The sequence below is a fragment of the Homalodisca vitripennis genome, chromosome 3 (genome assembly GCF_021130785.1).
Source record: "Homalodisca vitripennis isolate AUS2020 chromosome 3, UT_GWSS_2.1, whole genome shotgun sequence".
Classification (NCBI taxonomy): Eukaryota; Metazoa; Arthropoda; class Insecta; order Hemiptera; family Cicadellidae; genus Homalodisca; species Homalodisca vitripennis.
The window spans coordinates 99461530-99517285 of record NC_060209.1 but is presented as its reverse complement, the minus strand read 5'-3'; the positions used below and the strand labels follow the sequence as shown (position 1 = coordinate 99517285).

General features: G+C 32.2%; 1 protein-coding gene across 1 annotated transcript; it reads right to left on the bottom strand.

Moving 5' to 3' along the window:
- Positions 1 to 17920: 17920 nt before the first annotated feature.
- LOC124358301 (luciferin sulfotransferase-like) lies at positions 17921 to 33998 on the bottom strand. The gene is made up of 6 exons (XM_046810598.1): positions 33786 to 33998; positions 33496 to 33595; positions 31730 to 31874; positions 24784 to 24904; positions 23859 to 23953; positions 17921 to 18814 (listed from the first exon to the last, which is right to left on the bottom strand). The coding sequence occupies exons 1-6, from the start codon at positions 33994 to 33996 to the stop codon at positions 18533 to 18535; spliced, it is 954 nt and encodes a 317-aa protein (XP_046666554.1). The 5' UTR covers positions 33997 to 33998; the 3' UTR covers positions 17921 to 18532.
- Between the last annotated feature and the right edge of the window lie 21758 nt (positions 33999 to 55756).

Here is a 55756-nt window from a genome sequence, read left to right as displayed (position 1 = left end):
CATTTTGGTTTTTAAGAAAATTTCATTAAAAAAGAATTTTTTTTTAAAAAATACATGTTTTTTTGAAAAAATTTTGTTATTTATTTTTTTGCGTAATTATTAAAGATTTTTTTACAATGTTACGCGCTTAAAATGTGTATATTGGGTGGCATGTACAAGTGTGTTTTTTTTTCATAATGATCCATCTAATACTTCCTGAGATAAAGGTACATAAGTAAGAAAAAAATTAAATTGCGGGAAATCAACGTTAAAGTTAAAATATACATTTGGTCTTACTTGGTAATATGTAACTGAAGTTTAATGGCAATCCTGCTCCATAACTGGGATCATCAGGATCCTCCAAATCTTCCCATTCATCTTCCAACTTCCTTTTAGCACTTTCACGGGATTGTCTGCTTCTTTTTGCAACTTCCGAGATCATGCGCTGAGCCTTTTTTAGCCGGGATATATCTTTATTTTTCATAGCATCACAAAAATTCTGCCCAACAATCAATCCCAGTTTCTTAAATACCATACACCTTGCTATGTTTCCTTTATTAAAAGTATTGATGGCATCATATACACCTAAGTGAAGTGTGTGGAATGCTTACAAACACGGTTTTCGGTAGGCGAGTCCAAATTATTTGGTTCACAGACTCATTGGGATTCTGTGATTTACCATGTAAGCACTTTTTTTAGAAGGTCAGGAGCACTAAGATCTTTGAAAATAGGTTTTAGCCTCTCCATTATGGCAAGTGGTAGGTTGAAAATGTTTTTCATGATCATATTTTTCATTTTGGACCAGATGATTTTTGATATTTACACCAACTATCACTTCCTTTCGGGCAAAGTCCATGTTGAGGATTAGAGTTACTTGATAGTAAATGGTAGTATTCTGCCCATATAGCTTGCTTCATGTCATTCAAATTTACCTATATTTCTGCGTATGGCTAATCCGTAGTATTTCTGAATTGATAATATAGCAGCATTTGTTAGTCGGTTGCGACCCGCCTAAGGTTTTTCCATCAATTTGTTTTGCCTTACCTTCTTTTAGTTTTAATGTCCTTAGGCGTGTGCCCATACGCTTTTGGACATGTCCAATGCACTCTAATTTTGTAACTGGACAGTCATTACCATAAGGCATGCTTCCTAATACACTAGCAAACCCTTTAGAGTCGCCGTCTCCAAGATATTCAATATAGCGAACATCATAAGTTGGAACGGACCGTTGAAATATTTTACAGGCTCCTACCACTTCCATACCCCCACTTACTCCTTGGTAATTAGCACTGCAATTATCATTATGATGGCCAGTAAACTTGCCTCTACAACGACAGTACTTAGACAGTATGACGGCATCTACAACTTTACCAGTATCAACACTTGTAGCAGTTACAACGCCATTTTGAGATGTATGTCCACGCTTTTGCCAAGTGCCGTCGATGGCAACACACAAATCCCTATTTCCATCATTTATTTTCACTGCTTCTTTCTACAGCCTCTTTCATAAATGAAAAACATATATCCTCAGCTGTAGACCCTAGAACTCTAATGTATTCACTAAACTTTGTAGGAGGTTTAGGCAAGTTTAGCACGCCGCAAAGAGTTTCACAAGAGACCTGGCCCCTTCCAATAGTACGCATACCGTACACTAACCTAACATTTAGGTCATACATTTTATTGTGTGATGGGTTATCAGGTAAAGTACAGCAATTTTCATATGAAGCTAATGTCTTTGTTCTACAACCTGAACATGTAAAATCACCTGAAAAGAAAAGTCCAACACGCCTACCGACTTTGATAATGAATTTCTTCAAAGAAATTATTTTCAACAAACTATTCAAATCAACTATTTCATAGGCTAGACTAGGCTCACCATCAACAATAGATTGGTAGTTATTGGAAATATTTCCTAGTTTTGCTTTTTGAAGCACTAACTGGTTCATCTAGACTAGTCATATCTTCCAAAACATCAGCATTAGGACTATGCCTAATTTCAGTTTCTACTGTCTTCTTACAAAATACTCGTTTCCTTTTCTTGAAAACACTAGTACTCCTAGGCATTTTGAATAATATAATTCTTCTAAAACACTAGACACAACACTTTAGAAAAATAATTATAATGTGTATTTACTTTTGAGTTTTCACAATAAAGAATAAACTCATGAATGTAAACAAACAATGTTTTCTTACTTCTCTTGTCTGCTGTTTATTGGCACAATACTTCAGGTTAGCCAACCATTGAAAGAAAAACAACTGTTTTCTGGATGCTAGTTTATTATAACAAATAAATAATAGTATTGTCGTTACCATAGATACAATTCTGGTAAAAATTGCAGCTGTGCAGACAATATGTTGTATTTTTTTTTTTAATACTTCCCATTGTCAGAATTAAATAATTTTTTATGTCAAAATGTTCAGAAAACAACACAGAAAAATAAATTGAAATAAAAAAAAAAAAATGTATAATTTTTTTAATTTTTAACCTACCGAACCCCCTTAACTTTTATGCAGGAAATCGTCAGAAACTTTCACTATCAGAATAGGAAGAGAATATTAATCATAGGTTACAGATTTAAATCACAGGTTATACGAGTACAGTGTATCAGGAATATTTATCATTCTTCACTCAAAAGAACCATTAAGCTCACCACTTCAAAATTTATACATCTGCAAAGAGCTCCTCTTTTGATTTATATACTTACGTGACATATGTTGTTTTAATTTAGTTCCAATCCAGCTTTAGACTCCTACATTCATGTACACATCGTATCCGATGGGCATCACAGGCCATCGGTAAAGTTCTAGAGTATTACTATGCCTGGATCTAGCCTGGATAATTCGGTTCGTGCCAGAGGATGTACCTGTAAGGTTTTCCACACTACCTAGGACCATGGACTGCCCGTCCTCTTTCTGGTTCCACCACACCAACTTTGATCTTGACAGGCTACAAAGCTTATGTAAGTAATCGTCCAGGTCTATAGAGCAGTGTCTTATACTGAGTTCGTCAAGGCGCGAGTCAAGACAGAGATGGTGGAAAACAGTTATTTACAAAGCACCACGGGATTTCTGATTTGTTTTACAGTTCTTTATAGGTATTATATTTATTTCGTTCACATGAGATTCAGGTGCTTCTCGAGGATTTTGTTTCCCACGATATGAGGAAGGCTACATTTGGATATTCAGTATTGGTGTGTCATGGAATCCCATATAAGCTGTAAAAGGCACGTTTGGCGTCATAAGCCCTCATGAGGTTGGTGGTTTGTTTTTGTTAACTGGTTTGTGCATTCTGCGAAGTATCGAGATAACCGGCATTAAGGGTGTAGAAACACAATATTAAAGCCTTTACCATCGTCTTTTCATGCAACATCGAGTCACGGGGATCTTGTCATCTTAGTGTGATTAGTTGTAATGTGTTAAAATAATGTTGTCCTTTTCTTAATTTAATATCCAAATAAAACATATTTATATGGATTTCACAGTGCTTAAACATCTCAATAACTAAATTGTTAGCAATTACCACCAATTAACAAATAAACTATTTTCTAACATCTACTTTGTTGCATGCGGCTCTTGAAAATGTTTAGTTTGTGTATTCGTTTTAGTGAGTTCGAGACTGACCGGTTTTCTACGTTTGAAACAGTGTCATACTTCAGAAGTGTTTGGATTTTGTCAATCCATTGCGATTGACAGATTGTACGGTGGCGTCAGACAGTCCACAGTACGGCAGCATCAGACAGTCCACAGTGAGGCGGCATTAGACAGTCCACAGTACGGCGGTATCAGACAGTCCACAGTACGGCAGCGTCAGACAGTCCACAGTGAGGCAGTATCAGATACTTCACAGTACGGCGGCGTCAGACAGTCCACAGTACGGCGGCATCAGACAGTCCACAGTACGGCGGTATCAGACAGTCCACAGTACGGCAGCGTCAGACAGTCCACAGTGAGGCAGTATCAGATAGTTCACAGTACGGCGGCGTCAGACAGTCCACAGTGAGGCGTCATTAGACAGTCCACAGTACGATGGCATCAGACAGTCCACAGTACGATGGCATCAGACAGTCCACAGTACGGCGGCGTCAGACAGTCCACAGAACGGCGGCATCAGACAGTCCAGAATGTGGTGGCATCAGTCAGTCCCCGACGCTTGTACTGTTTACTTGTGACAGTTCTTTATTGCACTGCTGTTCAACAACATATTGTATATATATAAAAATGAATGTTTGTATGTTTGTCCTTTATGGAATCGTGAACTATTGGACCGATCATGATGAAAATTTGTACGTATATGTATTTTTCCACGGAGAAGGTTTATAAGCTATGCCCATCCCTTTCCCGATTCAGGATTCCGCCCCACTGGTTACAGAAATACCCATAAGAAATGCATTGCAGCAAACATATGTTAACGTCTTTTCAAATTTTTAATCAGCTGTTCTTTGTAAACATATATTACACTTATAGTTTTAAAGCATAGAGTAAGCTTAAGAGAAACGACAAATTTTGTTTAAACTGTTTTTGCAATCACTGTTAAACATAGACTTTACTATCCAGATAATACAATTCAAATTTGACGTAAAAATTCACCTTTAACTGCAATATTTATTTAATATAAACCATGCTCATGCTTGATCAGAAGAGTAATGCAGATATCATAATTACTATCTTACGTTGGCTACAAATATAAAGAATGTTATAAAATCAACCTTAGTTGTTTTATTTGACAGAAGTATGGTTCTCAAAAACTCCGTGTGTACATATTCTCTCGATCGAGACAACAAAGCAAGCTCAATCGTGGCATCGGAGATATAACTAATTTAATCTAAAATTTATTATAGTAAAAAAAAAATTTACTAAGTAATATAAGGACTTCGGTTCTTAAGATTTGCGTGCGAAGCCGTGGGTAACAGCTAGATAGAGGCAGGAATATGGTAAATACCTTCATAATACGCCCAAGAGGCTCACGATGGAACGACTATCAATTATCTCAGCAATGTTTAGAATGTGATAGAAAAAGAATAAGTGAATATAGTGTACTGTTTTTCAACGGGAAATTGCGTGCGAAGCCGCGGGCAACTTTTGCAAAAAATTATTGAAATGCGCAGCAAAGCGCGCCGGGCCCGCTAGTTGTATATATTTATACATTTCATACATACATTTTAACTAAAAAAACAGGAAACTACAATAATTTATTCACATTTATTTGAAGTTCTCAATCAATAAAAATACATGACAAACCAACGTTAAGCAATAATAATGTAACAGAACCTCTGAACTTATTCTGTCAAATATGTAAAGTATTACTGTGAAAAAAAGGCGTAGCTGAAACCATTAAAACACATTCTAGCGGAAATTTCAAGAATACAACGGTTATTGCTAAACTGAGAACAAAGGACACAGCGTAAGTGCCTTTCAGCCTTCGGGCTGCTGCGCGGTTGGACACACATGTCATTCCTTTCGGCTATAATGAGTTAAGTAAATTTACTACTTTATAATACAAAAAAAGGTTTCTAAATTTTTTTAAATAAACACATGCATACAAAACGAAGTGATTCGTAAAATGATCACGGATCAAGAACTTTTGCTGTTTGTTTCCTAAATTTCCCGAGTGCAATAAAAATGGAGAAGTCAATTTATGACCAATATTTATGGAAAAATATTTTTATGAATCGTACCTGGGAAAGAGTTTCGGTCGCCAAACAATCGTTAAACTCGAATATTTTACATTAGCCTGGGATAACACTGTAATTATTATAATATTTTAATCCATAGTACTTTTCATAACTTTGTAGAGGCTTAAACTAGTTTACAGCTTTGTCTAAAGGCGAGGCTGTATATAAATATACAATATTCTTGTCATGAACCTAAGCAAAACAAAATCTACTAACGTATTAATAGACATTAGAAACGTTTTCTAATTTATACACATTGGTAAAAGAGAGATAGGCATGTTTCAAAAACATAACATTGATTTTTTCAAACATAGCCTATTAATTATGTTACAATAAAATTAGCTATTCTTACCAAGTAAGATATGAAACCCAGAGTTTTATTTATTTTATTACTTAAATAACGAACTGTTTTGGTATAAGAGGCTATATTTATATGTATTAAAGAAAGAGGGTTTTATGTAAAAAAAATATTTTATATTTATCAAATAAAAGTCTCTGATTATAATACCCTTCTTAAATATAAGTCACATTTAATTTTTACTAACGACACTTTTACATTTTTTCAAACACTTAAAATCATTCACATTCAATGCTACTAGTTTTCGAATTACTTTCTGCATAATTCAGGCGTGTAGAGTTTATCGACAAGGAAAGGTTTTAGATTACAAAATGTATTGTTTATTATCTTATGTATAACATTTTTAAGAATAAAACCCTAACTAAAACTTTCAGCGCACCTGTTTATATCCTTGTACAATTTGCATGTTTTAGTGTTCTCACATTCAAAAATTATTTTTGTAAAGGTAGCTTTTAATATAAAGTTACGGGAATAACATTGTCATTTTGCACCAACTATTAGTATCCTCTCCTCCTTATTTCCTTTGAGCCATACCTCCCTCCAATATAGCACATCATTTATAATCAGCTGTTATAATATTAGTAACTTGATTTATTACAAAAGGGTACAGCTTGAAATTTTTATATCTGTTTAAGATGGGCGAAAGTAATTAGCATCAAAGAAACCATTTAAATTACATGCTATACTTGGAATAAAATATGTTTTAATGTGTGTTCGTACTGAACCGTTATCTCTTTAGCTGAACGACCTACAAGGATATATGAGCTTTTTATTGGCTGAGATTCATGATTATTGAATTTTATTTAGATTTTAAAGTTAAATTTTTTTAATTATTAGTAGCAAAAGTAGCCTAACTTCAACGGAAGGTTTATCTGGTAATCGTACTTATAAATTTTCAAAGGGTTTACATTTTAAAATTATATTGTCGCAGAGTATTATGTTTGCTTTATCCCACTTAATGTGATAATCTTTAGGCCAGCAATGATAAACTTTTTTCCACTAGACCTTTTTCGTAGTATTCATGTTCTTTAAACCTCATATTTATCGTTCTATTTTGTCTCGCTTATGTATTCTCCATTACAATAACACTTTATGTTGTAAACACAATGGTTTTGTTTTAAAATCGTTGTCAGTATTGTATTTTATGCCTACTCTTCTACTTGTTGACGAATTATTTCAGCACAGAAGATTGACATGTACGTATATATTCCTTTTTATCTATTTCGGACTCAGGGTGCTTCCTACTATTATTTTGCACTTATTTTAGACAGAATTATACTTGGACTAATAAATGTGTAGGTGATTTCGGCCATCTATGCAATAGGTCAGATTTCCAACTTCGAAATGTTGGAACTTAATAAATCTCATAGTCCAAGATATTCCTCGTGACTACCTTCAAAATGCAGTGGATGGCTTTTACAACCGCCTAGGACATTGCCAGACGATGGGAGGGGAACATTTTGAACACTTACTTTGATCACAGGTACTTAAAAATTGGTGTTTACTTGTAATACTTAATAATTTACATTGTTCAAGTGTTTTAAAATTCAAATAGCTATAACTACTGAATGAATCCACTTTTGAAGTCCGGTTTGCGGCATTGTACTCTGCTAAGTAAGACCATTAATTCGATACCAAACTTGACCTATGCTGCTATTTAAGAATTTTGTCTGACTCCTTGTGGACCGTCCCCCAAAGGGATTATCCGGTCGGTAATTGGGCAGATGTGTGCGTTACTATCACCAGTAAGCACGTGTGAACTTTGGCATTTCTTTCTATTGTGGTTCAAAAATTAAAAAAGAGGTTCCAGACTTAATTGTCACCCTGTATATTTGTTAGCCCAAGATTAAGGATCCAACTTCAACTGCTTTAATAGGATGTATACTGGAATGTCTACTCGATTCGTATGCAGTACTCTATAATCAAGCTACTAACATTTAACGGTAAAGGTCATAGTAGATTGGCCTGAGGGTGAACGTAACAATGGATTGGAAAGAAGAGGTGAGGAGGATTCGAAGAGATAATGAACATTTGGTTGCCATAATAATTCACTTTTATATTTTTCGACATTTATTACGTCTTGCTTGCAAAGAGGAATTTAATAAAGATATCTCCACGCTCTCACTTTATTTTATGCCTTCTGAAATATTAAAAAATGTGCACTCATAAATGTGCTAAGTTTAAATTCACCCTATTATTTTCAATGTGATATTTACAAAAAAAGATAGCGGAATATTTCATCCCACACGTAGAATTGCTGTTTTAGTTCGCAATGTAACTACAAATTACTGGAACGCGTATAGCAATTCTGAAGTTAATCCACATGTTGGAATTTCACTACGAAAATGGTCAAGTGATTTTTGAGCTTATCTCCCATAAAAACTAACAATGGTTCCTGAAAATCAAAGCGTTTATAATTTTATACGGATTTATCCCTGTCGTCATCATTGATACTTCCCGCAATATCACAAATATAATTAATTGAAAATGCAATTTAATCTTCTTTACATTTTTTTTAACATTCTATTTATAAAAACTTATGTTTTTTATGTTAATTATTTAAAGGAACGACGATCTTAAATAATAGCGTTATGGTATGAATAAAGCACTCTTAATAAATTACTGAATATTATAACTTAATAGCATGTAACATCTAAACTTAATTCATTTCAAAAGTTGTTATACGATTTAATAATTTAGGAGAAACTTTTAATGGCTCCTAAGTGTCTTAATACTTCAATATTGAGAAATTCAATAGGAAGAATCGGAAAGAACAGCTGCTTATTATTAACTCTTGAGAAACTTCAGTCCATCTCCGAGTATTGTACAAAATTTATTTATATCGGGACTGCTTTTGCTTTCAAAGTTAATGGATTGCTTTTTGTACGATCTGCTTGTTTTCAGACGTTTTTCTATTTCAAAATTTAAACAAATTATGAATGCCGATGTTTGATATTGCCATCGAATTATTTATATAAAACTGCCCTATCTGTCACTAATACCTAATATAGGAGGCAGTTATTGATCGACTGGGTGTATTAATACTGCATAATAAAAAATATTTAAATGAAAAATATTGAATACTGGTCGTCAAATATTGAACAGGTCATGTAAAAACATTTTGAAGGTTGTATCAATCGAAACCTCTCATATCTCTTCAGGAGATATGAATCTATACAGTGTAGACAGTGAATATACAGTGTTTATATTTTTATGCACATTAACATACTCAAAAGGAATGGTGATTTTAGGGAATTAAATATAAGTTATATAATTGGTTATATATATATATATATATATATATATATATATATATAATATATATATAATCGTAAAAAGTGAGGGCTCTGTGGTGTAATGGTAGCACATTCACCCGGCAAGTGAGAGATCCGGGTTCGAGTCCCGGCGGAGCAAGTACTTTTTGCGATTCAATATTTATTGAAATTATATATATATATATATATATATATATATATATATTTTTTAATTGATAGTTAGCAAAGTCAATCTCTTAGTTGAGTAGAAAAGATTTCATTTAATTCTACCCATCTGTCTGTTTGTCCTCAATATCTTCAATACGAATCTACTTGTAGACTTGAAGTGAAAATTCACTTTTATATAGGCAACACTGAATTTAATGATGTCACTCCACGGGATTTGGCTGAGTGTAACATTTTTTACATTCATCTTAGGGGTAACCGTGATGGCAAAGGGATTAAATAAATTTGTAAAAGTATTTCAGTCTGACAGCACCGTTGCAAAAGGACGCCATATTCATTTCATTGTATAGTCACGTCGAGTATATGGGATTTGCCTCTTTGCAATCAACTTTTCATGGAACTTACCAATTACTAGTTAGTAGGTGTAGTTATCGCAATTTTTACAAACACATGAAATGAAAATGTTTCAAATACAATATTTAGTTTTGTTTGGGTTCAACATTGCAAACAATGTACGTAAATAACAAAACCATTATTACATATTTAAAAGCTGCTAAATGCAATCAAATTCTAGGATTAAAAAAGAGAACAATCCAGGAGGGAAAAAGGCGGTAAAAATACATATAGCCTCTTTTTCAATGTACAGCTAGCGGTTATACTTCAGGAACCGAGAGCCAACTTGTATAAGTATAATGTATAATTGTATAAGAAGACAACCTAGTATTTTTGAAATCGGCATACATATCTCCCCTGAGAAACATAACGATCGTCAACCTCGCCAATTTTGCTGGAGATCGAAATGGAAAGATATTAAAGTGTTAAAGTTTCATATTTTAACACTTGAAACGAATCGTCATTGATAAAAATCAATGTTAAATCAACAGCTGATGTATACACATATGCATATACTAACTCAGCAATGTTCAGTCTCTTGGATCTGACTATGGTAGGCTATAACTATCGTTTATGTGTTGATTTTAAGTGTATATATTTTATGAAAAAATATCGTTTTATATTCTTAGCCTTATCGACAACTTTCCATTTCAACCTTCAGTAAAACTGGTGTGTCTGATAATCAATTTTTTCTTAGAGAAAGTTACTCTATGGATTTCAAGAAAACTCGGATTTTAATCAGTAAAACGATCGGTTCTCGGCTTCTATACTATTACATTATCGTTCGATTATTGTTCCATTGCCAATACCAGTCCAGGCACTCGTTTAAACTGTCGCGTTGTTGCACAAACAACAGTTCCAGTAGAACCTTTTACTTTTACATTTCCGTAACCGTTTCAGATACGGAGCGTCTTAAAAATGCAGTTACAGTTGCAAAAGCCTAACTCTAACTCTAAATCTAAGCTTAACTACCTGTTTTATATACATTTCAAGAATAAAACAAGCTATAGATCTTATACAATTAAAAACTTTTAAATCAATCTCACTGGGACTCATTACATGGCACGTAGTTTGACATTATACAATGTTTAATAAAAGATGTGAAACATTTATTTTTAGGCGTGCTATCAATAAAGTAAGATTTCTGACCGTATGCTCTTTTTTACGTATATCGAATCTAAATACAACGTTGTATACAATATGAAATTAAGTTATACCTTATAAGAGTGATGTTTTTAAAAAGTGAGATTTGAATGTTGAGTTTAGCTCCAATTCACCTGCAGTCATGTTCGTCTGAAGAGATCCAAAGAAATTCGGCTACGAATAAGTTTAAAACGAACCTTTACATCATTTCGACATCAGAGACACACATAAGCAGGTGAAGGGGCAGTCGCATTGTCTCATCAGGTGCACAATTGAGTGCACTATGATGTTTCCGACACTATATCTAAGCACGGTGAGCAACCGAGAAAAGGAAGGTAAACTAACATTCAAAATGAATCATTCCTTCTTATCATAGCTACGTTAATTAAGATTTATTGTACATTTAAATAACAATTCCGTATTTAAAAATTGGATTTAAAATAAGGTTCATTAGTTTATTAGCATTCGCACGTTGACTTTTATTTATGAATAGTTACTTCCTTTATATGCTTTGATCTTTAAATTTAGGTATATAAAATGGACTACATTTAGCCAAACACAATATTTTATCATTTTCATTAGCACTCATGATTTTCAAGTTACATTTTATGGTTACATTTTACGATTTGTTCCAAAAACACCTACGACTAATAGGAGTGTTTCATTTTAAAATAAACCACACTAGTACGTTCAATTATAGTTTATTCTAAACACTATCAGCTGATGTATCCGTTATTTTTTTATTCATAAGTCATCCATAGCTAATAGATGAAAGTTTGATTTATTGTAAAAAAAAACTCATAGCTGATATACCCATGTTTGATTTCTTCTTAAACTATCCTCAGCTAATACGGCAAAGTTTAATTTATTCAAAAACACACACAGCTGATATATATTAATTTATTCTTAAACCATCATTCGTTTATACGCCATAGTTTTATTTAATCCAAAAAGCACCTACAAATGATGTGTCAAAGTTAATCTATTCCAAAATCACTCACATCTTCACACGTTGGCCTTATTTTGAAATTTAAAATTTTATTACTTGTTAACAACATACTAACTTAAAATTCTTTAACTCAACTGTAATACTCATCTTGAAGTGTGAAAATGTATTATATTAATATAAAGTAAACATATTTATCCTTAAATTAAGTGAAAATTGTTTTCTAACTATGACATTAATTGACCGTAGCACTTAAAGTGTATATAGATTAATAATTTCAGTATGTGTATGAACCTTTACATACAGCATTGAACCTATCTTGTACAGCAAACCAACCTGAGTATGCGTGCTTCTATTTTAAAAACAAGGTCAAAATCACGATTTTAGGAGAACTGCATTGTCATGATAAGATCCGATAATCTGGCCATAATTTCTGAAATCGGAGTTTTCTAAGTGTCTCAAGAAGAAACATTTTAAAAATTGTTGATGGAGCAATATAACCAAAGTAGGTCCTGCTTCAGAGGCGAGTCAATTGCTTTTAAAATTCCACCAAATTATTTTATTTTTTTCATTTCATTTTATATATAGAATCCTCAAAACGGTACTGTTCCAATAAATTAATTTTGTATATGAAAACATTATATAAATCATTGAACTCAAGAGAGTTATACAACTGTTATAGAAATACATGATAATTTACTGCAGTTGTAAACTCCAATTCATCGTAAAACTAATTCACTCAACCAAACAAATACTGATGACGCAATAATGTATTTGATTAATTTGTTTGTAACAATAGATGTTGAATATTCATACTACCATATAAAAAATCTAACAGTGTCTGTCTGTGTGTTCATACTTCTACTCAATCACTTAAGAACTATTCCAACGATTGTACTAAAATTTTAGATGGACATCCTTAAGGAGCCTAGTTAACACATAGGCCTATGCCTATGTCGAAAGTCCCTTCCGGCTACGCCCCACTGGTCTCTGAAGTTATGGAAAGTCCTATAAGAAACATTGCAGCAAACAAATGTTAAATATGAAAGACATTGTTAATTGGAATCACGTGCTATGTATAAACCTTATCTTATAATAGCTCAACCATATGTTTAATTAATGTAATGTTGACTGTCTATTTGTTTAAATTTGTAGTCTTGAAAACATAGAGTAAGCTTTTTTGGAATTGATGTTGTGCAGTTTATCTAGATGATAAAATTATAATTTTGGATAAAATATACTTATAACAAAAATATACTTAATTGCTGCACGTTTTAGCAATTATATTAGGTATGCAATGCAAGGCCAGAAATGCAATACATATATTACATAAAATTGCCATATATAATTTACTATACATTTGAGAGTGTTCTAAAATTGTGGCATCTGCCACTTTCATTTTGTTGGCCGATGGCCGAGGCAGTAGCTGTGCCGAACCTTTTTCTGTTCACGGCCATAGCTGGTCTTGTCTTCTGCGACAGCTAGGTTGTTTTACTCGTTGTTACATCAGGTGTTTGTTTACTGGTGATGACTTGTTGCTTTTAGAGTGATTAGCAAAAGGATTTTAGCGCTTCCTCCTCGACCATCGGTCATGTGAACACGTAGAATACTTCCGTGGACAGAGATTTGTTTCGTTCTTCAAAGCTGGCTGCCCCGCTCCCTATAGTTAACGGCAGTGTTACTTTAAGGCCTTGCCTTCCAGAAAAGGTCCATGTACCTCATAGTTTATTATAGGGCCCAGTATACGCTTTAAAATTCTGTGAAACCAACGGTTAAAGCAACCTATTCTTAGTTGTCTTTGACAGAAGAAGGCTTTTCAGACCTGTGTATGTATATATATGTATATATATATATATATATATATATATATATATATATATATATATATAATTTCTTGATAGGGAAAACAAGGCAAAATCAACTATGGTACAAAAAGTACAAAGACCCAAGTAAATTACAATGGCTATACATTTTATCGATATGTTCTTAAACATGGCAACAAAGAAAACTCATCATCGACGTCGGAAATATAATCCACTCGAACCAGAAGTGCTCATACGCGTGCAAAACCTAAAACATAGCCATTAACTATTTCACTTGATATATGAAGCTATTAGCCATTAACACGATTTCAAAGTACTAATACAAGTATATGTTTCATTTGCTAGAATAAATCATTGATATTATCTTTATAAAAGTAATTATGAGAGTACTAATGGCATCTAAAATACCACAAAACATTGTTGAGGTTATCTTAATAGCAAACTCGTACTTATCTATTATGAAAAAATCTGATGAAGCTTAGGTGAGTTTTTTGTCAATTATAAGCCACAGTAGGTGACTAAAATGCACCTATAATATGCCTAGTTCCGTGTTCAAACTACATAGAACCCCATAACTTACTATTGTAAGTGCGTTAGATGAAAAGCTAAGGATTTTGGCTTTAATATTCCTTTACACTATCGTATAATAGTTCAATTATTACTGAAATACACTGTTCTTTAAACTCGGATCTAAAATGGATCAGGAGATTTGGAGATCTTCCATTGACTATCACTTATCTCAGGAGTGTTTAGAATGTCATTTAAGAAGAATATGCCCACAATGTCCCTGTTTTTCAACATGAAATGTTGTATGAAGCCACAAGTTAACTGCTAGTAAACAATAACATTCTTAGTTCAAAACAATTTGGTACTCAGCAGTTCATAGCAACAGTGGCTGTATGGACTTCCAGAACAGAAAGACGTTCAGGAAACCATTAGACTAAGCGGCCGGACATGCTTTTTGACGTCATGACTTCTTATTTTTTTTGTCATATTAGCATCTCAATGTTTTTCGACGTAAATAAATTAAGGTGTTAAGAAAACTCGGCCTTTTTTGAACTGTAGAATTCCAACACATCTCGTAATTTTCCGCGTTCCATCGGCAAACGTTCGCTTGAGAGGGAATATAAATGTGCAGGGGCCCAATACCTTCCCCTATCTTCTATAGCATCCCTTTCCATTCATCAGTTACTTTCTCCCGGTTTTTTGCTTCCTTTAAAAAATTGCTTGTGATTTTCACCGCTACTACAAAAAAGTTACTCTCAATATTTGGGCTGAACGTAAATAATGTTTAACGTTATATATTTAGATTTTTAGAGTTTGTATAGCGACAAGTCTTTATTATGCCTGTTTAACAAAACCTTTTTTCATCATCTATTTGGATCTATATGTAACAAGTTTTTTTTGTATATATTTTTTGTTATTACAACTAATATTGTTAAATAATATAAATTAATATCTTATACTATGGTTAATGTCTATCCTATTTTTGTGTAGATACGGCATTTAATTACAAATAAATAAATGGTACATAAAAATGTACTATTACATTTTCCTTTCATAAAAGGTAGGCATTTTTCTCTTTTGAAGTTTGATTGGTTATTAAGTTAATGTTGTACCCTCAACATTGTATTCAGATGGTTTTCTAATAAGCACTTAGAATATGTAAGAAGTTTATATAAATGATGACTGTAATAAAGCTTTTTCTTATAATTTATGGGGAGTTTTGATTGTATTGACATGCGGTGATAAGAATTAAACTGCAATGTGTGAGGAAGCAGAGGTTCATGACACGAAACAGGGTATATTCACAAACTGTAATTGCACAATCATATATTTTATTATAAATACAAATCTTATGTTATTGTTACATCGTAAAAACGTTAAACTTTTAGAAATCACTTTAAATTTAGATTCATAATGTTACTAATCATAAACGTTATGGAGTAAAATAATTTTGTCAATTTGTCACATATATAAATGTTATTTGTACAAATAAAAACGGATGAAATCCTTGGATAAATCTAAAAAATAAGCTATTCATAGTAAATCACGAAAACGTTTTGTTTAAAACTAAAACTTGTTCTTACATCTGAAAAAAGCTTTTGACTGCACGCATCGAGGTACATATTGTTACATAAGTTTGGAATATGGAATGTACGAGATCTCCTGTTGTTATTGTTGAATTCTTGTATCAAAGATCGAGTTCAATTAACCTCAGTTTCAAGAGTTCTATCTAATACAATTGAAGTATACAGGGTGTTTGAAAAGTATGGGTACGGCTTAATATTTTAAAAACCATAGGAGATAACATCTATAAACTTTGCACAGTGTTATATGGCTATGTAAACTATTTTTCCTTGCTATTACCATGACATACCAACCATGGGAGGACGGCCCACAAAGAAAAACATGGAAATCTTAAATTGAAGCATGGGTCGAGTGATACCTCATTTGAAAGAGCTCATTTAGTAGAGTTGAATTCCGCAAACCGCATCTCAAAAGGTTTATCCAATCAGAAATGGCGGGTTGTTTTAGGTACACTTTGTGAAGTACATTATGCGCTGCCATTTCTGACTGGATCGTCGTATTCTGATGCGGTTGGCGGCGTTTCACTCTACTAACCAATGTGTTTGCACTTAATGTTTTTTAATTAGCAAATTATGTCGTAAATTTATAACACAATAAATGCCGATGTTTTTTTAATTTTATTTAATGTGTTATAAATTTATGACATAATTTGCTAATTAAAAAAAGTCAGTGAAAACACATTGGTTAGTAGAGTGAAACGCCACCAACCGCATCAGAATACGACGATCCAGTCAGAAATGGCAGCGCATAATGTACTTCACAATGTGTACCTAAAACAACCCGCCATTTCTGATTGGATAAACCTCTTGAGATGCGGTTTGCGGAATTCAACTCTACTAAGTGAGCTCTTTCAAATGAGGTATCACTCGACCCATGCTTCAATTTAAGATTTCCATGTTTTCCTCTGTGGGCCGTCCCCCCATGGTTGACATGTCATGGTAATAGCAAGTAAAAATACTTTACATAGCCATATAACATTGTGCAAAGTTTATAGATGTTATCTCCTATGGTTTTTAAAATATTAAGCCGTACCCATACTTTTCAAACACCCTGTATATTATTCATCAGAATTTTTATATTTGGACTTCTTTTATTTCCGATTAATTCCAGAAGCTTTAATGCAGTGACTCATATTAAATTATCAGTTCAAAATGCTGTCTACATGGCCCTATTTCAAAAGAAACCTAATGCAAACAAGGTATTAAACAAATTAATGGATTTTATGGTTTAACGTGTTTCGAATTTTTTTAATGATATGATTATGTAAGATTGTAACTACACTGGGCAGACGTACTACCTCCCAAACCTAAACCACCTGTTTATGTTCTTAATGCGTATACAGTAGGTTGTTAATTTGAAGAATAAAATTCAATTTTAAATTGGATTTTAGATGCGTATTAGTTGTATCATTAAAATTAGACATCTCCCACAATTTTATTGTATATATAAGTACTAGCGTAAAAGGTTTAAGGTATAACTTCGTAATTATGAGGTTAAAATCAAGTGGACCTCCAGTACTCAGGGGGCTCTTGGGAGCGTATCCCTCTTCCCCTCGTACGCCTTACCCTCTCAAACGCCTTCATGTAAGCCAAGATGTGAAAATGTTTTCATGGACCAGATTGGCCATCCTTATAATCACTAAGTTTTGAACATTTAAATTATAAATCCTGCCTGAGACCAGAACTTGAATCTAAATTTTCTAATAATAATACCAATTTAAAGTCTGTTTAAAAATTGTATTTTACACAGTTGCTTGAGTACTTGAATACAATAGTTGAATACTTAAAAACTAGCTTTCTACCAAAATAATAATATATTATATGAGATTGTCCTCAGTAACTATCACTGACTTTTGGACTTTCATCTTACTCATCAAGGGAGGGTGGTTGATGAGATTTTAAGATGAATGAATGAATAACGTCTATTCCAGCAGTTTTTATATAGAAGAAGTGTAAGATAAGTATAACGAAGATATATATAGATACATGTAAGATGTATAGGAATAACATACAGCTAATTGACGACTACGAGGTTCAACACCGTGTGCACGGAAACGAGAGACCTGGATTTAGTGGTGTGATAAGACTGTGAGGTAAGCACCATGCACATTTTGAAGTTCATGAAATTCTTAAACCTTATTTATCCACCGTAAGAATATTTGTGAAGGTACTTTTGGCAGAAAAACTAAAAGGAACACTTTAAACATAAACATTAAAGATCAGCTGCTTGAACACACTAGGAACATTACCAACTTGAAACATATAGTAGGACTGGTGATATCGATTTCAAGGAACAAACAAAAGTAGATGTTTCATTGTCTAGGTTTGATAAGTTTTAGTATCGTCATAAAAGATTATTAGAGTAGACGTGACATTAATTAGCATTTAAAATCACTCTAAAAATTTGTTGAGGTTATCTTTTTAGCATACTCGTGTGTATCTTTATCGAGTTTATTGTGTAAAAAACGTTATGAAGCTAGGTTGAGTTTTTCATAGCCAATCCCCCACAAGCCCCAAGCTCAAAGCCTCACAATAAGTGAATTATAAAATAGGATAAAAACTTTATATGGATTCATCTATATTAGTAATTAATCCATAATAGTACTTAATGTTATGTGTATTTGTACTTATATATTATTAATCAAGCTATTTCGATCACTTTATTTAAAGATCTCTTCAACTCTAACTTTAAATGGGCAAAGGAAAGTCTGTGCCCTTGAGTTTCTTAGCAGTCCATTCATCAAATCTTCTAGCAAATTGAGGGTCCATTTCTTTCTTCCACGACCCAGTTTCACCTTGCCTCATAAAATGCATATGCTTATTTTTTTGTGGCATTTCATCTACATAATTGACCGCCTTGTTCTCCTTCATGCTGGAAAAGCTGAGGTGGTCTAATAGAGTTGTCACTTCGTCTTCACTGTAGCTCTCTCCTAGGAATTCCTCAACCCTTCTGACAATCGAGCGTAGGTCCTGAACAAAAAGTACATAGGTTAAAAATAAAGAAAAATTTGAAGGTTATAATTCCAGATTTTCAATTTGGAAGTAATGATATACTGTATAGAGTTTTAATTTTATCCTTAACCGCCCTTAAACAACAAATCAACAAGTCTGCATGAAATTAGTCTAAATATAACGGCCACATCTAATACTTTCTGATACAAATCTAAACCGTCAATCAAGCTATAAGCTGATATAAATTATAATCTCGGATATTGTCACTGAAGAACTATTGTAATTAAGACTCATAAATATTATTTAAACATCACAATCAAACCTACGCCTAAGTTTTGTGGGGTTAAATGTAAGTGACGGAAATGCATTATTGTTACACGCATTATTATGTATATGTTAGTACCAGATACTTCATTAATTATTGCCTCTTTAATAGGAAGAATAAAAAAGGTTTTGTGACAGGGAAAGTGTTCCCCAAAAATTCTTAATTAAAACCTTCACTGCTGTTCTATATGGAGTGACAATAAATATTCTCATAAAACAGCAAGTGAAAAAACTGACGAAAAGTGTTGAAAATATTTGTTATCTATTATACTTGTACTGTTTTAGTTGATGAACGCTGTTTTATAAGAATATTTATTTTCACTCCATATATACATATTTTCCTTTTTCCACGGTGCGGGAGTACGGAAACTCAAAATGCTTGCACATCAACTGTACAAATGTACCTTCAACTTGTCACATATCAAATTAAAATAGTTTAAAATACTTTATTAACAAAAGTAAAGGTAATTTAATTGTACCACCTTCCCGAGATTTGTAGGTTTTTATAGAGAGGGAGTAGAGGAAGTATTGGTAACTAAATGTATGGATTAGCTACATGGTTAACTTTTTTAAACTCTCGCAGAAAATTAAAATAGAATAGTGTAAGTTAGAATGAAGTCTACCAATTCTTACAAAATCACCAAATTTATTTATAATCCATATAGTAATATGCCATCGAAACACTAAAACTGAAAATCACTCTCCCAAGATCCTAAAAATGATCACTCGTTTCATATTTGCCTGTGGGTGCTTTTATTTTTCTCAACTTCTACAAATCTCGCTTTACACCTTCTCTCCGAAAGTAAGTATTGTTCAGGCTAACTTTACACCGTAGATACAAAGCATGTTAAAGCACCCAAAGTTAAACTAATCAGAACACAGAACCAGATGAGTGGAATGTATACTTTGTACACAAACCATTAGGTTAGTCTTGCTCTTCCCCCAAATTTACGATCAATCAAGCTCTTTTATTTTACAGTTCTTGCTAGAATTTTAGTGTCCCAAATTTCACAATAAAGATTGCTTACTGACTAAACACTCCCATGTGAGGTAAAGGAAACAATCATAGGAAAACAAAATGGTGGTATGAACTTCCGAAACATTATATTTAATGTAGAAGAAAAAGGAAGGACAGAGGTTCTTTAATTTGTATTTGATGAATTAGATGCTCATGGATGTAGTCTTAGTACGATCAAGAACTTTCGAAAGACAACTCTTTACATGATTGTAGTCATGACAGCAGATTCGAGAATGGTTTAAATGTACAAATTTAAGCAGTTACAAATTTAATGTAGAAGATAACAGATCAAAGTTTTCAAAGCGCCTGTACATTATAAACTGCAATGACAAGACAGTTACGAATAGTAAACAGCAAAACACTATTTGAAGGCGCTATGTTATCATGTATATTTCTATTTAAAATACATTTCTGGTTGAACTTAAAGCTTGAGTGTTAGACCACTTTATAATAAAGTACATGTACGTGTAGCAAAAGTCTTTTTTATAATTTTTGTGTGGTTCTCAGGACACCTCAGCCTACCGAAACTTTTAAATCGTTCATAATTCAATTTATAAATATGAGCAGTAATGACAACAATGAAGTATTTCTCATTATTTATTAAACGTTTTTATTTATTAAACCACGTTATTGTGTTTTTGTATAAGTAACTGTATAAGATATTTTGTCATACCTTGCATATTAAATCTGTCGTAACAGATGATTCTAATTTTGTTACAATTATTCAAAATTGTATCAACATCCTAATAATATTATAAATGCGAAAGTGCCTTTGTTTGATTGTTATGCTTTCACGCATAAACTATTCAACCTATTGTACTGAAATTTGACATTTTTAGGTTCCCTGGAATGAATATAGGCCTATTCTTATCTACAGTGGTCTTTAAAGTAGCGACAATATGCCACCTTGGTCTCATATATATATATATATATATATATATATATACATTGTAAAAAATCCAGATTGCGGGCGTAAACTATTTTAAGTAGTATAAAATATTGCAGTAATAACTGTGAACACGATTACTACAGCAGTTCTTAATAGGTTTCAGACTAAACGTGGTACAAAGACAGTACTTACACAGCTTAGTTGAGTCTCGCAACCAATCTAAACTAATACAAAGTTTCTGGGTGGCGGTAATTAATATTTGAGCCAAAAGTGTTATCTAGAGTATTTTATAGCATAAATGAAAACTCAAATTTTATTACAGTAGCAATTTTACATCTATTCGAACTTATTTTTTATAACTCTTATCATTTCAAGATGGTGGCTGTTTAAAGTTATAGAAGTATAAAATTGATCCATGTTGACTAAATATGTTTATTAATTGTGACTAAATCTAGTTAAGTTTTTAAAAAGAAATTTACATGCGTATAACAATTATAGGCTTGTAAGGCTTCAATATTATGGAGTTTATAAATGTTTGAACGTTTTCAGATCATATTAAAATACCAATATTGAAGGTTGAAATGATAAGAAATGATAAATTCTTTATTTAAACAGGAAAAGTTAGGGCCGCAAGGGCCTTTCTTACACTTAACCTGCGACAACGTAAAATTTAAAACATTAAATAAATATTACCTTAAGAATTAAAAAAAAATAAAGAAATAATTACATTTAAACAACGTGACGAAATTAATATCATATTTTAATAAGTTAAAATTAAAATTTAACAAATTAATTAATGAACTACTTCTGTTATTCTTAAAACATATCAAATAAAATTATACTTTTATTATACAAATAAATTGAAGTATTGTGAAGGTTATGTCACATCAGTATTGTGCAACTGAAACATCTAAACTAACAATGCATTTTTAATTTAAAATTTAGAGATTATGGGTGCATGTGAAATCTACTACCTTTCTTCCGAGTGAGCTGAAGAGATATTTTAAGCCTAGATCTTCGGTTTTTGTATTGGCTATCGATTGTTCTACAATAAATTAATCAGCAACTGTTCGCATTTTTATTTAACGATGCGAAGGATACAGAAATAATGCTCTTGTTCGGTGTTTGTATCGGCAAAGCAAGTTGGAACTCTCTAGACCTTGAATCATCCCTGCAATTTGTTATCATTGTTTTCATCATATACAGTTTTTAAAACATAGCGTAAGCTTTCTTTGAACTTTCTCCAAAATTTTACCAAAGACTTAATGTTGACTAATTGTACAATAATTCTACAGAAATGTTGAGAAAATGTTTTTTGTTTCAGGATAATTATTTGAGTTGTTTTTGAGGAGCTGTTTTCCAAACTTTTTGAACTTATGATCAGCCATGATGAATTAGTTGGCTGATGGCATCAGAGCTTTACATTTGGCTAAATTCAATTTTTTGTAATGAAGGTGGAACCGACAGCTCTCGTGTTCGCTTTTAGAGTCAAGGCTGGGTAAAAAGCAGACAATTGTATGATGTTCGTGTTTTACAGCAAAAGGTAACGTTCTCATTATGTGTCAACACAGTAAACATGCGTCTTGACAACATATAGACGCATTTGGAAAAAATATTAGTTGACTTATTCATTACAGCAGGAGTGTAACAATAGAATAAGATAATTCTTCAGTAAGGTAATTTTTTATTTTAACTTAAATAATATAGATTGTACCTACAACAATTCAATTTACTGGCTAACCTGTAGGTTTTGTCTCAAGGATTACTCTAATTCTTTGCGGGTAAGAATGATGGTCACCGTTTTTCAATTAATCACTAAGATGAAAAGACCAGTAGCCTTAAACGTTATTAACCATAACAAAAGCTTTGAGGATTGCTATAAACTCAAAGCTATAAGCAAAATTAAACATTGTGAAAATAGCTCACGAAATTATTTGAATCTAAAGGATAATGAATTACCTCACAAACTCATATTGAAATCGAAACAACCGTACGAACTTATCTTTCGGTAAATTACTATTTTTCCACTTGAATCCTTAGATTCTGATCTAAAACATTTGCCTGAATTAAAAATTATATTGCGTTATATTATTTTTAAATTAACAACTATTTAAAACTATTGACAACAAAAAAGTATTTTTAATGTCAAAACCGTTATTAATATTTAAAAAGGTTCTTATCAGGTGATCAGGTGATCAGGTGTTTCTTCTTTTGATTGTGTATTTTTATTCAGTGTACATTTATTATACAGTGTACTTGAGAAAGTTGTAATAACAACGAGATATTGTACTTCAAATAGTTCTAGTTTTCTTTTAAAACTGCTCTAAATGAATATATATATATATATATATATATATATATATATATATATATATATAATCTAAATATAAATGTGTATATATATATATATATATAAATGAATCAATATTTTGCTTAACATGTTTGTATACAGTATATGAATATATGTATATTTGTATATATATATATGTGTGTGTATATATCTACTCATATATACAAACATGTCAAGCTAAATATTGATTTTGCGAAAATCCGAAATGCGAAAATGTCAGAAGTGTCCACTTGAGAAGGTCTAAACAAGGTAGAATTTTTAATCCAAGCAATTAAAAGTCTAGTTTAACTCTGAAGACGTCTCACACACTGCCATTAAAGGACACGTACGTAGTGAATAAACACACTCCCGCCGATGTGTTCTTTAATTTTATTTCTGGATTTTATTTTTGGCTTGGATTATCAATATCACTTGTTATTCTTTTTTCATAACAATACATTTAGATCTGTTAACCATATACTTCTTTTATATTTTTTCTTACCTGTTTCATCTCCTCATATGTATTGAAAATAATATTGGGTTTATTTCTGATATTCCAGAACGATAGAACTTGTTCCCAAAACGGAGAAAAAACCACTGAAATACATAACAAAAAATGCAGAGAGATTTCATTTACAGACAATAAAACGTAAAAATACGAGATAACGATGCATCATTTTAAGTCAAAGTTGTTATGTTTATTATCAGAAATAATATAAATATTACACACGAAGCATTTAAAACAAACTTAAATTTAAATTAATCGTTTACTTTTATCCTACGTTTATTTATCAGCTAATATTAAAACTATCCTTATTATGGACTAGATTTTCCTATATAGTGCATTACTCCTTTTGAAATAAAAAGGCTCTAAATTGGCTTTTAATCATTTTTGGCAGTCATACACTTGAAGATAAATTTCAGAGAATTAAAAAGATAGCATCTGTTTTGCTTATAAAGGAGGTGGTGTTATACAACAATTTAAGGTATTTTTTTATTTACGGAGTTGGTATCTTGTGTACTTTTAACGTGTTTTGTCAATAATCTACAATTTTGAAAAACATTGACTGAATCTCTTGGATTTAAATAGATAGAATGGTGAGTGTACTGTTCTCTAGAAATATTCATGTACATAACCGATTCTTGGTCACTTAAAATTTTATTTTCACTTATATTTTTTGTAATCTATGCAAAATCCTGATACTATCATTGTTCCAATCGGTATTGCAAGATATTAAAGAATTTTCTTTAACTAAATTGAACCAAACACGCCAATAACGTTGAGACTTTAGACAGATTTTAGACTTTTTTTAAATATTTTTGAAAAGAAGCAATGGAGAGATATAAATAATTAATTATCTAGTTAATAGAGTACGAGCATTAATTAGATTTCAGTTGAGTAATAAGAGACTATTTATTATTTTTACCTTTATCTTGAATGAAACCCTCAAGGAATAGCTCAATTGAACCAGTGTAGTTTTTCCATACCCTGTAGTGATGATAGTATGATAAAGCAACATCCTTGGGATTTCTGAACACGTATATCAGCTAGAAATTAGTATTTATTTTACTGTAGACTATAGTTAAAACAGATATTATTCTGATAATAATATAACCTTAAACTCATAGTCTTATGTAAGAATTTGAATCTTAATTTGTATTATGAATAAACAATAAATAAGCAGGACACAAAATAATATGTAATAAGTTACATACGCTAAGAAGCCTATGTTGATAAAAGATGTAATAAAATTAAACACTCTTTACTTATTTTTACCTTATGATTTTAAAACTTAAATCATTTTTATTTAGGTTTTAACAAGAATACATAGACCCAAATAATACGAGGATATAGCAATTTTAACTGACAGAAACAAGATACTAAACAAGATAGGCGTACGCTACACTAGTTACTGCGTAACAAAACTCGCTGAGTTCCCAAGTCTATACATATTATTTCATTAGGCAATCTACTCTATGTAAAACCTCTGTCTGCTTCCTTCATCTCAGACTGCCATTCACTCCACTCCAAGCCATTCTTCAAAAACTTAATTGTTTATTAACTTATATGAATTTTGTCAATTTCATTTTTAGCAAGGGTTCTGATATTAGTATTAAAAATCTATATTATTTCATATATGTTTTTGATCACAACTCTATTAACATGTTTCAAAATATTTCTTGCTCTAGATTACATTTTTAATGAATAACAATTTGGTTGGAATAATCAATAAATCTTATTTAGATTTTGCTCTATAACATATAGGTGTGTTAATTTTACCTGTTATAGTTGAAACTTATATAATATAACGTAATACCTTAAGAAATACGCTTCTGAATGTTAGTGGTTGTTATTTTAAACCAATCATTTAAAGAAGTAGGCATTTTCTCTACACTACTGTCATGATTCATATAAACTACAACCTTTTGTCGGGTTCCTACCTTAGCACACCGTCCATGGTAACGGAGGTCGACACTAGTTGGTCAAGTGGTTGCTTAAGCATTAGTACCAGAAATGCGGAGCGGACCGAGTCAACTTTGAAAATTTCAAATTCCTCGTGATACACCTGTATGACCAAAGTAAGTAGAAAGCCATTCATAGTATTATTTACGTCACATGTCAGTTGAATTAATCTTGATAACTTAGATTCGTCTTTTGTATTTATTGTTGTTATTTACTACCTTAACTTTTAACTTCACAGTCGAACCGTGTTTTCATAAGAGATAAACTGTGAGTTTATTAGGATTTCTCAGTTGGATTTTTACCTTGGCTTTTAGTTGGACATTCAATGAGAGGTTAGGTTATAGTGGCCAGTCATTTCTCCGGTCGAATTTTGGTGAAATTACTAGTGCTATTTGTTACTAGTGCTAGTGCAATTTCCCAGTGATTTGTATTAGTGTACATTATTAGCGTACTTCTGATTGAATTTTCTTCTATACACTGGGCTTGACCCGACATGTCGGAGCCTGAGCTCCCCCGAAACGGAGAATATGGAGGTACAGAGAGCTGTCCGCACTATTATTATATCCGATCATAAATACACAAATACTTATAATGTATAAAACAATTGAAATAAAAGGAAAAAGATATGCATACTAGCAGCTCTTTTGAGAATCAGGTTAATAACAAAACCTTACCAAACTTTATAAAACAGTCGTCAAGAGATTATAAATTTGATAACAAAGGACCCTTTTAAATTTTCATTCAAGATAAATAAAAACGTAAATTAAACCCTTTTACAGAAATGAAAAATTATCAAGAACCATTACGAAGACATTAAACAAATATAGCGTTCAGGAAAAATCTTTCAGTAAAATGTAAAAACCACAAGGCGGCCAATAATTTAGTATATTCACAATACAATGTTTTTGTACCCACAATTAGAATATATATTCTGTGAGGTCATGTATGTAGAGCGAGAAATATCAGAGGATGAAATCCTTGCCGATACAGAACGTGAGGAGAATATTATTCAAACTCATAGGATTAAAAGACCAATTAATCGCGAACTAGTACCTACATCTTTTGTAAATGTCACTTTTTACTCGGACAGACTACGCGATTATGTAAACGTAAGTATGTTGGAACGAAGGTAGATACATACAGTGTACCTGTTAAGCAATGTTCAGTGTTTTGCCTGTGTGTATGTAGCAAGTACACCCTGTAATAATAATAGGCTACCTAATAAATAAGTGTTTGCTATTAAATGAAATCAGATTTTTATTGCCGGAACATTATACAACGAATGGCAAAAGTCAAAATTTTTACTTTTTACTTGTTAAAATTTTTGTCCTACACACCACAAGAAATCTCATTCAAACAAACAATTTGTAAACTTACCTACATCCATTCATTCACCAATTAGTCTTTTTAATTGGTTGTCTCCCAACCATATTCCAAAAACTTGTCAACATTATAAAATGTTTGTAACACTACAAAGCGTTTCAAACGAGTTTTGAACACCTTGAGTGTTGTAGTGTTTTTAATTGAATATGGTAATTTATTGTCGAAATGAACACCTGCCTGTGAAGGCAAGCGCTCATAAACCATCGTTTTGTGTCTACCAGTTCGGTAGTTATCTCTGCCTCTAGTCTCATACGCATGTATGTCTCGGCCATTCGTCATGGCACATTTAGACATACAAAACAGAGTTTTTTCCAAGATGTAGAGACTGGGCAGCGTCAACACTTGCAAATCTTTGAAGGCTTCCTTGCACGACTCTCTAAATTTTTAACTTAGTGATAATGCAGATCGCTTGTTTTTGCAGCTTGAACAAAAACAAGCTTTTAAATGCTCTTAAAATGCTCCTAGAAATGTTGAATGATATCTGAAATAGATATACTGACATTCATACAACTTAAAAACTTTCCAGGTTCGTCGCCAAATTTAAACCTTTTAAAGATAAAAACCTAGAAGAATTATACAGATAAATTTAATTAATTTCTTGCTTTGGTAAGATTTTTAACTCAATCATCGAAAACAGATTATAATGTCTCAATGGAAAACGTTTTCTAATTCCTAGCACCCAATATGGATGTGTAAAAATGAAAGGTTGTTGTGATTAAATTATTACTTTCTTGGATATTTTCTTCTTTTCTCAAGGGTTTTAAATATAAAGATATTTACAATCCTTTAAATTCATTTCTTAGATGAATACGAACTTCTCTATCTATTAATAAAGAACTTAAAAACTTAAAAAATGGGAATTTAACGAATCTCTCTATTTATGATCAGTAGTATTGAAAAAACTAGCACCAGTATAGATAAGTTATAACAGACATCAGTAAGTTTACAATTAACAACTGCATTTTATATTCTGCTGCTCAGTATATCAGGTCAGTACTTATGAGACCCGTACTCGTCGCAGTTTTAATAAGTATCGATGCATAAGTCTTTACTAATTGTGTTACATTAACAAACTCCCAAGCAGCAATAATAGAAAACAGCTTCGAAGGATTTTATAAACAAATTATAATATTCTCAATAATATTTTAAATATTAAAAATTGAAGATAGATATCGCCCTACAGTGGATAACAAGCCACATAGGTATTTCAGGTAATGAAAACCTTAACAAATTAGTAAAAGAGACAATCAAAGATAGTACTGAAATTGAACAATTTTTATCGTCATGTTCCCATAGACGGTTTGAAATCATATCAAAAACAATGATTCTTCTCAAAATGTAACGATCTGTTTATAGGAGTACATAAATCCCGATAGTATAAAACCGTTGTTGAATCAATGCCAACATATACACGTTTCAAAATTTTTTAAATAAAAAGATGGAAAATGATCAGCATTCTAAGATTAATATTTCGACACACCAATATAAATATAAATCGATTTACTATTTGTTAGTACTTTTCTCCATATGTCTGAGATGTACTTTAGGTCATACTTTGGAGCATATTTTTTTGCGTAACCTGCATATGACCATGCTAGAAACCAAAGTTTCAAATTAATTAATAAAAAATATGAAATGAATTTCCTTTAACTTTGCTACAACTCACCAGTAAAATTGTTTAGAGAATTTTAAAGAATTACTTGAATGTTTGAGTTCAAATAAAAAAATGTATTGAAAACAAAATAACATTCTGCAGACTTAACATAAATGTAACCTGGATAAGGTGTTTCATCCGAGGTCCTCCTTTTCTGATTAGAAATGCCTGATGGGCCCCTGTGAGAAGTTATCCTAGATCCTTGCGAGACTCCTACATAATAAATCAAATAGTACGTTGAGGGGGCATCGGTTTCTCGAAGTCTATTAGCCTAGAGATAATAATTAGAGAAAAGTAGGAAGACGGAACTAGTGTGTCACAAAAATAACGGGGTCGCAATACCGAATACCTACAGCTCAAAAATCAATTCCCAACCAATACACAGTCAAAACACCGACTATTACAATAATATAACACTTACACAGGAAATACCAACCAGATTCTCGTTCCAGAATTTTCACCTATAATCAGAGCATTTTGGCGGCAGCACACAGCTCTGCAAGGGTCTGTCAGAGGTCATACGGTGCAGCTTAACCATTTAGCACAAGGAAAATGTGTTGTAGCCACGGCACGAAACAATCAATTATTAAATTAGACATTTTGTTTACATAGCATTTAAATTACGCAAAATATAAATACTTTAACCCTTAACAGACTAGAATATCCATCCCTATGGGTACACAGTTATACGCGCAATACTTAGACAGTGCATGATGATATACTATATTAATCTTTACTGTGACGGGTCATACCAATAATTAAAGTTATCATGAAAATACTTTAACCCTTAACAGACTGGAATATCCATCCCTATGGGTACACAGTTATACGCGCAATACTTAGACAGTGCATGATGATATACTATATTAATCTTTACTGTGACGGGTCATACCAATAATTAAAGTTATCATGAAAATACTTTAACCCTTAACAGACTAGAATATCCATCCCTATGGGTACACAGTTATACGCGCAATACTTAGACAGTGCATGATGATATACTATATTAATCTTTACTGTGACGGGTCATACCAATAATTAAAGTTATCATGAAAATACTTTAACCCTTAACAGACTAGAATATCCATCCCTATGGGTACACAGTTATACGCGCAATACTTAGACAGTGCATGATGATATACTATATTAATCTTTACTGTGACGGGTCATACCAATAATTAAAGTTATCATGAAAATACTTTAACCCTTAACAGACTAGAATATCCATCCCTATGGGTACACAGTTATACGCGCAATACTTAGACAGTGCATGATGATATACTATATTAATCTTTACTGTGACGGGTCATACCAATAATTAAAGTTATCATGAAAATACTTTAACCCTTAACAGACTGGAATATCCATCCCTATGGGTACACAGTTATACGCGCAATACTTAGACAGTGCATGATGATATACTATATTAATCTTTACTGTGACGGGTCATACCAATAACTAAAGTTATCATGAAAATACTTTAACCCTTAACAGACTGGAATATCCATCCCTATGGGTACACAGTTATACGCGCAATACTTAGACAGTGCATGATGATATACTATATTAATCTTTACTGTGACGGGTCATACCAATAATTAAAGTTATCATGAAAATACTTTAACCCTTAACAGACTGGAATATCCATCCCTATGGGTACACAGTTATACGCGCAATACTTAGACAGTGCATGATGATATACTATATTAATCTTTACTGTGACGGGTCATACCAATAACTAAAGATATCATGAAAATACTTTAACCCTTAACAGACTGGAATATCCATCCCTATGGGTACACAGTTATACGCGCAATACTTAGACAGTGCATGATGATATACTATATTAATCTTTACTGTGACGGGTCATACCAATAATTAAAGTTATCATGAAAATACTTTAACCCTTAACAGACTGGAATATCCATCCCTATGGGTACACAGTTATACGCGCAATACTTAGACAGTGCATGATGATATACTATATTAATCTTTACTGTGACGGGTCATACCAATAACTAAAGTTATCATGAAAATACTTTAACCCTTAACAGACTGGAATATCCATCCCTATGGGTACACAGTTATACGCGCAATACTTAGACAGTGCATGATGATATACTATATTAATCTTTACTGTGACGGGTCATACCAATAACTAAAGTTATCATGAAAATACTTTAACTCTTAACAGACTGGAATATCCATCCCTATGGGTACACAGTTATACGCGCAATACTTAGACAGTGCATGATGATATACTATATTAATCTGGACTGTGACGGGTCAATATATCAATAACTAAAGTCATCATGAAAATACTTAAAAAAATATATTTAGTTAAATACAACAATAACATTTATTGGCTTACCGTTCGTAAATCCTACCAAACGATGGGCTAGAAAAAGTTAATTTGCGTCTGTCTATCTGTCTTCACGATATCTCGAGAACAAACTGGACTATGTATAGAATTAAATTTTTGTATTACACTTAATTGCAACATTTAAATACAAGCAACACCAAGTTCGATGATGGTGTATGTCATTGCGTGGGAATGGCTGAGCGTAAGCGAACATTTTCACATTAGTGTGATGAATACTCATGATGGCAAAGATACAATAGCAAAGTAAACAATGATTTTAACAAACTGAGTACAATCATATGACACTTGATTTAACTTTGATTGTCACCGTTTGAATATTTACTACCTAAGCTACCCCTCATTCCAAAAAGGACAATCCCAGAGCTCACTTTGCGGTCCCCAAGTTATAGCATTGGATGAATTATCTTTGGGGTAAATAATAAAGTCAAAGCATATTAAGAGGAAAAAACTAAATTTAATCAAACACGTGATTATAGCCGAAATACTTACTTTAGGTTTCTTAGTCCAAATCTGTCTCGGAAGCAGTTGTATTGGCAGATGACTCTTGATGAAGCGAGGAGATGATAACTGGCTTAGAAATTGTATGTTATCAGGTATTCTGTCAGCTAGTTGGTCCCCGCATATAGGCTTCAACCTTTAATTGACGGAATTGATATTAATTCTCTTCGGAAAGTACAGATTAAGGTTATGGATGGAGAATGTGGAGGAATCCAGTTTTCTTTTAAGAGTATTTAAAAGGGTTGGTACTATTTAAAGTTAAAATAACACTTTTTAATGAAGACAATACAATACACATACATATACACATACAATACGCATATATTAGACTGAGAATTACTCTATAAAATTTCAGAAAAACAAATCTCATTCATATATATTTTATGCAATGACCAAATTACAAGTTAAAATAAACTTTAAATTAATCATTAGCTCATCAGAATGTTCACCAGACTAAGCATCCTAAAAGGGTTAAATCTAAAAATATTTAATTATTTTGATTTTAAAAATTAAAAAAAACATTTTTGAAATCATGCTTAGTTTCTATAACAATTTCTAATTGTTTTTTTTTCAAAATTGTGATAATTGATGCATTGTTATTGTAAATTATTTCCATGTCAAATTTTATTGTGTTCAAATAATCCATGTAATTTAATTCAAGTGATTTTTATCTGTGTTTCCTAGATATTTAGAAATACTCGTACATATACACTATATTTTGTACATATTTATACATGTTCCCTTTTTCTTGGAAAATAAGTTTTAGGCGAAATATGTTGAGCACGTTTACAAAAATATGTTGTTTAAAGACTTTAATTTTGTTTGGTTTTAACCGCTTATCGCTTCTAACATGATTATGTGATGGTATTAACAATTCAAAACATATCCTATATAAAGGATAATCCGTCAGTTATCCTCTTGACTCAGATAAACATGGAATACATTCAACAGTGTTTCGTATGTAACCACAAAAGACTACGTGCCAGTAGAGGACTTAAGATTTCCACAACTTCTCTGTAGTGTGATATGTGGTATGCCACCATATAGACAAAACCATGAGCACTTAGTAATAAGTGAGTGAGTGTCAAAGACACTGGATGCATTCATTTTCAGTAAGTTAAAATAGCTACATATAGTAGTACATCAGATACATCCCCCAAGTCAAAGTTATTTTACGCAACTGCAACTTCTCTGAAAAAAGGTGCAAATGCCATTCTTATTCTCATAAAACACTGTAACAGAAGTTGTATACCTTGACGTGCTTTAAAAGTAAAGGTTGCTTCTTTAAATAGATGACTTTATTTTCCAATAGAATCTAACAAAAATATTCTAGCAAGACGATGCACCATCCCAACACAAACAAGTGTACGTTGAGCCTTACATGTCCGTTTCCCAGCAATATGAATGGATGAGCTGGCTGCCAAGAAGTCCAGGCATATCACTAGTGCAGTTTTGTATGGGGTTACGTCAAGAACTTGGTGTATGCAGAAAATGTACGTGACATTAACCACCTTCATATGAGAGTCAGCGGCAGTAGCATCAGTCGCACTTGACGTGCTAACTAAATCCTGGCGGGAAGACAAATACCAATTGGATATCCGCAAGTCTACAGATGAATCGCTCGTCGATATTTATTAGTGTAAAAAAACCTAATTCAGAGTCATAGAAATATTTATGATCTACAATAAATACGAATTATTCAAATCTACGGAGTTTTCCGGACACCTGGTACTGTACATAGTATTTGGTATACTTACTCCAATTGAGGGAATCTATGATGCAAATACGTGGATTTGGCTTTGTTGAAGTCTAGGTTGTTTCTTAATAACCACACCATTTCCTGAGTCCATGTTGTTCCTATAATAATTTTAAATTATTATTTTTTTAGCAATATTACTGTACGTGTTATTAGAAACTGAAATGCCTTATACTATTATAGTATAGATTTTAATGTAATTTGAAATGATCTCTTCAGTTGGAAGGTGGTGATTATATCGTTCTGATTCTATAAACAGAATTAATCTTCTCACTAGAATCTTGTTCTTACCACTTTTAGGGAACGTAATGACCCAGATATCGTCTTCCCTGACCTCCATGTCTAGGATCTGATGAGCATATCCTTGGTAAGCTCTTGTAAGGACTGAACCGGAAGGATAGACCTTCATCTCTCCTGCAGGCATCGCTCCATGGCAAAATTCTTGGAGTTGCAGACTTAGCTCATCCTTCATTGGCTCAAAACGCAGTTCAGCATTATCCATGATTCCAGGTCTTAAAACCACAAAATATTTTATAAATCATTAATATTCCATTTTAGATTGAGAAAACAGTCCGGACTAAGCTGCATAAAGTACCTACTGTATATTCTAGGGAATTTATATATATATATATATATATATATACTGTGTATATATCAATTTATATATATATCAGTTTATATATACAGTGTTAATAATGGGAGACATTAAAATTAGCAATATACAAAAATTACCTGACCAAAAATATCTCAAAAATTCTCCTAAGCCATAATATGACACGACTTTCACTTTCACCTACTAGAATTATACTTATACAAAAACCTCCATTCATTGAGTCTGTACAAACCTGGATCGTGGATACTTAGACGTGACTATCATTAATACAGCAATATTAAACACCATTGCCCAATCATGAATACTTAAAAATATTCAAGATATATTAGTTCAGAAAGTGAAATACTCGTTTCGAGAAAGATTATGGATATGGGAATTCTGTTAAATCTACTAGACTGGATGAGAGTTCTTGAGTCAAACTTTATAAATAAAACATACAAACCTTTTGCAGGATTCTGAAAAATGCTTTAGACATAACCTGTCCTGCCACCAAGGAAAATAGGAAAAGGCAAAACATGGCTACAGGCAAGGAGACATTTAAACTAAAAACTATGAAAATTATCACTTTGTAATGATCGCATAATAACACCTTAAAACAAAATGGGCATACCAACACTATCCTCACAGTCCCCCAAAACCAACATCACAGTATACCAAGTCTTTACCTGCACCCAACTACAGAAAAGGAAGTAGTCATGTAAAGAACACATTTGAAGTGATTAAATGGATTAAATACCAACAAGATTTTGTTGAAGAGCAACTTCAACTTTCACTAACTGACATTCCCAAGTAAAATTTTCAGAACTATTAAAATTAGCAATAAGTCTACCCGAAATTTAAGAAAAGTGATGCGACTGATGCAAGCAACTATAAGTATATCTCTCTTAATAGCACATTTTCAAAAGTGATACATAAATTGTCCCAGCCGGCCCTATGGCTTTACGACAGGGAAGTCAACATCCACAGCCATAGTTGACTTTGTTGAAACGATCATTGACCACTTAGAATCTAACAACATCCGCATGGTAGAGTACTTGAGTACAGCAAATCCTTCGACAGTTTGGACCACAATCAACTCCTCAGAAATCTTTAAAAACCCTTTTAAACACACATACATCTTCATGGTGACTTTTAGTAAATAACGCACATAATTTAAATTTATAGGCTTGAAGACCATCTTCGTTAGAATGAATGTTAAATAAAACTACTTTAAATAACAAAAATTGAATTATTATTGATTTTTTTAATTAGGGTTTTACACTACGGGACACAGTGATTAGTATAAATTATTCAATGGTTTTAAATAAGTGATACGATTGAGAAATCTTTTACAGGTATTTTTAGTATACGTCCATCCCACTTACCTGCATATGGGCAGATAACGAATTGTTGACTACGGGAGACTGTCTACTCCCTGTCAGTACTACACTCTGTTCAGTTACAGGTTGGTGTTATCAGACTGATAACAGTTCAACTGTTCCCGCCAAGCCGCGAAGACCATACGGAGCTGCGTGCCAAATAGTCGCGCGTGCCACTTGTACCATCACAATGTACCAGAACGTGGTTAATACCTGTTATGAGTTCTAAAAGGAAACTCCTTTTCCGCAATTCCATAGAATCAATTTCAATGGGAGATAAAATTTCCTCCAGCTCGTTTGCCCAGAGACTAGTCCCAATTGAAGTATGCAACACAAAATTTTATTGTTACGAGGTGGTGTAATTGCAAAGAAATAATAATTAGTGGTGGAATTAAACCAATAACCTATAAATTTGACTCATTTAAAAAATCTGAATAATTCGCCTGTCAACACTCGTATATATATTATAGTGATGTTGTTATAACAAACTCCAAAATAATTATTTAAATTTTGATCTGATGGATCAGACTAAATAAAACATAATAATTTAGTTTACCATTACATTTTAGTAGTATTTACCACATAAATTGGCTTAACAACATGTTTTTACTGGATTGTATGGATTTAATCTTTTGTACAGGAAACCGTCAGAATAAAACTAACATTATAGCACGTTTTATTTCTGAAATTGTGCCAAGGTTTACTTATTTACTGTGACAATATTCAATATCTAACTTAAACAATACAGAATGTTCTGGTTATTATTTATTGTGACTATAAATATCACGTTATCACGTTAACAATTGTAGAAGCTAATTGTTACAATTTCTTGCAGCTACTGAACAGACTTCACTATTAGAGTAACAGAGGAGTAACCGTAAGCTGTAAATTTAAATCACAGATTAAACAATTGATCAGAAATAGTTCTCATTCTTCACTAAAAAGAACTGACAACCTCACCACTATAAATATTGTATAGGTACATGGAGCTCCTTTCTTGATTGATACACTTACTTGATACATGTACTTTTTAATTCGGTCCAATCCGACATTCGAGTCCTCCATTCATATAAACATCTTATAGGATGAGCATCACAAACTATCTCTAAAGAATAAGAATCTAGCATGTGAATGGATCATAGAACATATTTTAAGATCCGTGTAGACTAGTCATTTAAGAATGTGCCCATGTGGCTGGAACACTCAGTAAATATGTGATCATAATAAGAGGATTCCGGCAAAGAAGGTTGTTGTTAACTGTTGTAACATAGAGTATGGTACAGCTCATATGCGATTGAATTTGTAGACTCCTTTTTCCTTCATTATCAATTTTTCTGTGCTGTAAGTTAACTCCAAAGAAGGTGAGATCACAGCATAATTCTGGGCGTTCCAAAGGATGTACCTCTAAGGCTTTCCTCACTACCGCGCACCATGGACTACCAGTTCTCGTTCTGGCTTCCAACATCCCTAGTTTTATCTTGACAGGCTACAAACCTTATATATAAGTAATCGTCCAGGTTGAAGGAGCAGTGTCTCATTCCGAGTTTGTCGAGGCGGGTGGCAAGACTGCTTACGAAGAGAATGTCCGTACTCGAGATGATGGAAAACTATCATTTACAAAGTACCAAGGGGGAAATGGTGATCTAGATAACTTCATAATTTATTAACTTTTTTTAAACTGAAGAATATTTTGAATGCTACTCGGTCAATCTCATTGATCACTCTGCTTTGTCTCATGTATTTATGTTATTTATGTCTATTGTATTTATTTCATTCACTTGTGATTCATTTGCTTCTCGAGTATTTTTTCCACGATGTGATGAAAGTGACATTTGGATATTCAGTGTTGACATGTGTCATGGACTCCCATGTGACTAATGAAAGACACGTTATATGTTGTAAGCCCTCATCTTTGTTAACTGGTTTGTACATTCTGCGAATTTGGTGAGACAAATATATAGATAACCCCTAGCTAGATGTGTGATGGAACTACAATATTGAGTGGACTAATATCAATATTGTTATCGGCTAATAGCAATCACATACATATAGAAAGGACTTTAACATCGCTTCTCATACAATATCGATTACCAGAGGGTGTTATCATTTTAAGTGATTGTATTCCTTGTGAGTTTTGGTTTTGGCTTAACATCTCGCCTGTTCATAGTAATCGCGATTAAGAACAACTAATATTTGAATTACAACCATGTGCAATGAAAGAGCACAAGAGATACAGAGGCTGTACGGGTGATGCAGTGATTCCATCTGTTCAAAATGTTGTACGTTAGGTGAAGCATATGAGTATGTTGTGGGTACCAACGTCGATCTTATTCCTCCTTCCCTAATTGTATTAGTTTCACCATGTGTATCCATTTTTATGTTACTGAAATTGTTACCTTCTCATCAGTTAGCACTGTGATAAGTGCTTTTAAATTATTGGTGAATTTTATCGGTTGAGAGGCACATTTATGGAAAAGGAGTCGAATTCAAGATCATACACTTCGTCCTGTATTTTATTTCTGTATACTAAACATAATTACAAACCCAAGGCTGTCATCTTCCTTTTCTATAATTGTATGCTGAGTGTAACAGTGTTAGTAAGTTATTTCAAAATGTGCGTATCCTATTTTATTACGAGATGCGTCCACACAAAACCACGTGTTGCGTAACAGGTTTCGTTGATGATGTAAAATTTCAAATCAATTGCTCATTTCATTCTCTAGCTGTCCCGTGGATAGATAGCCAGACATATATTTAGAAGATTTTTTAGAATAAAAATATTAATAATTTGAACTAGAAATGAAAAACCTGACATAATAATTACTTCTGGTGCTCTTAATGAATACTGAAAAATGAGTACCGAATGATACTCAATATCATAAAACCCTATTGTATTACTCAAGTGCTTTCACTAATAAAGCTATGAACTTCGACTTTTGAGTACCTCTAGATTCGTCTTCAATACTTTAAGTGTTATTGAAATGAAGGGAGCTATTAAATCAAATACACGAAATGATGCAATTGCAGCCGAAGCTGCGGGCATTTAGTAGTAAGTACAATTTTATAATTTTTTTAATACATATTACCCAATTTGTCGAAATTCATCAGAAAGAGTCAATATTTGTGTCGTGTCAGTTAAATTGGGATTATGAAACATAAATACAGTACTACAATATTTTAAGAATTCCATATAAATGATCCCTAAAAAAACCCTCCAAAAACGTCGGAATATGTTACGAAATGAATTATCGAATTCATCCAGCCGTTCTCGATATTATTGCTTAGCAACACATCTACCAGTTCATAATTTTTAATCATAAGATTTTTTAAGCTCTTCGTTTTCTATAACCCATGGATTTGTATAGATAAATTTTACATTTAGAATAATCTGTTTCTTTACAAATATTTTTACTTTCGAATAATACCGATAAAATGTTCTTTCATACCATACATGAGTTATGTAAATTAATAACATGTTCCTAATTAATATACCGTACTCTTATAAAATGAAAACTAAATTCTCGAGCAAAATATGTTTAAATATTGTGAATAATCTCAAAATTGTTGCCCACTAATTTTAAATATGGAGATTCCCAGATATAGTTTTACCAGTCAAGCAGTTTAGATATTACGATCTACACTTATTTTGTTTGATTTCCCTGTGGTTCCACTTTCCATTTCGGGCTACGAGAGTTACCTTAACGAGAGTTACTAACTCAGACTCCCTGTTTCAGATCCTGATTACAGCTCTATACGTTTGGTTGAATGATTTTCAACCTTCCAACACCAATACTCTACCCAGTTGAAGTCCTTTATGCTGGATAGATGGTTTCTACGGAGGATATGGAAGCATATTGCTGCGGTGTATTATTATAGGTCGTCTCCATTGCAGTCAAATGAACTAGCATTTTTTACTCCAACAGGTATAAATCATGCAACACGAATCCTATCAAAGAAATGATCTGAAATTGGATGAGCGTTAGTGAAATCTATCAATTGAAATGCTACAAAATTTCATTTCTGTTTGATTGTTTGTCTGTCAGCAGGACATGTCAATAATGAAATTAATAAATTTGAAGATTTGCAAGCAACGTTGGCGGATACTATGTCGTTCCCTAACTAAATTCATCACAGAGCTCAATGTTATAAGTATAATTATAAATTTAATATTAGTATACAGTTTTTATTATTACTATGCATTGTTTATTTCTTTATTAAGATGTCCAAATACATGGAACTATTAATTTATCATCAATACAAGTTAAATCAAATTAATTAATTAATTGTCAATACTGAAACTTAGGGGAGTAAAAATGTATTTTTCTCTACTATAATATACAAATAAAAATCAAAACAATCAATCCGATCCACGATATGCGCAGTGTTACCAATCATAATTTGAAAGCTTAGATCGAAGTCAGGTGCACTAATGAAACATACTGGACAGTACCAACATAGAGAGAAAGATTGTATAAATAGTTAAACTTGAAAGAGTTAAGTAGCTAAACACTAATTTGGACACATTTATCAGCAAAACATAATTGTTTTACAGGATCCAAGAGCAAATTATCATTGTATAAGCAGACAGCCTGTTTTTTTCTTTTTTTTCTTAAAATCAGAAGATTAATTTTCTCAAACAACAAAATTAACGGTCAGCCACGCTAGTTTAGGTGTAGGTCGAAAAAAAGAGAGCATCAAAAAGGTTCAACATTTATAACGGTATTTCTTTATTCAAATAATATTTTCTTTGCGCTATAAACGTAAGAAACCCGTCATACATGCAAACAAATATTATTTTAGCATGAGCTAAACATATACAGACCCATAAAATGGTAACTTTAAGTATATTTATTTAGTTATCAGATAATGACAAAACTATTATACAGTCAATTAAGTCTGGAACCTCTTTTTTAATTTTTGAACCATAATAGAAAGAAATACCAAAGTTCACACGTGCTTACTGGTGATAGTAACGCACATATCTGCCCAATTACCGACCGGATAATCCCTTTGGGGGACGGTCCACAAGGAGTCAGACAAAATTCTTAAATAGCAGCATAGTTCAAATTACCATTGATAAATAATGGGCCCATAATTTGATTTCCTATAATATCTGCCCAAACGTTAAGTTTCTGTGGATGTTGTGTATGACTCAATCTGCCACTTTCACATTCTAACAGTAGTTGTGTTATTGGTAATAATTATTGATTCCTGGTTTCGATTACTACATTGTCAGATGATGGGAGGGGAACATTTTGAACACTTACTTTGATCACAGGTACTTAAAAATTGGTGTTTACTTGTAATACTTAATAATTTACATTGTTCAATTGTTTTAAAATTCGAATAGCTATAACTACTGAATGAATCCACTTTTGAAGTCCGGTTTGCGGCATTGTACTCTGCTAAGTAAGACCATTAATTCGATACCAAACTTGACCTATGCTGCTATTTAAGAATGTTGTCTGACTCCTTGTGGACCGTCCCCCAAAGGGATTATCTGGTCGGTAATTGGGCAGATATGTGCGTTACTATCACCAGTAAGCACGTGTGAACTTTGATATTTTTTTCTATTGTGGTTTAAAAATTAAAAAAAGAGGTTCCAGACTTAATTGACACCCTGTATATGTGTCATTGTTATAGGTTATAAAAGATATAAAACAAGGTTTCGAGGATTGGAATTTATCCTATTCGTCAGGTGGGGGATTTAATAATACATAGAAAAATAAAGAACAGAAAGAAGTAAAGAAGGGAAAGAAAAGGGTTCAAACATAAGCAAAAGCTTCTTGACGTCCAGTCATGGCGTTGTCACTGCACATATGCAAGTCCCGAGCACAGATCACAAGTACGAGGATCACAAGCCTCGAAACGTTGTGTTATACCTTTTATGACCTATAACGATGGCAAATGTCCGAAATCCTATTAACCTTTTAAGCCTTCCATCGTCAATATCAAACTCTAAACAAACAAAAATATGTGTGTCTAATGTTTGGTTGTAATGTGTTAAGATAATTTTTCTCCTCTTATTTTAATATGCTAGTTGCACATATTTAACAGTGGGTATGCACGTCAATAACTAAATTGTTGGTAATAACCTATAATTAATAAATAAATCAACTCTAATAACTACTCAGTTGCCTATTGTTCTTGAAAGGTTTTAGTTTGTGTATTCGTTTTAGTAAGTTCGAGGTAACCGGTTTTCTATAGTTGGAAACAGTGTGTAAGTATTAAAAAGTTTTTGAATTTAGTCAACCCATTGCGGCCAAAAACCTCAGCGCTTGAGTTATTTGCAGTGGCAGATGGTGCGGCGGCATCAGACAGCTCGCGGCGCGTACACAGTTAACTTGTGCCAGTTTATTTATAGATGAATAAATCTCAACTAAATAATAGGTAACCTCAATATTTTATTCACATTTATTTGAATTTCAGAATGAACAAAATACATGACCGACCGATAATTACAAACAAAACTAACGATAGAGAACACCTGAGCTCATTTTACCAAATATTTATTGTATCAATTTGAAAAAAAAATACCAAACCTAGCTAAAAGTATTTAAACTCATTCTAGCAGAAATGTCAAGAAATATAACGGTTATCGCTAAACACAGATTAGAGCATACAGCGTTTCGGCCTCTGGTCGACGAGCAGTAGGACACGCACATTGTGCAGTGGGCAGGGCCGTAGTCAGCTTTGGCGGGCCCCGGAAGAAATATTCGGCTGGGCCACTTCATATCTCGCCACCGAACCGTCCGTCGACACGGTCCCTTCAAAATGTTTGGCGAGGGCCGGCCCGGGCCGCGGTAAAATTGTCACATAAAACGTGCCTAAGTACGGGCCTGGCAGTAGGATAATTACAATTACTACTTTACAATACAAAAAACTTCTTTTAGTACATTTTGTTTAAAAGTAAGCACATTCTTAAAAGCGAAGTGATTTCGGACAAACTCCACTTCTGCAGAGGGTTTCGAGTTGATTACTAAGTTCCCCGAATACACTAAATAAGAAGACGTCAGTTTAGAGCAACTCCGTCACGTTACGCTTAGGTGATCATCGTGTTTGGAAAATAGTTTCTGTAGTCAAAGCAACAGTTTGATATCAAATAGTTTAATCAAATAGGGATCAAATAGGGATAATACGGCAATCATTAAAGTAGTTTCATCCATGCAATTTTCACAACTTTATAGAGGCTTCTATTTGTTTACTGCTTTGTCTAAGCTAGAAGCTGTCAACAAATTTCGGATATTATTTTCATAAACCTAAAAGAAAATAAGATCGATTGAGTATAAATAGAAATAAGATTAGTTTTCTAATTTAATAGATCGGTAAACGAGAGAATAAAAGTAATAGACATGTTTCAGGAACATGACATAGCAATTTTAAAATACATTTGTTAGGTGACAATAATATTGCTAATAATACCAAGTAATATGAAGCCCTGCATTTTTATTGTCAGTTCATAAATAACGACCTATTTTTTTATAACATGTATAATTACATATATATGTATACCAGTTTAAAAATTCTTTAGGTCCAAAAATAAAAAATATTGATTTATGAACGCCATTGTATAAGGTGATTCAAGAGGAATACCACATTCAGGTGGTTGCAAAGCCCGTCAAAGAGCTTTAAATAAATAAAGAAATATTACAAACTGCTTCAAAAGCCGTTCTGTTCCTATCTCAAACTGCAACAAAACTCGTAACATCCATTCTCAAAAACAACTTCAAAACTCATCATGTACGCTTTAAATTTAGTTGTTATAAAAGGCAACTGCATCAAAACTCGTTTAGTCCCATATTGGTCAAACTTTTATTTTTAAACTTACTTACAATATTATATTTTTGTAGCTATTTTTATTAGTTTTTAATATTTTGGCAAATCTACCTGCCAGAACTCTCCAATACAGATAATTTGCACAATCTCATTTCTTTATTGTCTGAGAAAGCAACCTTTGTTTGGTTATTTTGAGTATTTTGTATTTAATAATTATTGTGTCAACCAATTCCTCCAGGATGTGGAAGAAAGAAGAAAAGAAGAAACGATGACCAAAAATACCTATGTTAGGTCAGGGGAAAGTTTTACTTATATCAAAATTAACTATTTACAATCACAATATATGCTGGTGTGTGTGTGTGTGTGTGTGTGTGTGTGTGTGTGTGTGTGTGTGTGTGTGTGTGTGTGTGTGTGTGTGTGTGTGTGTGTGTGTGTGTGTGTGTGTGTGTGTGTGTGTGTGTGTGTGTGTGTGTGTGTGTGTGTGTGTGTGTGTAAACTGTATTATATAATTATTAAAATGTACTAAGTGTGTTATACTTTTCTCTTTTAGGTACTGTTCTCTTGGTTTTCCACCACCTCCATCAAGTTCACATCACTCATTGGAGAAATACCAGTGTGCGTAAATTCAATTTCAAGATGACAGACGTTTCCAGCAGAAGTTTTGTTCAACACCAAATACAGTCGACTAAAACACCTTAATACATAACTACGGAAACAATAAAAGCGCGAGTACAGGATGTTACTCAAAAGAAAGTAGTAACTATTAAATATGTCATCTCTAAATTTGAACACGGCCCTGATGGCTCAGATATCACTATTAATGTTGTATTTTGTAAGAATGTATTTATAAAAACACTTTGCATATCTAGAGATAGGATTCAGCTTCTGCTAAGAAAATTGTAAGTCTAGATACGCTCCTCCTGAAGTTAGAGAGTGTAACAGGAAAGCTGAATGTACTGAAGAAAGGACAAGTGTAAAAGGTTTCATTGTATCTCTCCCAGTACTTGAGTCACACTATTGTAGGGGAAGGCAAGTCATTAGTCAGTACGTTTCCAGTGGACTTAGCATTAAGGTACTGTACGAGAGATATGAAGAAACATGTGAACCTCACAATAATGTAAAGTTTTTCCGGTCTGTGTCTGTCACAGATTACAACATTGGATTCGGATCTGCATCTACAGACTGCTTATTCACACGTCTATCTCTATACAAGGAGATACAAACTATTAGGGACCCAGATAAAAAATCTAATTTAGAAGTACACCTTTGCTCTCCATAATTGTAAAATTACGAAATTTTTATGAACTGAGAATATCTTGTAAATGTGAGCTTACATTAACATTTCATTGTAAAATAAAAACTGAATTGTTCTAAAAATACTGGATCAAGATGCATATTATTTACGTCAAATGTACATTTATAATTTTACAATGTGTCAAGGTACTTTACAAGACCAATTAACTAAAGACAAAGTGTTTTCATGCATATTGCTGGAAAACGAGTTCAAGAAGGGGTTGAATCAAATTGTCTCTGCCGTCTACCATTTGGTTACAAAATACAGGAATGACTGGAATCCGCACCGTCTAGCTTGTTTCTGACGCCTGTGGAGGACAGAATAAGAATACAATAGTTACTGCCATGGTGCTTAAATTCTTTATGCATGATGCTCCGCCGTCACTAAAGATTATCAAAGTTATATTTCAGATTGGAGGGTATTGTTTTATCATCCCTGACAGGATCTTTGCACAAATCGAGAAGGATGTTAAAAAGCATAGTACCCTCCTAATCCACCAGGACTATATGAAGATTTTTAAGAAACATACTACTGTCCTGTCATAAGACTACGTGATAACGCTGTCCCGTCTTTAACTGGAAAAAGGCTGTGTTATAAGTACTAAAAAGCCTTCAAGCTGGCATTTCAAATTACAGCCGTGCAAGAATCTATTTGTTTCAAAAACAAAGAAAACTGGGAATTGTCTTAGGAGAGAACTTCATTACAATGAAAACATTGGTGAGGGGAATAGCTTGCTAAAGCTGGTGAAGACAATTACCACAATAAATCCCAGTCTAATTTCAAAAGAAGTCCAGCTCTAACAAGCAAAGTTGACAGACATAGTACATGATCTAATATAACCTTTTATTCTAACTAATTTATTAAAATCGTCAATTCATTGTTAATTCGATGCTTCTTGTGTAAAAAAATTTAAAAAACTTTTAATTAAAAACACGTTAAAAAGTCACCTTTACTGTATTTTTAAATAAAACCCTTCCTTTGATCTATTTAAACTTATTTTGATAAGAAAATCTTGTTAAAAAAGTATAAATGTATTTTTGTGTTTTAAAATGTAAAATATTGCGATTTAATGACCATGATATTTTTGTATCATTATAATGTTCAAAATATCACATTAAATATGCAGAACTAAATCCCATTATACCCAATACTTATGAAAACTCGTTTCCAAAACTTCTGCAAGTGTCGTTATGTTCAAATTTTTTTGAATTTTTCCAGGAACTATACATGTCACATATTTGCCACCGATATCCTGATAAAGTGCATTTTTCCAATAAAAAAATCAGTATTAGGTGTCAAATAAAACTAGTTGCAGTTTTAGCCCTTACTGGAATTTTTTTACATAGACATAACAATGTTTTAATTATAATATTTTATATTTTTCACGATTTAAAATACCTGAATTTAATACTCTTTCCAAAAATAAGTTATGCCTTTTATTTCTACTAGCTAAAACTTGTACAGGTTTCCAAACAATTAAAATGCATTCGGATTTCTTGATAAAATCGAGACATTTTATTAATTTCCCCATAAATCAGGCATGTAGAGTGTATCGACAAGGAAAGGTATTAAATAGCAACATTTATTATTTTAATATATATATATATATATATATATGTAAATATTTGTATAAATATAAAATCCTAACACAATATTTCAGCACAAGTACTATACAATCTTTGTGCAATTTACATGTTTTGCGTCACATTCAGTAATTATTCTTATACAATATTTTTTTAACATATAGTTATGGGGAAATTATTGTATATCAACTATTTGTACGCTCCCCTTCTTCTTTCTTGTGAGGCACAACTCACTGTAATTTAGCACTACTCTGACCATTAGCTGTTTTAATCTAGAGGTAGATTTTAGTCCACGATATTTAGTGTTCTAGTATTGTAACATATAACCATAGTAATGTCCGGAGTCCTATAATACTGTTTATTAGTATAACATAACACATCCGACCTCAAACCCAACGCAATTAAACGCATTAAAATGGAAGGATTACAAAATATATGAGTGTAAAATATTTATATCCTATGCTCAAGGAAATAAAATGTATATATATATATATATATATATATACATTTATATATATATATATACATATAACGATTTTATTTCTTTGAGCATGTTATAAAGATAAAATTTAATTGCACTTATGTAATACAGATAAAGTTAATAATTACTATTACGCGTACAAACGCCTGCATTTTTTATATAAATGTTATTTAAAAGTGGTATATTAATCCAATTTTTCCTACCACAATTAAGAGCTTCAAAGAGGTTTGTGGTTTAAAATTGCTCTAATTGTGTTTGACTATAGCCATGACACAGATTTTTACGTACTATCAGAAATACGGTTAGCCCAAAATGGTAGAACCGAATTCAACTGTCTTAATAGCAAGTAAATAGGAATGTCTAGTCTATTCCTATTCAGTGTTCTGTGGTCAAACCGCTAACATAGCGCTTGACGGTTAGGACCGTAATATATTTGGCTGAGGATGAGCTAAATGAAGATAAGAACGGGTAGGAAGAATAAACAGTTAGTTGTAGTAATAATTCACATTTATGTTTTTTACCTTTATTCCGTCATGGAGGAAAAGAGGAATTTAATAAAAGATATCTCCACGCTCTCACTTTATTTTATTACTTTCTTAAATATTAATAGAATGTGTCACTTGTAAATACTGAAGTTTAAATTGCCGTTATTACTATACAATGCGATATTTTAAAAAAATATAGCAGGAATATCCCATTTGAAACGTTTATTGACTTTTTAATTTCGTCATGCAAGTTACTGGAAAGTATACAGCACTTCTAAGGTTAATCCACATGTTCTATTTTCACTAAAAATTTGGCCTATTAGTTGTTTAGCTTACATTTCATAAACACTTACAATTTATGGTACTTAAATGTCTCAATGAAAGCGATTATAATGTTTTTAAGGATTTAACCACATTTATATGACCCTGACGTCATCCACTGATACTTTCCGCAATATCATAGATATAATTAGTTGATGACTATATTGAATTATCTCTATTATTCTTTATTATTATGAATTTCAGTCATGTTTAATTGTATCTAAATAATTAAACTAATATTTTTATGGAAATATGTAGGTTTTGTGATAAATTAATAATGAAAAGTTGTTTCTGAAGAATGGTGTTATGGCATGAGTAAAGCACTGTCAATATATTATTGAATATTATAACTTAATACAAAGTTACGTCTAACTTTAATTCATTTCAAAAGTTGCTATACCATTTAATAATTTAGAAGAAACTTTTAATGGCTTTTAAGTGTCTTAATACTTCAATATTGAGAAATTCAATAGGAAGAATCGGAAAGAGCAGCTGCTTATTATTAACTCTTGAGAAACTTCAGTCCATCTCCGAGTATTGTACAAATTTATTTATACCGGGACTGCTTTTGCTTTCATCGTTAATGGATTGCTTTTTGTACGGTCTGTTTTTTCAGACGTTTTCCTATTTAAGAATTAAAACAAATTATGAATGCCGATGTTTGATATTGCTATCGAATTAATTACGAGTATGTAAAACTACCCTATCAGTGACTAACGTCTAATATAGAAGGCACATATTTTGTGTCGTGAAGGTTTATTAATACTGTATATTAAACATGTCTTCAAATATTAACGGTTAATGTTTGTTACATTAAAGGTTGTTTCAATAGAAACATATATCTTCATGAGATTGGAAACTATACAGTGTAGACAATATTTTTTATGCAAATTAACATGATTTCAACGGGAATGACACAATTGTAGGGAATTAAGAATAAGTTTTATTGTTTTTAAAGTAAACTTCTTAACAAGTCAGACATTTGAACGTTAATAGATACAGTTGTACAACTATATAGATCATCAGGAACATATGAGACATCTGCACTAAATATTCTCACTTCCTCAATGTATAGTGATAGCTTCGTAAATTTTATATTTTATATTTATATCTTTTAAAATAAATCACAAACAATAAGTCTCACCTTTGTGGTAAAACATTTTAATGAGTTCAAAGAGCAAAAACGACCAACCTTCCCCGACAAACCATTAAAAAGAGGTAATGAGAATTTATCACGGCAGGAACTTTTTTACCGCTCTACCTTATCAGTTGTAATTATCACCGCAATAAATGTCTAGAAACTGATTAACAGTGCACAATGTCCTGGTAAAACCACCTGCGAGAGTTTTGCAGTTATCATGACACATGGTCTCTTTGTAACACTCAGTTCGCCCATGCACATACAGTATTAACTCTTTCCATGCATCAGATTTCATGTTACAAACTGTGTCATGCACTTGAGTGTCATGCAACATTCAATATTTAAATATTTAACTGTATACAACCCTGGAATTTCATGTTATATTTAACGCTTTTCTTTTGTGACTTTGTGTGTAAGACTCGTTGTTTGATTAAATTTATGTTTGAAACTTTATTTAATACCCCGAGAGCATATCTTGCATTACCAAACTCCTTATAATACCCAGCACGTGAACTCACGCTTGGATTACTGAGCAGAGCTTACATCTACCTACTTCCATCCAAGAATAAATACATGGTGGTCTGCGAGAAAAGAAAAAACATTTTAATATGCGATGGTAGACCTAAAAACAAGACAAAAACTGTCGTGGGGGAAAGATTTTGCCCTTTTCTCTATTCCGAGGATTAAATAAAACGGAAGCCATTAGAATGGTAATTAGTAGAAGCATTTGACCACTTCATATGAATTTTGACCTGAAACATTGAATAAACTAGGTCCCAGAACTGTAAGTCCCTTAGTTTGTATAACAACTTGCTTTAAAAACAAAACTTTACTATCAAAAAATACGTTTTCACGTTTGAGGTGTTACGATTTCATTAAATGGCTAACAAATGTATAACATTCTTAAACAATAATTGTAGAGAATTTAATTCTGAAACGATTTATGTAAATAAAGTCAATTAGAAACAAATTCTAAATTAATCAATTTAAATGTAATTAAACTTTTATTGCCCTCCAAAATAGTAACATTAATGTATTATTAGAATAAAAGAATTAAAAGCTGATACAAATTAAATTTACCATCATACTACATCTATAAATCTATACATCTATAAATAAAACATAACTAATATCATTACATTATAAATAAGGTTCGAAAAATCCGCCATTATAGTCTATACTCTTCTTAAAACGCTTCTGAATAATTTGTGCCGCTGTTGTGATATCATCTTTCTTTTCCTTTATGAGAGCAGCGGCATAAAACATTGAGTAATCACTTCATCAAGTGCAATACTTTTCACTTTGTAAACTTCACTTTTCATCCAACCCCATATTCAATAGTCTAGTGGGGTAAGGTCGGAGACCTTGGTGGCCAGTTAAGAGCTCTTTCAGCACCAATAAATTTGTCTGCAAAGTTTTCATTTAAAAATCCTCCAACTCGATGGGCAGTATGCGTAGGGAACACCATTATGTTTAAAATATGGATTTATTCGTTTTAAAACTGATAAATGTTCTAGAGAAGTGAACAATTCATTACATAAACATTCCATGTATGTTTCTGCTACAATTAGGTTCTATAATATGAAAGGGCCAATTATTTCATCAGCTACAATACTACACCACACATTGACTGAAAATCTGAGCTGAAACTTATTGTCCGTTGTAGCATGAGAATTCTCGTCTGACCACTGATGGAAATTCCTGGTATTGTTAACACCATCACGAGTAAATTTATTTTTTCAGTTAAAAAATATACTTGAAACAATAAAACGATGCGTTTTAATCCACTTACGGAATTGCAGACGTACAGCATTGTCTCCTGGCTGATGTTGTTGCACTTTTTGTAGATGAAATAGATACAATCTGTGAAAGTATAAAGTTCGCAACACACAAGTTTTTGCGATATTTTTGCATTGATATTCTCAACTAACTTGTAGTGGAATTACGTTCAAATGCTTGAAGAATGCTTTCAGCATCATCTTCATGATGAAGCCCTTTATCAGACGAAATTTTGGGAAAACAACCAGTCCCACGATGATTAATAACTATCCTGGTAAATACCTCGTAAGGTGATACTCTACGTTGAGGAAAACAATGGTTATATTCTGCAACTGAATCTGTAGCATTGCCATTACAAAACCCAAACACATAAACCATATCTGCGTACTCTGCATAAGGAAATACGTGAGGCATTATTAAGAGAATTGTGAAACGTAACCAAAAAATGTATAGATACGAATTGAATATTAAATTATTGATAAACAGTAAATTGAAAATGGAATTTGAAATAAATTTGTCTCACAGATTAAAATTTAATAACACTAACCACAACTAAAGTAAGGAAGCCCCAACGAACAAGTCATACTGTGTTTTAGTAGTCACACAACAGTAACAATTATCTAACTGTTTAATAAGAAAGCAAAAATAATAAATAATAAAATTTAATTAAAACTGATAATCAGACATGCTACAGTAATAGCTGTTCTTATTGCATTCAGTCTGTTCAAAGTGCATTTGCTTCAGTGCTTGGTTTCTTTCAATTAAATTTGAATTAATTAATTAAGAATATGTTTCCTATTGATTTTATTTATACCAAATTTCTCAACATTATATTCTATAAAGTTCTATAAGACATTTAATGAAATTATAGTGCCTCAAACGTAAAAAGCACGATTTGACAAGTAAGGGACTTACAGTTCTGGGAACTATTTTATAAACTTTTCAGGTCAAATTTTTGTCTTAATTACCGTTCTAATGGTTTCAGTCCGGGTTCATTTATTCCTTGGAGTGGAGTGGGCAAAATCTTTCGGTAGCCTTATCTCACTAACGAAGCATTCCCAGACATATGTTTATATGAACTTTTTGTCTTGTTTTAGGTCTAAAATCACCTGTAAAATGTGTTACTTTCCTCCCGATCACCCTGTATATTAGTATTGTTGGCTGAGGTTTAGCGAAGCCTTCCTAGTAAGCCAAAAAAAGTTTATTTCTAACTGTCTGTCTGTTCGCACGGTATCTCAAAAAGGAACTAACCTACAGGTACTTGAAATTGTACATGACCTTCATTTCTATATCAGGCTCTATAACACGATGATAGGGCATGTCACTCCATTGCATGAGCGCAAGTATTTTTACATTTGCCTTATGTGTAACTATGATTGTAACGAAAAAATAACAGAGTAATTCCCTAACTATCAATACGTACAATATCATTTTATAGCAACTTTGTGTGTAGACTTTTATTATTTAAACACTGACATAAACATGAAACCCAATTTAATGAACAAAAATCTGAATGTATCATGTGGCAAGATATTTCGGGAAAGATTTCATATGAATTTTGCTTCCAACCGCAGCTTGCTATCACGCGTGGTGTGGCATACTGCTACAGTACCTTGTTTTAAATAAGACTCGTATAAGTAAATTCGTGTTACAACATTTTGCTACTAAGTACTACTAAACAGGTATATAATGTCTAACTACACGTTATGTATAATTCCATATTACACATTGTCAGTAATTTTTGTTATTAACGAACCATGTAACACTCTTTATCCTAGAAACATTCAGAGTTAAATTACGCCAAATTACTCCGTGTTTAACTAAAAGAACGTACGAACTTTGCTTAACAACTAGCGAATTACGACACCGACATTGGAACGCCACATACTACACAGTATGTAACTATGCTCATGCATGGACCGCCGTGTAATGTCCAGCATATCAAAACCTATAGTCAATGCATACAACGTGTGTAGTACTAACTTGTAACTATTTTCATATATAGAACTGCTCACGCTTAAAAATGTATGAAACTTCCTGCACACATCCATTGATCAATCTCAAATTTCAGAAATGATTTCAAGTTCGATTGAACAGTATGCAGGTAAGCAAAGCGACGCAGCTATAAGTATCTTTGATGTTAACAATTCTTAATTTTACTTTAAATATGTAAGTACGAATTTATATAGTAATTGACTACAAGTAATATATCTAAAATAGGATATAATTTAATTAAGACCCGTAATTATAAAGTATTTTATATAAAATCATTATGTTAAGTAAAAATAAAGGTTATATTTACTACAATTTTCTATGTACAATTTTCAATGTTTAAGAACCTTGATCGACTGTAGGCTTTCAAAATTAAAGTATATTCAATCTTTTTGAAGATATATATTTTAAATAAGTAAACACACGCACTACCCATCTAAAAGTTTGAATTTATAATGATTACAGCGTTTGTTAGAGAAACATGGATTAGGCATAAACTATGTAGTTTCATATTGTGATCCATGGCTTAATTGGGGAAGGGTCAATAACGATTAGACTCAAGCCTGTTTGATTGCGGTACATGGGAGCTTCCATTAATACTGCACGTGCTTACAACATCCAAATATTTGGCTGAACCATGACAAAACAATCGTGAAACTAGGTACAATTTCACTGCTTTTAGTTTTCTCAAACATTGATTCAATTTGACAGTGTTATTACAGACAAATATCGAATATACAGAAAAGCAAATATCTTAAAATTAAAAGTGAAATTAAATATGTTTTTTAAAAGTAATTATATGAATTATGAGGTTAAAATAAACAACTATATTGATATATGACGTAAATGAATTTTATACTACGTTCAAAAAGATTTAAAAGGACATTATTTTAAACTTGTTTTTGTGTTTGTATTTACCTTTTTAAATAACGTAGCTTGTATTAGGAATTTCTTATTTACATATTTCAAACAAAAAAGGCACAATCAAATTTTAAATCTGATTGTTATATTATCCCTCATTTATAAACATTTTTAAGATAAATACTCTAAGTGCTTTCAGTATAATTATATTATAATTTTATTTACCTAATAACTTATTTTTACGTCCAGAAAATGTTAAGTTATGTTTTATTTGACATTTTACTAACATGTTTTGTTTTAAGAAAATACAACGTTTTCCCCTTTTTTACAATACATTTTTTAATATCCATAAACTACTCTAACTTGTTCTTTCTCTGCATAATTCTCTGTTTTTAGTTTTAAAAAATAGTTAAATAAATAGGTTTTAAACATTTTGAAGAAACCGTTTCAATATGTTTACACCACAGAATTACATTTCTCTTATAATATGAAACTTTAGTTCGTTATTCAACCAAATCGGTAGATTACAAAAAATATGACTAAAGAGACCAAAGTCGTATAGTGATTTTCTACTTCATATAATTGTTCTTCAATTGTCTCCAACCTTTTACGGAATAAAAATATCCCGTTGAATAAACGTTCATATTAATAAGTTTCCACTGGTTTAATTTCGTCCAATGTTGAGATTGGCACATACCTATATGAATATTAATTACTTATCCCAAAAATCAAGGTATCAATCAATCTCAAATCCTTATTGGCCTAATTTACGCCTACACATCTTCTATATTTCCCATTTTATTGCATGCTCATTTTTTCGGTGATATTAAAAAAATAAAAACAGATATTCAACATATTTTTTTTTTAATTGTATAATCTGGCCTTGAGATACTATAACTGAGGAAGTTATGAGCAAAACAAAATTATTTTACATTCAAAATTTAAAAGTTAACATTATTTATTGAAGAGCCGTTACACCGTTTTTCAAGAAGATTATGAGAGATTAGCAAAAAGTCTTGAAAACCAATTTATCAGCACATTCAGAGATAATAATTGTTATATGTTCACTGTACGTTAAACTGCGTTATTACGTTTTAAAAACTGTTTTCCTACGCGGGCTGTTGGATGGTGTTCCCGGTCTCCCGCTATAAGCTCATGAGTTCGATTCTTCGGGATATTGCAAAAAACACAAAAAGCTTTCTTTCTTTTGGGATTGTAAAGCAAACAAATTATGAAACTATCATAGATAAACCTGAGGCTTAAAAGAGATTTTGAAACACAGACTTTACGGACATTAATGAGGATGTATCGTGTAACGAATCTACCCACTATAATGTTGAAATACTACACTAATTATTCGATGCCAACTGAATGTTAACAAATGGGGTACTTGACACGGAGTTAATAGCTGATTAGCGCTCTCTGTGAGCTGTGATGGAAACTTAATAGCCAGTGAGAGAGGCCAGTGAGTGGGTGTGATAAGTGATATCGGTTAGCTATACTGTTATTAGCAGTTCATGGCACCCAATCGTTCTGTTGATCCGTCACAAAGCCATTGCAAAATAATTCAACTCACAGCTTGTCTGAATTTCGCGTGTTTTAAGGCTCTGAAACAAGAACAGCTGTTTTATAAAACAATAAAATTAGTTATTTATTTCTAGATCTGATCTAGGTTATATTTCATGGAAATATTTCCAGTTTAACTACCCTCTTAACGAAACTTTTAATTGCGGTTCACCCCTACTGCTAAAACGTCCTTAATGTTATTGAATTAAAAATTTACTTTTATAATTCAGAAATTTTCAAGATTGCGCGTTTTAAAATACCAACAAAAACGTTTTTTTAAATATTAATACACTTCAAGCGATGTTTACTCTTGCACATTGTATGGTATCTCATGAGAGCCGGCTGTTAAGAGAGGCCAATTTTACTTAACCTATAAGAACAACGTTAAACCTCATTACCACCACGTTAAACACGTTAACGGCTTTATTTTAATCTTAGATAACTCCTTCTCAAAAAATATTTAATACGCATCCAAACGCTTTTTTAATTGTTTTAATGTCCTTATTTGCTATTCAGAAAAAATCTCAATATTTTCATTAGAATATTACAAATTTTGCAAAGGAAACTAAAAATCGTTTGTAAGCGTATAACAACGAATCGTTTACCATAATTCTAAAAACAATAATAAAAGCGTAACATTATTCGGAGATCAACATGGTTCTTAATGGCTTAGCTTAATAGCCTAATGTCAATCCACTACAAACGACTCATCAGGAATTAATAATAGGTGAGCCGATGAGAGAGACCATGAAATGGACACTAGTGGTATTATTATGAAAATCACTTATTTACCGTGTATTGTTCTATTTAAATGACACTTTCCCGCACAAAACTTTAAAAAACAAATTTCAAAGGGGTAGGATTACCAGGATTGTTCAAAATATCCTCGACTCCTCAGAAACTTTATCATTCAACAACATACGTCACAAATAAAAAAGTGGAATTCAAAAACCTTCTGTGCAACTTTAAGAAAAACTATCGTAATTAAATAAGGAATACTGAGGCACGAGAT

Bases quoted from the DNA above. Each gene is read 5' to 3' on its own strand.
- LOC124358301 (XM_046810598.1), bottom strand. From the start codon at position 33,996: ATGGATAATGCTGAACTGCGTTTTGAGCCAATGAAGGATGAGCTAAGT. The intron at 33,596-33,785 runs GTAAGAACAAGA...AAATTATTATAG, and splicing joins CATTACGTTCCCTAAAAGTG to GAACAACATGGACTCAGGAA. The intron at 18,815-23,858 runs GTAAGAAAAAAT...CTTTTTGTTCAG, and splicing joins CATATGAGGAGATGAAACAG to GACCTACGCTCGATTGTCAG.